This window comes from Perca flavescens, chromosome 11 (genome assembly GCF_004354835.1).
Source record: "Perca flavescens isolate YP-PL-M2 chromosome 11, PFLA_1.0, whole genome shotgun sequence".
In the NCBI taxonomy this organism is placed as follows: domain Eukaryota; kingdom Metazoa; phylum Chordata; class Actinopteri; order Perciformes; family Percidae; genus Perca; species Perca flavescens.
This window is the reverse complement of record NC_041341.1, coordinates 3,096,752-3,154,251: the sequence shown is the minus strand read 5'-3', so window position 1 is coordinate 3,154,251 and position 57,500 is coordinate 3,096,752. Positions and strand designations below refer to the sequence as shown.

General features: G+C 40.3%; 1 protein-coding gene across 1 annotated transcript; it reads right to left on the bottom strand.

Annotated features, from left to right (window-relative positions):
* Positions 1-14,764: 14,764 nt before the first annotated feature.
* LOC114564270 (interferon-induced protein 44) lies at positions 14,765-32,601 on the bottom strand. Its single transcript, XM_028591520.1, has 10 exons — positions 32,554-32,601; positions 30,492-30,587; positions 30,433-30,442; positions 29,255-29,281; positions 29,111-29,144; positions 28,215-28,416; positions 19,822-19,974; positions 18,823-18,991; positions 17,307-17,407; positions 14,765-14,923 (listed from the first exon to the last, which is right to left on the bottom strand). Exons 1-10 carry the CDS (start codon positions 32,599-32,601, stop codon positions 14,765-14,767), a joined length of 999 nt encoding a protein of 332 aa, XP_028447321.1.
* Positions 32,602-57,500: the final 24,899 nt, after the last annotated feature.

Below are 57,500 nucleotides of genomic sequence, written 5' to 3'. Positions count from 1 at the left end.
TGGGGGCTCGTCCGGGATATGAACCCGGGACCTCTCGCACCCGAAGCGAGAATCCCACCCCTAGTCCTAGGCGCACCCTGCGACTCAGGATGATAAGCACTGGACACAGAGTGGGATTCCGGCTAGACCGGTGGGTCAGTGATGGTGACGTGAAAATGATGGTGAACCTTGTTAGTGATGTGTTGATTTGTGATGATGTTGTATAAGCGTGCGTAAGAGAGGAGGGGTTTCCTCTTATGGGAGGGGGTGTTATGTGCCGTGTTTTGTGGTGTTGTCTCTGTGAGTGTGTGTGTATGTGTGTGTTTGTCTCTGTGAGTGTGTGTGTATGTGTGTGTGTGTGTCTCTGTTTGTGTGTGTGTGTCTGTGTGTCTCTCTAAATAAAAGAGTCTCTTTCCATCCATAACCAGCTTGTTTAGTGTTGACCTCATATCAGTCATATCACGTCTCCATTCTTCTTAGACTCCTGCTGTCACTCAGAGGTTACGTGCACTTTCTAATCATTAGTTCTCGGTCCGATGGGGACGAGATTTGCTGCAAAGTCACGTTCAGTTCTCGACATGCTTTGTCTGACAGAAAGGTGTAACAATCTCCAACTATCTAGGGACGTCCTGGGACATCTTTCACATTCATTTTAAGAGAAAGAGCTGAACAAACAAGCTCTACACATCTCTTCTCAGATGGTAATCATAAAATCATTCATGTTGGATTAAATCACAACATTTATAATGTATCAATATGTTAATGGATATTAATCACCATCTACAGCCATGTGGTAGTCATGCTACAATGTAACTGAACTTAGTCCTATATTATTCTCTTAAAATATATGTGTGTGTGTGTTTTATGTGTATGTGTGTTTGTGTCTGCGTGTGTCTGTCTATATATGTGTCTGTGTGTGTTTGCGTGTTTGTGTCTATGTGTGTGTCTGTGTGTTTGTGTGTCTGTGTGTCTGTGTGTCTGCGTGTGTTTGTGTCTGTATCTGCGTGTGTTTGTGTCTATTGTGTGTGTGTGTGTGTTTGTGTCTATGTGTGTGTCTGCGTGTGTTTGTGTCTATGTGTGTGTCTGTGTGTGTTTATGTCTGTGTGTGTTTGTGTCTGCGTGTGTTTGTGTCTATGTGTGTGTCTGTGTGTTTGTGTGTTTGCGTCTATGTGTGTGTCTGTGTGTATTTGTGTTAGCCTGTTGAGACCATCCTGATCTTGTGAGCTCCAGTTTTCCTCCCAAATCAGTCTGGCATCTTGAGATAGAGAAAATTTGGAGCAGTTAGCCAAAGGACCGGGCCAATCAGCGTTGGTTTTGAGGTGGGTTAGGTGGTGATAGACAGATGGTTTATCCAATCAGATAACCAGTATTTTCAGACAGCTGTCCGGGAACCTGAAATGGGGCCTTTTATTCCTAAATTCTCGTTACACAAACGGCAAATCTCCTTTACCGACATGTTGCTAGCTTGCTGAGCTAACAAGCTATGCTTTGCCTGCAGCAGCAGGGGCGGGCTTGTGGTTGTATTTTCATACGCTTCGTGGATCTGATTGGTTGATTTGGCCCGTCTATCACCAACATAGGTGATAGACAGGTGGTTCATCCAATCAGATAACCAGTATTTTCGCCCCTTCCCAAAAGTTCTCCAACGGAAAGTTCCCAGATGGATATGCCGAGCAAATGCGAAGCGATCCATCTGGCGGTGTCAGGTTATATTTGTGTCTGCGTGTGTTTGTGTCTATGTGTGTGTTTGTGTGTCTGTGTGTATTTGTGTCTGTGTAATGTTAATGGACTGTATTTATTTAGCACTTTTCTAGTCTTAATGAATATTCAAAGCACTTTAACATAGTACAGGAACCATTCACCATTCATACACATTCACACACTGAGGCTGCTCTACAAGGAGCCACCTGCTTATCACATACACACTCACACACATTTACACTCTGATGAGCAGCAACTCGGGGTTCAGCGTCTTGCCCAAGGGCACTTCGACATGGGACTGCAGGGCCAGGGATAAAACCACCAACCTTCTGATTGGCAGGCAACCGCTCTACCACTGAGCCACAGCCACCTGTGTATGTGTGTGTGTTTGTGTGTCTCTCTCTGTGTCTGTGTGTGTTTATGTCTGTGTGTGTTTGTGTCTGCGTGTGTTTGTGTCTATGTGTGTGTCTGTGTGGTTGTGGGTTTGTGTTTATGTGTGTGTTTATGTGTGTGTTTATGTGTCTCTCTCTGTGTCTGTGTGTGTCTGTGTGTCTGTGTGAGTGTGTGTGTGTGTGTGTGTGTGTGTGTGTGTGTGTGTCTGTCTCTGTGTGTGTGTGTGTGTGTGTGTGTGTCTCTGTCTGTGTGTGTGTGTCTGTGTGTCTCTGTCTGTGTGTGTGTGTGTCTCTGTCTGTGTGTGTGTGTGTGTGTCTCTCTAAATAAAAGAGTCTCTTTCCATCCATAACCAGCTTGTTTAGTGTTGACCTCATATCAGTCATATCACGTCTCCATTCTTCTTAGACTCCTGCTGTCACTCAGAGGTTACGTGCACTTTCTAATCATTAGTTCTCGGTCCGATGGGGACGAGATTTGCTGCAAAGTCACGTTCAGTTCTCGACATGCTTTGTCTGACAGAAAGGTGTAACAATCTCCAACTATCTAGGGACGTCCTGGGACATCTCTCACATTCATTTTAAGAGAAAGAGCTGAACAAACAAGCTCTACACATCTCTTCTCAGATGGTAATCATAAAATCATAAAAAAGTGTATGTCTGTGTGTTTGTGTGTGTGTCTGTCTGTGTGTGTTTCTGTGTGTGTGTGTGTGTGTGTTGTAATGGGAAAATTACATTTAAGCATAATCCCTTTTATTTTTTATTTTTTTACTTTAATTCTCTCACAAATGCTGAAAGAGTTGATCTCATTTACCACTGTTACGTGCTCCCTGCCCTGCTTTTCCTTGTCTCTTCTCCCCAGGTGTTCCTGATTCTCTGGTCTCTGTGGGTGGCTCCGCCCCGGGGTATAAAAGGCTGGGAGGCTGGAATACCAGAAGGGCAGTGACTGCAGCAGCTTGGAACGCCTTGTTTCTTCTTGTTATCTTTTGTTATCTTTTCTTTTGTGCTTTTCTTGTTTTGAGGCCCTGGATGGGTTGGCTCAGGCTTCTTCCCTTCTTTTGTTCTTTTTGGCCAGAACTCCAGACTCCCATAGTTTTGGTGTAATTAATTGGAGTTAATTTGTGTATAAACTTTGAATTTGCTTTTACTACCCTCGGGTTTGGTGTTAAAATATGTTGATGGTCACATTTTCCATAGTGTTTATCTGCTGTGGCTGTAACACTCGTCGAACAGTTTGGGGTGTGCCTTGGTTGTGGCGTTTTTGTGATGGGGCCTTCCCGTGGGGTGTGATGGAAGTGCTGTATTTTTCGTTTGTTTTTTGTTGTTACTAGTTGCCTGTTTTTGCCTGTGATGGAGTTTGAGATTGACGATTTTGTTGGTGACCCAACATGGGGCAAGTTGGATTCATGCACTAAGGAGAATCTGAAACTCGTTGCAGACAGATTTGAGATTGTTATCAGTAAGCATGGCAAGAAGCAGGAATCTCATTTATAAACATGGCGTACGCACAAAACGGGGCAAAAAACGTGCGTACGCCACTTCCCACGCAAATGTTGTGATTTATAAAACACAAACTTGACGGGAGAATGTTTGGTCCTCCACGCAGACTCTGACCCATGCGTACGCACATTATGAAGACAAAATAGGAACTGGAGACACAGATGGTGAGGTGGTGAACTGAAGTCAGACTGCAGAGAGTAGATGTGGGAATAACGATTAGGCTACTCTTAATATGTTTAAGTATTAAAAAAGAATGCCTCACGCACATATCTTCATATGAAGATTAAGTCCAGCAGTGTTATTTGCGCTTGTACTGAGTGATAATTGTTCCATAAACACCTCAAACTCAAATCTTAAATAAAAACTCATTCTTAATATTTAATCAGCGCTGTCTCGCCGCCACATTATCCTCTACGGCGCGCAGGAGGAGGAGATGGCCCGACTGCATAGAATACAGGATAGCATCAAACACCCTAGCATTACATAACTGCAGAACTCAGTGTAAATATCTAAATATCTGTCTTTATTACTGTGCATATATCATCAAATACCCTAGCATTAGATAACTGCAGAACTCAGTGTAAATATCTAAATATCTGTCTTTAATACTGTGCATTTATCATCAAATACCCTAGCATTAGATAACTGCAGAACTCAGTGTAAATAACTAAATATCTGTCTTTAAAACTGTGCATATATCATCAAATACACTAGCATTAGATAACTGCAGAACTCAGTGTAAATAACTAAATATCTGTCTTTAAAACTGTGCATATATCATCAAATACACTAGCATTAGATAACTGCACAACACAGTGTAAATAACTAAATATCTGTCTTTAATACTGTGCATATATCATCAAATGTAAAAGTCTGGAAATACAGCCGTTAAGCTCTCGCGCAATTACGCTCTATGTCCTTGTCTAAAATGTAATACTGTTTATAACAAAACCTGCATGAAGAAAAGTGTGTTTGCCTATTACATTTTGATTTCAAATTGTATCTCGGGGTGGGGGATACCACTAGTTGTTGCTGTGATTTTAGCAAGGTGTTAACAATCACAAATTGTTGTAGACTAAACATATGAATACTGCTGTGACCCCGTGTATAATGCCGCATGATGGCCCTGCTGGTCCTGCAGGAGGACCGGAATGGAAGAATCAGGAGAGAAAGAGACTTCAGGGACCATGACGATGACTGGCTCATATGCCAATTTAAATTCACTAATATAGCTGTAATAGTAATATAGCTGTAATAGTGATATAGCTGTAATAGTGATATAGCTGTAATAGTGATATAGCTGTAATAGTGATATAGCTGTAATAGTGATATAGCTGTAATAGTAATATAGCTGTAATAGTGATATAGCTGTAATAGTAATATAGCTGTAATAGTGATATAGCTGTAATAGTGATATAGCTGTAATAGTGATATAGCTGTAATAGTAATGTAGCTGTAATAGTAATATAGCTGTAATAGTAATGTAGCTGTAATAGTAATATAGCTGTAATAGTGATATAGCTGTAATAGTGATATAGCTGTAATAGTAATGTAGCTGTAATAGTAATATAGCTGTAATAGTAATGTAGCTGTAATAGTAATATAGCTGTAATAGTGATATAGCTGTAATAGTGATATAGCTGTAATAGTAATGTAGCTGTAATAGTAATATAGCTGTAATAGTAATGTAGCTGTAATATTAATATAGCTGTAATAGTGATATAGCTGTAATAGTAATGTAACTGTAATAGTGATATAGCTGTAATAGTAATATAGCTGTAATAGTGATATAGCTGTAATAGTAATATAGCTGTAATAGTGATATAGCTGTAATAGTAATATAGCTGTAATAGTAATATAGCTGTAATAGTGATATAGCTGTAATAGTGATATAGCTGTAATAGTAATATAGCTGTAATAGTGATATAGCTGTAATAGTAATATAGCTGTAATAGTAATATAGCTGTAATAGTAATATAGCTGAGCTCTTGGATCTATGTACTGAACTGGGTCCAGTAGAGAGGGCAACGCACCAGAACCGGGCCATCCCGGTCCAAATAAAGGTCCTAACCACTCTGGGGGAAACCGGCTGTTTCCAGAGGGAAATGTCAGACAGATAAGTGTTTTTTAAATAAATATTATAGATAATCTTCAACTTCATCACTAAGGCTTGTTTGGATATAATATATAGTTCTGTTAAATCTTATTATATACGTCTGGTATATCGAAGCTGTCCCAGAGTGCCGTAATGCTGCTGATTTGGAAGATTTTATTAATAAAGGTAGTGTACAGGCTGGGATAAGAGGCTGATCCACGTACGCACACTTGTAGGTAATCTGTGATTTATAAAGGGAACATTGCTTACAGGTGTGCGTACGCCAATTTGGGCTTTTGGGTGCACGTACACTTATAGTAAGGATCCTACGCACAGTTTTATAAATGAGACCCCAGGTGATTAGGGATCAGCTTGGGTCTGCTTTGTTAGAGCAGGGGGTGCTGTCAGCTGCTGGGGGCGTAACAACCACATGGAGATTTAGATTCTAACTTTGTGAGACATCCAGTCTGGAACATAATGTGAGCTCTGTTTATCTGAACAGATAGGGGCTAAAAGGTCACCCTAAAACTATCTCTAGTTCTCCCATGCCAGTTAAGATTTAACTGGGGGGTGAAAGTCGTACAGGGAGGAGGAGGTGAGATGACTCCAAGATGTCTCTCGTGTTTTTCCTGATTGTCTTCACGTGTATCAGATTGCCTGTCAAAATTGTAGCGTCATAATAATCCAAGTGTGTGTGTGTTGTCACTCTGAAGATGTATATAAGCCTGGTGTTCTGTTCACTCATTGGAGGAACTGACTCCACACTGGGCTGTGGCCTTTTGTGAAATCATGTTGTTCCTATATTTGAAAATATATATTTTTAATAAAATACAAAAACCTTACATGGTTTAGTGTCCTACTGTCTTATTTGTTTCACTTTTCTAAACTTTGAAAACTCTTCCCCTGCTGCAAAGGAAACTTCCACTACAGTCTCTGTGTGTTTCTGTGTGTGTGTGTGAGTGTGTGGTCTGTGTGTGTTTGTGTGTCTGTGAGTGTGTGTGTGTGTGTGTGTGTCTGTGTGTGTGTGTGTGTGTGTGTGTGTGTGTGTGTATATATGTGTGTGTGTGTGTGTGTGTGTGTCTGTGTTTTTGTGTCTGTGTGTGTGTGTGTGTGTTTGTGTGTGTGTGTGTGTGTGTGTGTGTGTGTGGGTGTGTGTCTTTGTGTGTGTGTGTGTGTGTGTGTGTGTGTGTCTGTGTGTGTTTGTGTGTGTCTCTGTGTGTGTGTGTGTGTGTATGTATGTGTGTGTGTGTGTGTGTGTGTGTGTGTGTGTGTGTGTGTGTGTGTGTGTGTGTGTGTGTGTGTGTGTGTGTGTGTGTGTGTGTGTCTGTGTGTGTATGTGTGTGTGTGTTAATCACTGAGACACACAGAAACACAGACACACAGACTTGTATCCAAGTCATTCATTTGCGACTGCTTACATGGCTATGTAAGAAATTACATATTCTTAAATCAATAAAATTACAGTCTACAATACTACAGTAAAAGCAAACTTTAGTATTGTTTCCAGAATCATAAAAAGGTGTCATTGTATTTTTTTGTTTTCCATGTATAAAAAAAATCATATTTAATTTAAATAAAAACATTGTGATAGAATAGTACCTAACAGAGACAGACACTTGATTATTGACAAATACTTTCAGAAAAAAAGAAGAATGAAAAGAGATTATAATTTACAGTATGTACAGTATATTAACTGTTTAATATATCTCACCTATGAATAAACAACACCCAAGATGTTAAAGAGGTATGATAGCCAGAGACAATTGACCCACTTCTTATGGATCTGGACACAAATCTTTGATGTTTTCTGCACACCCTAAGAATATAATGCAAGACATGACAACAATAATACAGGGCTGTCAAAAAAATTAGCACTTCAGTACTTAATAGTAGTAAGTTGTAATAGTTAACAGATGGACTAAAGGCAAGTCAAGGCAAGGCAGCTTTATTTGTATAGCACAGTTCAGCAACAGGGCAATTGAAAGTGCTTTACATAAAAACGATTAAAGGTTAATAGGTTTTTATGGTTGATTGTATGAAATTGTGTCATGTTGGAATTAGTTTTGCCTGGACACTGTGGAAACACATATCCTGTACTTGATATGGAGGCACTGACTGTTTTTCAAATTTTCTGAATTTATGTCTGTGAAGAAGGATGCAAATTCATTACAGGCCTTGGTAGACAACAGTTCAGATGCTATTGGTACTGGAGGGTTTGTTAACCTATCAACAGTAGCAAACAAAGCACGTGAATTATTATTGTTTCTGGCAATAATGTCAGAGAAGAAGCACCGTCATGCATTCCTTAGTTCCAAATTATATATGCAAAGTCTCTCTTTATAAGTGTTATAATGGACCTGGAGATTAGATTTTCGCCAACTGCATTCAGCTTTTCGACACTCTCTTTTTTCTGTTATCACAACTATAAAATTTCTCCATGGAGATCTTTCCTTACCAGAGACAGTTTTGACCTTAATGGGAGCAATAGCATCAATAACATTCGTAATTTTACAGTTGAAATTATCTACAAGCTCAGTGACTGAGGCCCCAGTGAGGGTGGGTGTAGAGGAGAAAAGCTGAATGAATGATTCACTGGTGTTTTCAGTGATATACCGTTTTCTGATTAACTTTGTTTGAAGACTTTTGGGCAGAGAGATAGTGCCGTTAAAGAAAACACAGGAATGATCAGAGAGAGCAACATCAGTCACCACAACCTTGGAAATGTTCAGACCCTTGGAGATAATCAAGTCCAGAGTGTGCCAGTCAGTCCATAGCTCTCAAAAACACAACACAGTTCTTTGGTTTCTCGGTCCTGGGGGTTGTCAACATGAATGTTGAAATCACCAGCAATAACTACACAGTCAAAGTTAATACAGATTATAGACAGCAGTTCAGTTAAGTCATTGAAGAAGGTTTCACAGTATTTAGGTGGCCTGTAGATATTTAGACATATAGCTTGAGGGGAGGACCTTAGCTAAAGAGCCACATATTCAAAAGAAGCAAAGTGTGATGGCTATGGACATTTCTGTTACCTGTTTGCTTATTTCTGTTGGCTGTATTATTGATTTCTGTGGGTTTCCTGTGTTTGTATATTCATTCTGTGTATTTCTGTTCCCGGTTGTATTGATGTATCTTGTTTTGTGTGTCTGTGTATTTTTTGTGTTCCGTGTTGTGATTTTCCCTGGTTGTGTTCTGTTTCCGGTTTTATTTTGATAGTCTGGTTTTCTGTCTTGTCTTGTCCACTTTACTTCCTGTGTTTTCCCTCCTTTGTTGATTGTCCTGCCCCGCCCTGATGTGTTTCACCTGTTGTCTCACCTGTTCCTGATTTACTCATCCCCTCATGTATTTAGCCTCTGTGTTCCCTTTGTCTCTTGTTAGATCGTCGTGTTTCCTCCCTGTGCCCTGTGTTTGTTCCTGCCTATCTTTTGCCCGTCGGTTTATTATTTTGTGAGTGTTCCAGTCCTTGTACTGCCGTTTTTGTTGCAATAAATCCCTGAGTCCAACCATCTCCTGTCCACATTCCTTGCCTCCACATCACACAAAGTTTCATTAGATATTTGCGTATATTGGAATGAGTCATTGAACAAAACTCCACCTCCTTTCTTATTCACTCTATTCTCACTCATAACACTAAAGTTAGGGGGGGCTGACTCTATAAGAACAGCATCACTGTTATTATGGTCTAACCAGGTAATTGATTAAAAATTATTTTCCTGCCAAAGACCAGACGTTTAGTAGTGCTCGTGTTAGTGTGTTTTCATTTTTTGGGACAGACTGTGGCTGACGAGGAATGGATGCTAAATTTGCTAAGTTTGCAGTTAAGTGCTTATTCACCATTCTTGTTCTATTACCTATTAAAACATAAATTGAGAAAGGCGTACAGCCTGGACCCAGTACATATCAGTTAATGCTTGCTGCATTTTTTACACAAGCATCCTTTTCAGTCTGGGTAGAAGGAGTTAGCTGCCATCCTAGCCGAGGTGCCTGGTGTTTTACTTTTGGATAGCAGCTGTGGTGGATCACTGCCGCACTTTGTTATGTCTTCCTCTGGTGTAGATTCCTCGTCTCGTGTCCTTGAACCAGGGAGCAGATGTGAAGTGCAGAGAGTTAAGTAGGTTAGAGGTGAACAGCTTTACTCCTGACTTGTTAAGGAAGAGTCCATCTGCTTTAAAAAGATGTCTGCGGTCCCAGAAAATGTTAAAATTGTCAATGAACTGCAGAGAATGGTCGGTACATGCTGTTTCAGCACTTCAGACTCTTGCTTTACAACATCATGTGACCCTATATGCAGTATAATGTTTTTCACAGTTGGGTGTGCTGCTATGATATCCTGGATTCTTTGGGTCAAGTCAGACACCATGTCTTTGGGAAAGCTGAGTATTTAGGTGGTTGTACTGCTTTTTATATCTTTTACAGCAGAGTCACCCACAATCAGAGTTTGGGGCCCAGTCATTAGCTTTCCCTGTAGCTTTTTACTTTTAGAATTGCTCTCAGTCCTTACCCTGCTGTGTGACGAGACGTAATCCAGGTCATGTCCAGGGTCCTGCAGCAGAGGAGCAAATCTGTTCTTCACCTGCACACTCAGTTGTTGGGGAGGCATTTTGTTGCTGGTTCTCCTTTTTGCAGCTGTCCACGTCTGTGTCCTACTAAGTACAGGGGTTGAAGAGGCGCTCTGCCTGGATGATAAGGCAGGCCAGCCGGTCGTATCACAAATCTCAGGGCGCTGTGCCCTGCCCTTTAGTCGTCCTCCCATTTCCCAGGAAAATGATTTACTCTTAGGCTTTGCACCAAAAGAGTTCCAGGGAGGACTACCACTTGTTGATTTATTATCCGTTCCACAGCCCTCCTGTTTGTTTGTAGTTTTGCTGGTGCTAGTTAGGAGTGTGTTAGTGTGGAGAGTTGGACTTTTTGGTGTGGAGCACATTTTTGGCCCGCTCAACACCCAGACCCAAGGAAAACACCAGCAACACCACCCGGGGAATTTCACCCCGATAATAGGATTTAACTAGCTCAATAGTTAAACCACCAAAAACAGAAAGCACACAGGCTCAACTTATGCACAAAGCCAGAGACGTAGTTCTGTTAAAAACAATGATTTTATTAATACAATTACTAAAAACACATCAAATATAAAATACTATTTAATATACCATAAACACTAAATATGGGAAATAAGTGCTGAGGCCTTACCAGTGGAGGGACAGAGTCAAGGGGTTTGGGGTCTCAGGGAAGGATCACCCCACACTGCATGAAAAGTGGGATTTTTGTCAGTAAGCAGCACTGTAGATTGTCGTGGAACTTCAGGTTTACGACTGCACACGACAATTTACAGGCAACACCGAAAACTGCCGGAAATTGTTGGAAATTGACGTAGGCCTTGCTTGGCAGTTGTCCTCCCATGACCCCCCCTCCCTCTAATTCTAGGGGAGGCTTTAACATGTAAATGAAAATGCTGTGAGCTATACAAATGCAAATCAAGGTAGCAGCAGGGGGAGTTTTACCCCAGGTGACACTTTTCTAAAAGGTATTAACTTAATTTTAAGAAAATATCTTGAAATAGATCAGACTCAGTATAGCCTAATTGTAGACTCTTTAATTTTAGCTTGAATTGATTTAATGAAAGTATGGTCGATTAATTACTGTGTATGTCATTAGTAATGACCAATGTTATGTAAAAAAGATACACAAAATAATTTATTTCAACAGTTAGTTTTAATCAGGCTTTGCCACAAAGGTAAAATGTACATTCCATGATTCATTCCCAGTCTCCTCGAGCTCAACCACTGTTCATAGTGACATGACTACAGTGGCCTTTCTTTGGTCTTGCTCATCCAACATTGTCTGGTGGAATGGAGACAGAGGCTCCACTGGACAGTTTTCTAAGAGAAGTCTTTCTGCTGACACCAAAACACTGGGCTTCACATAAAGCATATCAGCTTTGTCATTGCATGACAAGGTCCCAACCATTTGTCTTCTTAAAATACTGGCAAATTCAGCACCATATTCACATGTCCATGGCATAGGAAGCTGTTGGCTCTGCTGAAATGGCCTCATAATCTAGACTTCAATTGTCCTATTGTTATTAAACTTTCCCAGTAATCCATTAAATCTCACTGTAATTCACCTCCACACCAGTGTGTGTGCTGTTCGCGAGACGTTTGGATCGTTTTTTTTCTCTCCTCCATGTCTCCTCCGGGGCTCCAAAGATGCGCTCACAGAAAAGAAGAAGACAACGTAAGTATATGATTATTAATGAAACGGCGAGCTAGTCTGTACTGTTTATTAACTCTTGATCGTACAGTGACTTTCTCTGGATGTTAAACAGGCTACTTAGACTTGGCAGTAATGTTTTAAACCCCACCAATTTTAAACGCGAGCAGCACAGAGCTGTGTGTCTCGCTGCTTTCAGCGCCATTCATTACAGAGCTGAGCGGGTAATGATGTTTTATCAAAGTATATTTTTTTTATCTTGTAATTTACAGAAAGCAGTCCGCCGTCTTCACAACTCTGAGACAAACTGTAGCAGGCGCTACGAACCGGAACAAGGGTAAGATTTAAAGAATATGCTTTCATTGAATGAACTTCATTAATTCTTCTGTATAAGGACATAGATACGTTAATAGATACCGATCTTAACCATAGTTGTTTTTTTTTTCTTTTTACCGAGGCTGTGACCTATATTTGCTCGGAGATGTCTGCAGGACCAGATTTACATGACGCTGATAATGACGCCACTGTGTGTAAGTAATTTTTACTTTTTCATCTTTCCTTGTTTAATTTTACTGTGACTTATGTTTTTTTATTTTTTTTATTCATACCACTCTCATTTCATTGTTTTCCAGCTGCCTGTAAGACATATTAGGAGACAGCAGCAGGAGCTTCAGCTAGAAACAACCAGATGTGGCATCGCGGGCAGAAGCTGTGAAGAGTTCAGCTTGGAGTCGGTCGAGAAGAAAAGAGGGTAAGATTAGATCCGTTTGGTTAATGTGAATATTTTTCAGGTGCATTCATAGATGTGTTGTGTCCATAAGCAGTATATCGCGCAGTACTGATTATCTTTATTGATTGATTTTACAGCTGCTGGAAGCGAGACAGAGTGTGCTGGCTGCGGGTGAGGTATAGGAGACATTTGGAAGTGCGCCACCATAGACCTACAGGACAACGCACCACAGACGTCTGCTACATGGACCGGATCAGACCGAATGCTGCCGGTTACCTCCAGCTCCGAGGCAGCCGCGGGTTAGATATGGACGGTGCTGCTCCTCGTGAGCATGGGATATTTGTTGTGTGTGCTGTGTGTCTCCGATGCTTTGGACATAGTTTTTTTCTGTTTTGTGTCAATAAAGCTCTATCTTTGAATAAACAGCCCGTTCCTGGCAAATCATTTTAATTAGGATAACCATGAAATGAATATACAACATAGCATATATGAAATGAATATATATATATATATATATATATATATATATATATATATATATATATATATATATATAATAATTAGATCCATTAACCTCCGCGGGGGCTCTCCACATACGTCATGGTTCATTTCCGACAATTTGTGGCACAGACAAACGTGACATTCGCTTTCGTAAATTGTCGATAACTGCCGAAAATTAGGGGGATTTCCGGGCGTTTACAGGCATTTAAGGGGACGGAAATCCCACTTTTCATGCAGTGTAATGTCAGCAAATTTTTTATTTGCCAGATGGTGACCTAGTGACAAATTTATCTCAGCTGGTTAGCATGAAGTCAAACTGGTTTAGCCTTGTATACCAGAGTGGACCAGTGAAACCAGAAATCAACCCAACTGTAGTGTGTGGTAACTCTACTAAAGTTTGCTAGCTACTATAGATATGTAACGAAAGCCTCAGACAATATTACATGAAGTTGCTGTAAGCTGTAAACTCAGCTCTTCTAAAAACTAACAATAATAATTCTACCTTTATTTATGAGGCACTTTTATTGTTTTTTATTACATACAATTATAAGATAATAAGCAAACATTTAAAAATGTAAGAAAAGTGAATAAAACAACAGTAAATTCAAAATAAAAGCAAGTAGGACTGAACTACTAGTGCATATCAGATTGATTTTAGGCTAGAAGGGGGTCACATGGTTGGCTTAGAAGCTAGCTCCCTATCAGCCTCAAAAGTGATCATTTTAGTCCATTATAAAACAGATTGGGACCTAATCAAGACCGTATACATTGTAACTTTTTCTTTGCCTATAGTGACAACCCCAGAAGCTGTCCAACAGAGGTACGGGATTAAGTTTTTTTTTTTTTTTTTTTTTTTTTTTTTTTCAAGGAAAATGTTCAAATTTTAAGTTGAATGCTGCTGATTTTGGTTTTAGGGGAAATATTTTTATTTATAAGGTGTGGCTGAAGTTACAGTGATTTTTGTTTGTTTGTATAAAAATCAGCCATTTGTGTTTTGTTCAGTAAATAATTGATGGATATTAGTATGAACATGTTCATACATGGAATTCCTTTGGAGTTTTAAATACAAGGCATCAATACTATAACATTTCTATGTATCAAATATTAACTTGAAATTAAATAATTAGAAACAGGTAGTTTTGCATTTTGCAGCACTCATTCATGGTTATTACACAGAAACTACCAGATGTTTCCAGGTAAAGACACAAGATTAAACATATAATTTGTAAAGCATTACCCTGAAACAAAATTTTCATTATTATCAAAATTTCAGCATTATAATATGGTAATTACCAATTTTAAATCCCAAGACATTTCATCTAATTAGGAAGGTATTATGCTAATAGAAGCCTCTAATGCTGTGAAAACATCAACATATATTACCCCATTATTATCATGTTATTACAATATAAATATAACCATTACCCAGTTATACATATGGTTATCATCGAAACATTTCCTAGTTATTACATTGGTAATTGCATTTTATTACATCTCTTACTTTCTTATCACCTTATTACCCCAGTGTTACATCTTATTACAGTGATGTATTACCCAGTTATTATCATGTTATTACCTATACATTACCTCTTTATTATCAAACTGTTACTCCACTATTAACATGTTATTACCGTGCTGTAATGTAAAGTGCTAGCAAATTCATTTGTCAATAAAGTCGTCTCCAAAGTCGATCATTTTTCTCAGTGCACTCAGGATCAGTGAGTCAATATCATCATTCATGTCGATTTCATCACTGTAGTTCTTCACAGGAAAGATGCAGTTCACCGGGATTCCCACTGCAGCACTGAAGTCTTTCACCTGAGAGTTAAACAATGGGAGTTATTGTGTGTTTCTGTCCTCATATACAGAAAATATTTGGACTACAGAGTTAAAACTTTAGGGTGTAACTTTTTGATATAAATGGACGTCCATTACATTCAAGTCATTGCTAAATGAGTTGATACAAAGCTAATTAAAGCTGCAAGTAGCGTTGAACCCTCGTCTCCCCATGCACGTCGGGGTTACTGCTGAATGCGACTCCATGCGGCCATGCACGCAGACGTCAGACACAGCGTGCATGGTGGAGTGCACAGCATTGGAAATGGTTCATGTAAAAGTTGTACCAAGCACAGGGGGCGGGCCAATCCCACCCATCACCAATGAAAAACAAACTCTGTTGAGTTCAATGACAGCTCACACAAGACTCAACATGAAACGGTTCAAAATGTATAAAGGGGCGTGGCCTGAGTAAGTGGGCGTGGTTAAAGTATACTGGCCGGCTCAGTATCACATGTAGACCACACATTATAAGTTTCTGTGTAAATCGGAAGATGTTTGTCATATAAGGCTGATTTCATGTTGCCAGCGGGGTCACTATGACCAAAGTCAACATTGCCCTGTATATGTCCTCAGGCCTGTACTCATGTCAAACTTGACAACTTTTGGGCAGAATCGACAATGTACACTCAAGTTAAAACAACTTGTTGTAGACCCTTAACACAACAGGAAGTCCGCCATTTTGAATTGAAAGTTCGAAAGTGTGATTTTGGCCATTTCCACACGTCGTACTTTAACGAACTCCTCCTAGAGATTTTATCTGATCGACTTCAAATTTGGTCTGTGCCATCTTAAGACAATAAGGATGAAAAGTTATTAAAAGACAAACTTTTCGTCATAGGGCATGGCCGTGGCGGGGCGGCCATTTTGTGCGTTTCACCATCGAAACAGGAAGTGGTTGTAACATGAGATAAGAGCTCAACCCTGACATTAACCTCATTCAGAACAATGGAAGATTCTTTTCTTCCTTTACATCAATGACATGGCTCTTGCTGCAGGGCCCTCACAAATCCACCTCTATGCAGACGACACCATCCTGTATAAATCCGACCCCTCATTAATAATAATAATGTGCTATCAAACCTCCAGGAGAGATTCAATGCTATTCAGCACTCCTTCCAAAACCTCCAATTACTACTAAACTCTGGCAAAACCAAGTTCATGCTTTTCAATCGATCACTGCCCATCGATTAGCATCACCACGCTAGATGGGACAAAATGTGGCGGTGTACAAATACCTAGGTGTCTGGCTAAAGAGTTCCCCCAACTTCCAGCAACACATAATCCACCTTCAATCTATACAGAGAGGAACTGCCTCAAGCTCACTCCTGAAAAAACTGGAGCTTCTTTATCACAGTGCCATACGTTTTGTGACCAGAGCCCCTTTTAACACCCACCACTGCAACCTCTATGCATTAGTTGCTGGCCCTCGTTACACACCCGACGCCTAACTCACTGGTACCTCATTTTCAAGTCTGTGCTAGGCAAAGTCCCGCCGTACATAACCTCACTGGTCACAATAGCCCTACCCACCCACAACCTCCGCTCAAGCAGTTACATCTCCTTGGTCACCACGAAAGCACACACCTCCTTTGGCTGCCAGTCCTTCCAGTTCTCAGCTGCAAATGACTGGAATGAGCTACAAAAAACCCTGAAACTCAAAACCCTTATCCCACTAACTACCTTTAAAGCCCGTCTGACCAAGCTCCTGTCCTATCACTGCATGTACTAATTGTTCATCTATTTTTCTTATACACCCTATCACCCTGTCTCTAACAAGCCCCATTGCACATTTGCACATATCTGTTTATGCGCTTTAGCATCTTGACACTGCCCTGGCATGCAAAACTGTATTTCTCCCCACCACTTTTGCAACACCTTGTTGTCATACAATTTTTCTTTTCTTTTTCACACTCATTTCTACACCTACTTACACTATTCTGACCACAACCTACACTAACCATATATTGACTCTATACTACATTCCAGCATTATGGCTCCATTGAGTTTAGGGCCTTCACCGCTATCGGCGCCCAAGCCCTTAAAATATGCAGAAAACTCTGTGTTTCTCAGTATGACTATGTTCAGAAGATTGTGGCGTCCGGCAACTTTCCTGCAGAAAATCAAGTGAAGATAATGACCTTGTCTTAAGAGTCCATCATGTTTTTTAATCCTCCGTGTCTCCTCAGCTACTAGCAAATGTGTGGAGGAGGGGGGGGAGATGGTGCGCGATCACGGAAGGCTTGTATCATCTGGACGCGCCACAGAATTGTTGTCTTTACTTAGAATTCCTCAAACTACACACTATAGCTTTAAATCATGTCAGGTTACATTTCTGTAAGGACTCAGAAAGACAGAAACTCACCTTTTTCTTCAGGTGCTTGCTCTTGTACACATTCTTCAGATCTTTTTCAGTTTCAGGACAGGCTAAATCAATGTTGGTGCCTATTGCCATTTGTGGAATCCCTGCAGACAGAAACACACTTAGTAATTTAACTTTTTCAGGAAGTTTTTGTTTATAAAATAAAAAAAACAGAACAATCTGTTCATCAGACAACAAAGTTTCTAATTTGTAAAAGCTATATATATATATATATATATACACACTCACAAAGACTCATTAAAATGCAAACAGGCAGGAAAAAGCATAAATCTGATCTGAAACTTTGAGTTAACTCAGGTTTCCCAATAAACGTGACTTCTGTAAACGTTGAACTCTTTGGTCAGAACTCCAAGCACTTTGTCCCATTACATGGCTAAAACCATCCCGGTGTTGAAGGGTGCAGGCAATATCATATAATGGAGGGGTGTCTTCTCAGTGGCTGTAACTGGGATACTGGTCAGAACCAAGGGGGTAAGCTTCGCTTCAGAACTCGAACCTCCTATGGCGCCATTTTGTTGCTACAAAGGTATCGCCTCTTGTTAGCATTCCACTGACCGGCATTTTTTTTTAACGTCACTTGACAGCGAATAACTTTACATCTGAAGCGTTTAAAGACTCTATTTGTCCGTTGTTTATTTCTAAAGAAACACGACAATGTATAAAAGGCTCCATTACCTTGTAGCTCACGTAATGGCTCCGTAGCAGACGTTTTTGTAAAAATAGGCTAACGATTGTGTCACACAGTAGAGGAATTACCGTATAGTACAGGAGAAGCTTGCAGGCAGTTTGGACTTCCATTAGCTGTTTAGGTTTGATTACTAATGTTAACTAGCATGTTAGTGATCAATAATTAGCCTGTGTCTATGTTATCTCCTTACATATACCTACACTCTCCGTCTCTGTAAGATTGGGAATGATTGAGATTTCTCTCGGCACAGCTACCAGAAGACTTACAACTTTCAGACAGGTTGCTCAAGAGATCACCGGAAAAGTGCTTCTAATAGCCTTCACTGGTCTCCGTCCAGAGCAACAGGGTCTATTGGTCCATTATATATATGTCAATGGTCAGAACTGTGGAAAAGATTGATGCAGCCAAATACAGAGAGGTCCTTGAATAAGATAAGTGGCTTCGGGACAAGTCTCTGAGTGGTCCAGCCAAAGCCAGGACCTAAACCTAATACAACATCTGTAGAGAGACCTGAAGATGGAGGTTCACAGATGCTTCCCATCCAATCTGAAGGAGTTTGAGAGGATCTGCCAGGACGAATGGCATACACTGTCCAAATCAAAGTGTGCAAAGCTTGAAGAAGAAGACTCAAAGCTATAATTACTGTACAAGGGCTTCTACAAAGTACTTAATAACAGATATGATTACTTACCTTAAACGAAAGATTCGGTTTTTGATATTTAATAAATTAGATTTTTTTTGTATAAACCAACACAATAAAGTGCAAAACAGTTTCAACACTTTCTGAAGCCAAGTATATTATATTCTTACCCAGTTTACTGGCTAACTTTCTGATTTCCGCCATCTTCTGCAGAACTGAGTCTGTAATTTCCGCCGCATTAGCAGAAAGCACACAAACCAGAACATGAACTTTGTCTTCTAGAGACGGATCAGGGTTGTAGCCTGGATCACCTTCAGAGAGTGAAGATGCAGGGTTGAACTGGAAAATGAGGTAAAACACAATTAAATAATGACATGTTCAAATAAACAGTGCTGTCAAAATGCATTAGAACACACAAAACAAAATAAACACAAATGTGTACATAAGCTTCAGAAAGAAAACCGAACGCACTTCTATCTCTATCTTACTCTGCTAGTTTCAGACCAAAGCAGTTATTTTGAAGCAGCCACATTGTGTCAGTAGCAAATGCTCTTGCACCCTCATGAGCGTCTTAAAATGAGGGGCGGTCAGGTCCATTGCCATCTAGTGGCAGCAGAATGTGATTGTTCTATTGACCGTCTAAACAGCGCAGTAATTTCCTGAGCATTATGCATTCTACTTCTACTTCTATTCCTATTCTAAAAAAGAAACACTATTAAAACTCTAATAGCAAGTGTATGCCAGAGAATTTGCAAGAGGAGGATTTTCAGATTATTCTTAAATGTGGTGATGGTGTCTGCCCCCTGAACCCAGACTGGGAGCTGGTTCCACAGGAGAGGAGCCTGGTAGCTGAAGGCTCTGGCTCCCATCCTACTTTTAGAGACTCTAGGAACCACAAGTAACTCTGCATTCTGGGAGCGTAGTGCTCTAGTGGGACAATAAGGTACTAAGAGCTCTTCTAGATATTTTTAAGCTCTTGCACCCTCATCAGCATCTTAAAATGAGGGATGCATCTGTAGTTGACTTTTCTTAATTTTCTCTAACATAAAATAAGGATAATGTTGCTACATGAGGTCCAATGAAGGTTCTAGCAAGTGGAAATAAAATTAATATTAGAGATATGTCTGGATGAATGTAAGACTGAAAGTTTAATAATGTTCCAGTTTTACCGTATATCCCTCCTTCACATGTCCTTTCAGAGCCAGTATGATGTCATCAGGACGAACTCCATCCCCTTTCTCCAGACCCATGATGTCATTGAAGACGAAAGGATAATATGTCTTTGACTTTCCTCTTCCTTTTTTGATTTTATGAGTTTCATACTGTAACACAAATGATTAAATTCTTGTGTTAATCACTTACATTAATGATGCCATCTACAGACTTTGGGTCCTGCAGTGTTTATTTTGTAAAACATTCCTGGATGCATCAATATTAATAAACCAACAAAAAGGCATTTACGTAACCTGTCCACAACTTAATAGATTAAAATAACGTAACTACATAACGACTTGCCATGAGACCTGGCCGATACCCTACACATAAATCTATACATCAGGTTACGTAAAACAGCAGAGCAGGTAGGTACCCCGACACTGACCAACATATGGCTCGCACTGCAGCTTCTTGGAGCTCTCAGCAGCAGCCTCATGCTGTCATTATAAGCCACTATATGTTTCCTAATGCTGCCTTGCTTATAACGACACCACAGGTAGGCAGTATACAAAGGTATACAGTACGCTCTAAAGAGTGAGATCTTCACAGATACAGAGCACATGCTAAACTTAGGACACAGCATGTTCGCTAGAGCATACAGCTTCCAACACTGCCTATGGATATCCTTATCATCAGACAGGTCATTTGCAATAATATGGCCCAAATATGTAATCTCACTGTACACCCTAAGTGCAGTGCCAGACAGATAGAAGTCAGGGAAGGTTCACTGTCTGTCTTCTCTACTTCTAATAATCATGATCTTTCTCTTTTTAGCATTGTATTTTATATAAAAATCAGCACCATACTGTGTGCATATTCTTAGAAGCTGTTGGAGACCAGCACTATATGGGCTAAAGATGACCAAATCACCTGCATACATAAGGTGATTAATTAGTGATTCACCAATCCTACAACCTGTACCACATGCATTTAAAATCAAAGACAAATCATTCATATACATATCAAAAAGAAAAGGAGACCGAATTCATTGGTTACTTGGAAGGGGACAGATGTAACATTCCCCCATCTCACTCTCATTGTGAGTACCAATAAACCAAGATTCTTATTAAAAGAATAGGGACCCCACTTTTAGACAATTTAAAAAATAATTTCTCATGATTAACATGATCGAATGCTTTAGAAGCATCAATGAAGCACATGAACATTGTGGAATTTTGCCTATTTTATTTATCTAAAATTTCCTTTAGTGCAAAAATACATAAATCAGTTATCAGTTATCAGTAGACGGTATGTACCTCTCAAGTCTACACAACAGAAATGTCTCCAGCACTTTGGACATAACACTGGCCAGAGCTATTGTGGTGTCTTGCTCAGGGACACTTTGACTTGTGGTTGATTCCCAGTGGGGGAAAACTAAAAGAAAATTTGTATATCTTTAGCCATTCAGGTAAATTTAGTCACAAAAATGACTAGTTAAGATTAGAAAAAAGATTGTGGTTTGGGTTTGAGTGCATTTGACTGCTGAGGAAACTCACTACTGGACAGCTAGATTTTAAGTTAAGTACTTACTTTATTTTGGTTTTTGCTGCTTCTTCTTCTTGTACTTCTGCTGTGTGTTTTTGCTGGATTGGCTGTGTTCTCTGGCAAAATGTGTTTTTTTCTTGAAGTGACAGACTGAAACTAGCTTAGTGTGAAGTTGGGGAGTGGAGGTTAACAACTATCAGGTGCCTTGAGTGATTAGCCAGGGGGGGGGGCTCCTCACCTGCAGCCAACACCAATCACCTCATTGTATTTAATAATGGCATTTGCGTGAAGCACCAGCTTCCGCAGCAGACTCATCGGACAAAGACAATGGAGTCTATTCCTGTCCGGACATCCTCTTGGAGATACTACAAACCATGCATTAGCTCGCAACATTTCCACAACCCCACTTCTCTTACCTATCCGACCCGTTCCACACACACTCAACACCTTGTTGGTGGCCTGTGGAACTGCCAGTCTGCCACTCGCAAGACTGAGTTCATATGTGGCTTTGCCAGCCTGAAATCCCTTGACTTCCTTGCCCTCACTGAGACCTAGATTACACCAACCAACACATCCACCCCTGCTGCTCTCTTTTCCGCCCACTCTTTCACCCACACACTCAGACCCACTGGTAGAGGTGGGGGGACAAGCCTCCTTATTAACCCCAAGTGGAGATTTTCTCTCTGCCCACTGATACCCCACTGAGCAAGCAACGTCTATGGACAGGCCAATATTTGAACGTCCATTGACAGTCAGAATTTGTTGATTAATGACACTGGGAAATTATGTCCTGTCAGGCCATAATCTAGACGTTGAGAATAGACGTTGACACTCGCTATAATCTGGATGTCTTCTCAAGGACTGTGCTGACCTGCTCAGTGGTGTGGTCAGGCACTTGCTCAACATGAGTCTGAGCCTGCAGAAAGTCCCAGCCCTGTGGAAGACCTCCTGTGTTGTCCCAGTATCGAAGACGCCACGCCCCAAGAAGCCAAACCACTTCAGGCCTGTTGCATTGACTGCTCACCTGATGAAGACCATGGAGAGGATCATCCTGCAACACTTGCTACCCCTGGTGGGCACACAGCTGGACCCCCTGCAGTTTGCTTACCAGCCTGGGATTAGGGTGGACGACGCAGTGATCTATCTTCTGCACAGATCGCTGCTACACCTGGAGGACAGCGGGAGCACTGTGAGAGTCATTTTCTTTTACTTCTCCAGTGCTGTCAAGCCTTCACTGCTCAGAGTGAAGATGGAGAGTGTTGGAGTGGACCAACAGACTATCTCACCGACAGTCCACAGTATGTGATGCTCCATCAATGTGTGTCTGACATGGTGCTCTGCAGCACAGGTACCCCTCAGGGTACGGTGCTCTCCCCATTCGTTTTCACCCTCTATACCTCAGACGTCACTCACAACTCCACCCACTGCCACATACAGAAGTTCTCAGATGACACAGCCGTTGTTGTATGTGTTTCTGAGGGAAACGATCTGGAATAGACCAGATGGTTAGACCGTTATCAGGGACTTTGTCAGCTTGTGTGAGCTAAACCAGCTTCAGCTTAACACAAGCAAGACATAGGAGATGATCGTCAACTTTAGGAGGAAAACATCCCACTTCACACTGGTGAACATCCAGGGATCGAACATTGTGGTAGTGGAGAGCTACAAATTCTTGGGTATTCACCTAAACAACAATCTGAAGTGGACTGATAAAACCCATGCTCTTTACAAGAAGGGCCATAGTCGCCTCCATGTGCTGCGGAGACTCAGGTCCTTTGGAGTGTGCAGGACTCTCCTCGGGACTTTTTATGACTCTGTGGTGGCCTCTGCCAACCTTTATGCTGTGGTCTGCTGGAGAGGGGGCAGCTCGGACAGAGACAGGAGCAGACTCAGAGAGAAGGATGTTAGCTAAGCTAAGTCCATCATGGACAACACCTCTCACCCCCTACATGACACTGTGGGGTCCGTGAGCAGCTCCTTCAGCAGCAGACTGATACACCCACGGTTTAAGAAGGAGAGGGGTAAGGAGAGGTGTAAGAAGGAGATGTGTAAGAAGGAGAGGTGTATAAAGGAGAAGTGTAAGAAGGAGAGGTACCGCAGGTCCTTCAAGGCAGCATGGTGCCCCAATGGTTATTACTGTGGCCTCACAGCAAGAAGGTTCTGGGTTTGAATCCAGGCAGTTCCGGGGCCTTTCTGTGTGGAGTTTGCATGTTCTCCCCATGTTTGCGTGGGTTTCCTCCAGTTCCTCCGGTTTCCCCCACCATCAAAAACATGTACTAGGTTCTCCAGTCAGTGCCCTTGATCAAGGCACTGGCTCAGATCTGGAGTTGGTCCCGGGTGCTTTGATTGGCTGCCCACTGCTCCCTTGAGGGATGGGTTAAATGCAGAGAATTAATTTCGCTGCATGTATGTGACAATAAAGAACCTTTACCTTCACCTTCATCCTGGCCACTGTCAGACTCTACACCTGCACCACCCGATTATGTTGTCGTTTTCTGTTCCTGTTTTCAATTACCCACCACTCATCATGGATATATGTATATCATTATTGTTATCTGTATTTATATTTTTCCATATGTATTTATATTTTGCCATTCCGAGTACTTACTTTTTCAATATTATTTATATTATAGTCACACTTAAATATAATTTATATTATGGTTAATTACTTTTGCTGTGTTATTTAATTACATATTCAATCTAATTTCAGGTCAATTTTCTTACTTACATTACAATATTTTTCACACTATGGCCACCTCACTTTACTTAAATACTTTTTATATACTGCCACTTTACATTCATTCAGTACTTTTTGCACATTGTCTGTTGTTTGCCTGTTGTTTGTTTGGTTGTTGGTTGGTTTATTTTTATTGTGGAAAAACTGCTGCTGTAATAACGGAATTTCCTCATTGTGGGATGAATAAAGTATTATTTAGTCCATCTATTTCCCGTGCAAAGGCAGACCACCTTACATGCACTTGTACTGCAAGACAACACCTCTTCTCCCTCCACAACAGGCGTGCACAATATTGGAAAAAAAATGACATTGCGAAATCTATTTTTTTCTGCGATAAGTAAAAAAGACGACAAGATGACATACAGTAAGTAGCTCTATTTGGAAATAAATAATTCTTGACTACTGATTTCGTAGCATCTACATAGAAAATAAAACTAAAAAAGTAAAGTTTCTAATGTGAACCATTCTTTGTTGATCTTTAGTGCTTTACAAACAACCATAGCAAGTACGCGCTGTCACTACTCTTCTGAAGAGATTTTGGAGAGGGAAATTAGGTAGAAATACACTAGTTGACTGATGTGACACCACTGTATTCATATACAGTATATTGTATATATATACTATCAATCCAGGCTAAAATCAATGATAATAATAATGCATGCATGTTGCTTCCTCTAAATTTCAGGTTATGGTTGACTAGCGGGGCCTGCTTTGGTTGTTTGAATATTTGATCAATATTGATCATGATTGTTGGTTTGCTGTGCATGCAGAGCCTGCATGTCACACACTAGCAACAAACTGTGTATCCAAGAATACTTAAATCAGTGTAAATTAGGTTATATCAGACACAGGCTGCTGTTGTAGTTAAGTTTTATGTTTCCAGCGTCGCCACTCTGAACTGTAACGTTAGTTGGGACAGACGCCTTGTTTCTTTAGGCTCATACGTCACATACACACGTTGCACACATTGCTACATGTTTTAAAGGGGAAGACCAATAACATGTAAAAGGACGGTGAAACTTTACTTTTCGATCAAGCAGCAAAAAAGTTTTAGCGTCAGCATTGCAACGTCCTGCGATGTGACTATCTCGCATGCACACAATGTCGCAATGTTGACGATGAAAAAAAATATCGTGCAGCCCTACTCCACAGGCTGAGTAGGTTCAACATCGACTCCAGGATACTCTGCAACTTCTACAGGTGCATTATCAAGAATATCCTGACCGGCTGCATCACTGCCTGGTATGGCAGTTTCTTCACCTGCACCCAGAAGGCTCTACAGAGGGTGGTTAAAACTCCACATCACCATGGAGCTGTCATTTATGGGGGACCTCAAAATCCAGTGGTATAGGAACAAAACCAACAGGATAATCAGACACCCAAATCACCCCAGTCAAAAACTTTTCTGCCTGCTGCCGTCTAGGGGACAGTAGCCTACCACAGAATCTGGACCTGCACCACCAGTCTCAGCTTGTTTCATCCCGCAGAACAAGACAAAGCAAGAATGTTGAGCTCTTGAGCTCATCACAGGACACTACCATAATAATGTCACTTTACATTTTAACTACTTTTTACTTACTGTATTACAAGCTGTTTACACCTCTCTCTAACCACCCACTTCATTAGGAACACATGGAAAATGTAATGCAGTTAAATACAAATGTTTTCTGTCTCTTACTTTAGGTATCCATTGTTTTGGTGTGAGTTGCCCAGTGTCAGAGATATTGGCAATATAATAAAATAATGCCACTATATGGCACTCGGCTTGTGGTGTTCAAAGCACAAAAAAAACAAATGTTTTTTCGAGAAATCATGACTCAATTACTCAGGATTACATGCAGACCTCTTTGCAGTTTCATGTTGGAACTATAAAAAGTAGTTCCTACTGTACATGATACTGCTCACAACAAATCTGTAATTAATCAAAAAAGGCATCTCTATGGCCGATATCTCCAAAACTCAGCTACTCACACCTTTTTTCCTGTAGTGCTATTAAGAATGTTAAGAGTTATTGAATGTTTAATTTATTAGCTGTTAATATTTTGCTGAGAACCTCATTAAAGATGAAAGCAATTATCTCTCAATTTCAATGTCATGTTTAATAGAAAAGATTTAAGGTATTTCCAATTGTAAATACGGCTACTAAAATGTCTTGGACTGGTGCATCTGAGGGATATAATTTTCTATGTACAGTTTTAAAGAAGTATTTCTGCACACTGCCTACTAAAATCTGTTTTATTAAATACCATGTGGTGTTCCAACATTGGAACAATAACCTACATGCAGGTTTGATGACCAAAACATGGTATTCAACAAAGCTAATAGTAAGTAAAGGCATGGGACTCTTGCCTCATTTACAATTACTGGCTTTTTCTCAGTGCTCTTATCTTGGGTTTTTAACTCACGTTTTTTAAAAGATGAATCCTTGCAAATGTGGACAGTTGGGATTTTAATGTCTGTGTGTCTTTAACACATCTTTCATTGACATTTATACTACGTCTAAAAAAGCCATTCAAAACAACTTTCATTCTGGCTGCCTTTGGGACGTCTTTTGGGTGACGTCTATACAACATCCACTTTTCTGTCCAGTTCATCCCAAACCAGCTCAATGGGGTTTAAGTCTGGGGACTGTGCTGCCCACTCCATGTTTTCAAGCTTACCATCTGGTTCTTTTTTGCTAAGGTAGTTCTGGCATAGCTTGGATTTATGTTTTGGGTCATTATCTTGCTGTAGGATGAACCCCTGACCAACTAGGCCCATACCAGAGGGTACTGCATGGTGCTGCAAAATGCTGTGGTAGCCGTTTTGGTTCAGGGTGCCTTTCACTCTGTACAAACCACCGACCCTGGATCCAGCAAAACAGCCCCAGACCATCACGCTTCCTCCTCCATGTTTGACAGTTGATGTCACACTCTGAGGAACCATCCTTTCGCCTATTCGACGGGTTACAAAAATGCTGCGTGATGAACCGAAAATTTCAAATTTGGATTCATCAGTCCATAACACCTTCTTCCAGTCTTCAGTAGTCCATTGACGATGTTTCTTGGCCCAGGCAAGCCTCTTTTTCTTATTCTGACGTCTTAGCAATGGCTTTCTTGCTGCAACTGGACCTATCAAACCTGCAGCTCCAAGTCTTCTCTTTCCAGTTGAAACTGAGACTTCTTATTACGACCACTATTAAGCTGTGCTTGAAGCTGTTGTCCTGTGAGCCGCCTATCACGCAAGCTGTTGACTCTAAGAAACTTGTCTTCTGATTCTGTTGTGGCTTTGGGTCTGCCAGACCTCTTCCTGTCAGAGTCTCCCCCAGTTTCTAAGTGCCTTTTGATGGTGAAGAATACTGTACTCACTGACACCTTGACTTTCTTTGCAATTTCTCTGTAGGAAAGACCAAAGTTCTTAAGTGTTATGATGGTCTGTCTCTCTTCCATTTTTAATTGCCTTTTTCCCGCTATTTTTATGGCAACACACTACTTTCTACAGTACAATACTTTTCAAATAATGCTCACGAGGGTACGGTACCACAATGGGTTCCAACAATACTTTTATCCAAACAGAGGGAGTTGTAAGTAATCCAGACAAGTGTGAACACCTGTAGGAATTGGTAGCACCAACTTTCAAAGCTTGATCAACCTCCATTGCTGCAGAACAGCTTTACATTGTTAACCCGTTTCTTGTTCCCTGAAAAAGGCCTTTTTGTAAAATACTGAAATGTACATTATTTTTCAGTTTTGGGTAACTTTACTGTTTTTTTTAACCTCCGGCAGTTCACCACTTACCTTTGTACCATTTCAAGCTATTCATTGGACTTGGCTAAAATTTCAATAAAAAAACAAAAAATTGGACTGTTCTATAACTTTTGACCGGTAGTGTATATGGGTGTACTTCCTTTTCCTGCTAACATTTACATGTTTTACATTTCCCTGTGTGGGTTCAATAAAGTCGACCTTATCTGATTATGTTTTCAGTGCAAAGTCTACAGATTATTCAAAGGGGCAAGTTACGTAACTCAAAGTAACAAATCCCTGAATTAAGAGAAAGTGAAGTGAAAGGTTGAAGTGAAAATTGATAAAACAGCTGCTGCTTTGGAGGTTTAGTAATTTACATTGAAATCTAAAGTTTTCTTACTCTTGTGGTGAAACTTTTGTCAGAGGTAGTTGAACTGGCCAAAGCAGGAGTAGTCATTCTGCCTCGTAGGACGTTGCTGACAGAGTTGACGAAGCTGGACTTTCCAACTCCGACGGGTCCATACAGAAGGATTCGGACATGTTTGATGTCATCGTTTTCAGGCTCATAATCCTGCACATACTGGAGATCCCTAGCATTGTTTCTGCTAAAATACATTACATTTAAATTTTAGATTATTAAATATATTATATCTATCAACATAACTATTATTGATCTCAACAGCAATAAACCTACAAGAAAAACAACATTGGACCCTTTGGTTTGGAACGAAAAATCTAAAGAAAAACTAACAAAAGAAAACAAGTTGTTGATCAGAAGTATTAATATTAGTGAGAAAAAACACTCAGATTTCAGATGGAATTTAGACAATATAGTAAATTAAACTATTAATAATAATAATAATAATAATAATATGAGTGGCAGTAGTTTTTTTTAAATAAAATGTGTCAAAAAAGTTGTTACGTCAAAGGGACTGATGGCACTCTCCTGTTTCATGTATTACTATTGGATTAGGACTGGGTAAGGAAGGACTTAAAGATTTATCACAGGCTGCACCAAATAATAAAATGTTTGTCCCATCAATGATGGATGTGGTTTAACTGTTTGATCTTTATATTGATGGACATTTCACCTCCTTCGAACAGTTGCATTTCCAAATCACATTTCTTAAGCTATTTCCAGCTTTGGAACATTGTAGCCTTAACCCGCTGCACCCTCAGGTGTTTTTGACAACCTCTGGTCCGTCTGGTTTTAAATTTATTTTAACTTTGGGTCTATTTATTTTAAATAGCGGTGACACCACACATAAACTATAAATGGTTATAAAAGGAACTCACCCCCAGGCTATTTCCCTCCATGGGTCCTTCAAAGCTGAAGTGGAAATTGTGTAATTATTTAGGAAATAAGCAATTATTTCAATGGACAAATCAGTAATGGTTTTACTAAAAGTTTGATGTTCAGAAAAAAACTTAATATCTTACTGGGAGAAGGCGGCGGAGTTGGTGTACCTGAAAAGAAAAAGAATTTAGTAAACATGTAAAAATTCAGCGATATGAATGTGTATCTGGTTATCACAGATATGATTCTGAAACGCCTCCACTGACTACAGCAGCAAGGAGGCTGTTTCATTTAATATGGAGCAGATGTGGATGTTATTTGGTTATAACTGGTTACCTAATTAAGTTAGTTATACTATACAAAAAATTAACAAAAAATGTGTTTTCTTCCCCACAGCATAGCACCCGAAAAAATTCCAATACACTTATGTTCACATATTTTATGTTTCTGCTGTTTGGGAAAAATTGAGCTTGTTTTGTAAAAACATTACATCACTTTATCACCACGTAGTGTTTGTGTTCTGAGGGAAAGAACTCATGACAAAAAGTACAGTTCAATAAAAAATATATTAATGAATTAAAGGCACAAAAAGTGAACGAGGAAAGACAAATTGATCCTGTTTGAATGGAGCCATGAATTCCACATTTGACGTTTGTCAGTGTAAAAGATAATGTATCAAGTGAGGAAAGTCTCAGTTTAAGTATGAGACTGTGAAGAGATTATTAGAAAGACTTGTCAGCCCAAAGAGTCTAAGAGACGTCTGTCTGGAGTTACGACTATTTTGTGTCTTTTGCCATAACACAGGAAGTTGTTCACAACATCATCCGATTTACATGAAATGCTCATGGTGTGGTCTACACATGATATACAGCAACATGAGAAAAATGTGCGTGTGTTCTCTCGCTCTACCTGTATCTATCATATTAAATCGTATCTTATGCAATCGTATCAAATTTCTTCAACATTCATTTGTAACTGAACTGTTTTGTAACATATGTATCTAGATACATATGTGCAAAGGTGTCAATGTCTAACAATAATTTCACAAACTGTTAAAAACCAGGCAGAAGATAAAGGTCACAAGAAGTATTCGGCACAAATGGTACAAGACAAACTGTATCGTAAGGACATTTAGTCTTCCAGAGGCTTATAGCTAGAATGATATTGGTATCATATGAAACCTGAAGATGGAAAGAATCCGTTGGTACCAACAATGTCATGTTAGCTTGTCGGGAAATGGTATAAAATTGCTACAAACTTAGGCTAAATTTTGGCCAGAAAATAATTGTGCCATTTTCAAAGGAGTCCTTTGACCTCTGACCTCCAGATATCTGAATGTAAATAGCTTTACAGATGTGGAATGCTGAGAGGATAACTTACTGGGACGGCCCGGCTGTGGCCGTGGCGGTGGTGGTACCAGTGGCAGTGGCCGTGGCCGTGGCCGTGGTTGTGGTTGTGGTTGTGGTTGTGGTTGTGCTAAAAAGAGAAACATTTAGGAAATATTTAAAGATAGTCTGCAATCATTTTCATGTCTGGCCTAAAACAAGATGTAGCAATGCTGAAATAGAATGAAATAGAATGTGCTGTTATTCATATACAAGAATAACAGCACAGTTAACATGCATGTAATATAAATATTCAAAAGTAGAACTTAATAAAATATAAACAGAAACGTGTTAAGCCCAACAACATAAAATGTCTTTCTATAACACAACACAATTTACTGAAAAAGGAGAAATATCCTTACCAGGCTTACTGTTTTCCTCACCCATCCTGTAGCTGTTGTAGATCTGCAGCAAACAGAAGGATGAAGAGTCTTTTTTATATTACAGATCCTCCCTGTTTCAGGAAACAGAGAGGGGCGGGGTTAATGGTTTTTAAGAAGCAGTCATGCTTAAGTCATTTTAAGTCATGTGGTCCATGAAACAGGGAGGGTCTGTCATATAAAGAGACTCTTCATCCTTCTGTTTGGTGCAGATCTACAACAGCTACAGGATGGATAAGATACAGGGAAGTCCTGGTAAGCATGTTTCTTCTCTCTCAGTAAATGGTGTTGTGCTGATTGATAAACTGAATTTGTATATTTTGTTTCAGTAAAACTATTAATACATACTGAGTATCTTCTTCAGACTAAATAATAATAAAAATGTTCTCTGTCAGAAGAAACCCTGTTTCATCTCCTCGTTCATCCAGTCAGTATCAAAGTCAGAATCTAAATCTCTGATGGATATTAGTTTGTTACTTAGGAAGATCTAAAGTAACTATTACTTATATATATATATATATATATATATATATATATATATATATATAAAGTAACTGCTTCTACAGTATGCAGTATTCAACACTGAAATATTACATGGCATCAAGTCGGCTCAGAATCAAAGCTGTTTTAAGTATTATAACTGTTAAATATTATAGAGATCAGTCCCTTCAGCAACGTGTCTTCAATTCTGTCAGATCAATATATCTGTCTGTCTGTCTGTCTGTCTCAGATAGTGCCAACAACCACATTTATGAATTTAAATAATGACACTGTCTTCATCATTAATGGTGTTTTCTTCATTCCGCTCCCGCCGAATTTCTGACCATTACCGTAACGTGTGTGTTACATTCCTGCCCGCACCCGCAAAACTCTGAAAATGTATGCCCGGACAATAATAGAGATGCATTGATTTTGTGTCTTCTCCCGTCCCGCATGAGAGAGGGGGGGGGGGAGGGGGGGAGAGGTTCCAGGCTACATCCTGATCCCGTTTTTTTTAACCGCCCACTCCCGCCCGTAGCAAGGTTAAAACCGGCCAGTCGCACGAGATTTGCGTTGGCTCCCGAGGGACCCGGTGGGGCCCAATCCCAATGCAGCCCACTACTGTAAACTACCAGCTGACAGATAACTGGTGTCTAGTCAGCAGGGGGGGTGACGGGACACTCAGCGCACAACAACCAGACCAGACACGATTTCACTCTAACACCATTTTTATTTATTTATAATTGATTTATCGCTGTGTTTCACCGTCACTTTAACAAACTGGTGACAATGTTACGTTCTATCTGTCTGCACTGCACCTGTGTGTGTGTGTGTGTTTGTGTGTGTTTCTGTGTGTGTGTGTGTGTGTGTGTGTGTGTCTGTGTTTGTTTGTTTCAGTGTGTGTGTATATGTGTGTGTGTCTCTGTGTCTGTCTCTGTCTTTGTGTGTGTGTGTGTGTGTGTGTGTGTGTCTGTCTCTGTGTGTTTGTGTGTGTGTGTGTGTGTGTGTCTGTCTCTGTGTGTGTGTGTGTGTGTGTGTGTGTGTGTGTGTGTGTGGGGCGGGGGGGGGTGTGTGTGTGTGTTGTTTTCTATATAGGTGACGGAGGACAAAATCTCGTCCCACCTCTCATAAGAGAGAGAGAAAGTGTAAAAGACATTTATTTTTCTTGAGATCTGTCTCTAGAACTGATCATCACACCTGTTTCCACAGGTAGATCTGCTGATCCAGGTATGAAGAATACGTCATCAGCTGAATCAACCTCAGAGGTTGGTAATGATGATTCTCTATGTAATCCTGATCAGTGGCGCAACTACCCAGTGTCAGAGGAGTATGCAGCAATAATTTTGGTGCCCAATCCCCCCCCAAAAAACAAACAAGTAAATAAATAGGTGTGCTGGACATCATCATGTTTGGGGTTTAAATAATAAAGGTTTATTTTAAAGTATATCAGCCACTATAGGCCTACCATAATTATATATATATATATATATATATATATATATATATATATATATATATATATATATATATATATATATATATATATATAAATGTACTTTATTTTCATTAAATAAATCATCATTGATGGCATTCGAGCATATTTGTAATATAAACACTCAATCTATATAAATGGCTCAGTCCATAAAACAAACAATTATATTTATGATTTACAATAAAGTTTTATTGTTAAAGTGCTCTGGAACTCAGCTTACCTTTCAGAGAAAAAACAGACTCAGACCTCCAGTGGCTGTGGAGGGTCAGAAAGGTTTCGTACTACAGGTTAAAAGAGAAAGGAGCACTTAATGTAAAATAAGACCAGGGCTCCATCTGCTGGCCAATATAGAGAACTCCCTCACATAAACATCACTGTTAGGTGACAGGAGAATAACTTTCATTCTCAAAGAGTGTATCTGCTATATCTCCTCTTCCTCTCTCCTCCACAGGAGTCTGAAGGAGAGGAGGGAGGGATGGAGGTGGATAAATCCAAGGAGGCCTCCTCCCCCCAACAGGAAGGAGAACAGGTAGGCATGCAGGCAGGAAGACATCAGGCTCTGATAGAACTATGGGTCCAAAATATTTGGAGCTAATGTTCAGTTATGTTTACAGTGTCGTAATATATGAAGATGTCAATAAAAACATGACCATAGATGTGTGAGTATGAGTTGTAGCAGCGCCTGTAGCAGCATCACGTGACCAGATTGGGTTGCTTAGTTTGGTAGTGTATCATATGGATTTCTATGCACCACTTTTCGTAGTATATTGTATAGACCCGTTCATGAGAATGTGTTTTCACTGATAACCCTTCTAATACATCACAGTTGACTTATTCCACGTTGTGTGTTTCCTCGCAGGCGGAAGTAAACCAACCGGAGACGGACATGGAGACCAATCAGGAGATCCTTAATGTCCTACTAGGTGATCTGAAAGATGTGATGTCAGAGGAATGTTTTAAATGTAGGTACAATCATTTATAAATCATCTTGTTTCTTATATAATTATTATTCTCTATATAAATACTTACAACCTAAACACTTAAAAATATAATAAAATATTAAAGATAGATGTGATTAACCAATAAGACTTTACCTTTCTGTTCTCTCTGTAGCTGCTCAACATTTGGTGGAAAGCTGGAGGAAAAAAACTCCACCTGACCCCAAGGATCTACAAATGTGTCTTTCTCAATATTTACTCCAGAAATCTGCCGAAGGTTACCATCTCTATTTGTTTAACTTCTTTATATCTTGGTTCCTGTCCAGGGGAACAGGGTTAGATAACACTGCTGTATTTAGGCCTCTAACTTAATCCTTGATTCAGATTTACAGACTCAGAGTTTTCCATAGAGGTGGAGGATCAGTGGAGCTACACAGCTCTGTTTCAACAGGACACTGACTGTTAACACATGACACCATTCATGATTAAAATCAACTAACTAGTTAGTAATATTCTGAATCCAGGACTTTTATTGTATCAGGGTATTTATCACAGTATTAATACTTTACCTTAAGTAAATATTTGATACAAATGGTGTCACAGTGCAGCTGGAGGGAATCAAACTCTGCCTTTGTTCAGCAACAGTTGAACTAGATTAATGAATCTGGTTCTGACAGTAAATTATACTTTATGTCTCATTAGGACCAAATTACTCAGAGAGATCTGAGGAGCCAGATTACAAAGGTGAGTGTCATTTTACTACCAGGTTCTTTCACCACTTTAACCATTTATTACCTTTTAAAATGTATAAATATTAACCGTTTGTTCATATTTCAGCAAAGCCCTCTTCATCTTCATCATCTTTCTGGACTAAAGCCACAGTGAAGGTGTTCCTGGTCGTCACTGGTCAGACCTTTGGTGCTGATCAGGTCTTACTGGAACAAGTGAAGAGAAGTACAGCGGTGGAGACCACTAGAAACCTGCAGGAATGTGATGTCATCATCGTCTTCTGTCCAATCACATCTCGTGTTGGATCAGATGTGGAGGCAGCCATGAGAGAGGATTCAGGTAACAGAAGGACTTTGTTCAGGACTAACGTTCAGGTGATTCTGCAGCTCAGGTTCTGTCTGAAGCTGAGTTCTGTCTGAAGCTGAGTTCTGTTTCTTCAGCTGAACATGAACACAGTTTCTGTGGCTGTTTCTTTACATTTGCATATACACAGTACAGGCCAAAAGTTTGGACACACCTTCTCATTCAATGTGTTTCCTTTTTATTTTCATGACTATTTACATTGTAGATTCTCATGAAGGCATCAAAACTATGAATGAACACATATGGAATTATGTACTTAACAAAAAAGTGTGAAATAACTGAAAACATGTCTTATATTTTAGATTCTTCAAAGTAGCCACCCTTTGCTTTTTTTGATAACTCTGCAAACCCTTGGTGTTCTCTCAATGAGCTTCATGAGGTAGTCACCTGAAATGGTTTTACCTTCACAGGTGTGCTTTGTCAGGGTTAATTAGTGGAATTATTTCCCTTATTAATAAAAAAGCAAAGGGTGGCTACTTTGAAGAATCTAAAATATAAGACATGTTTTCAGTTATTTCACTTTTTTGTTGAGTACATAATTCCATATGTGTTCATTCATAGTTTTGATGCCTTCAGTGAGAATCTACAATGTAAATAGTCATGAAAATAAAAAGGAAACACATTGAATGAGAAGGTGTGTCCAAACTTTTGGCCTGTACTGTATGTACAAACACCTCCTGACAGGAGATGAATTAGCCAATCATCTTGCTTGATATGCATGACGTGCATACTCGATGACAGCAGTAAAGAATATTACAGTAGCTCTGTGTTCATCAGGGCCCACAGCTCGCTTTTGATCCAGGCCCCTCTACAAACCATCCTACAATATGGGTGGTTGGTCCCCAAATACAACCCACAGGGGCATTTCATAAACTAGTGGCTGCAGGAAATACGTCCTCATATCTGAACCAGAGAAGGTAACGGTGGTGGTTTTAAACATGGTGGTTTACATTGTGAAACGGTCCCAGTTAGGTTAGGTCTAGACACCAAAAATACTGAGTTAAGGTGATAAAAAGATGGAGGTTAGGGTTAAAAAAATCACTCCTAAAAGTCTCCTCTTTAAGGGTTATTATATAATTAGCACATATTTAATAAGATAATGATTAATTTGCAGAATTAAACATAAAAGTTTAAGATTAAGATTTATGGTGATATCTGTTAGTTAAAATATTTTTCCCCACTTGGATCTCTTCAGACTTTTTATATGTTACAGAGGAGACTAGATCAGTTTAAAGAGTTTCTGTTGTAGTTTGTGTGGGGTCATGTTGCATACCTCCTGTAGTTTTTGAGTGACGTCGCCTCGTCAGACAGTCTTCGTGTCCCGTTGTCTCATAACTCATATTTTGGTACAAGTGATTAATGAGTGAATGTGGGGACGATGAGCTGTTCCTTCCTGTATGGAAGAGGGTAACATCCACTCCTGTATCATTTCCCTGCATGTTCTTCTTTACAGGAAGTCCCTCTCTAACCTTTGTCTCCTGTTTCAGTGTCATCTGGAAGTAAACCAGTCATCCTAGTGCTGATGCATCACACCAGAGACCCCAACTATTCAACTAATGTCAGAAGATGGTCTGAAACCTTTCAGAACGTCGTGTTGGATGTTCACGTTCTCTTCCACGAGACTCAGAGAGGATTACTGCGCTGTCCAAGAAATGACCGGGCCATCCAACAAATACAAGAAGAGTTAAAGAAACATAGTAAATATCAGACCGTCCCACCAAAACAAGAAGAGATAAAGAAACGTAGTAAATATCAGACCGTCCAACCAAAACAAGAAGAGGGAAAGAAACGTAGTAAAGATCAGGCCATCCACCCAAAACAAGAAGAGGTAAATAAACATTGGTATCACCCTAGGTTTTGGCTTAATAAGTGAGTGTGGATCATCTTGTAGCAACAGACCAGCCATTATTAATTATTGAAGCCAGAGAAATGTACAAGTCAGAGAAGTTTGGTTATATATATATATATATATATATATATATATATATATATATATATATATATATATATATTTGTCTATAGTCTGTGGTGTCACTGTTGCACATTAAAATATCAGCATCATAACAGCTCATGTCAATGTCATTTTCATTGAAAATTACTAAAATAAAAAATGATATACATACAGACAGACAGACAGACAGACAGACAGACAGACATCCCTGGTTTTGGCTCCATGGGCACATTCCCCCTGGAGAACCAGGTTCACCTGGGAAGGTGTTTACAGTTTCAATGACCTTTGAGATGGCTGGTAGGATGCTGATAGGTCGACTAACTACTAACCTGTTTGTCACCAGATTTATATATATGGGTTATAGCAGATTATACACATGGGTTATAGCAGATTATACACATGGGTTATAGCAGATTTATACACATGGGTTATAGCAGGCTTTATAGCAGGCTTTAAGGTACTGGGAAAGTTGCTCTCATTATGTATGTATATGTCAGCCAGGTCTCATGGCAGTTCGTGTAAACGTGACGTTTTTGCCGTTTTTTACGTGGCGGACAACACTAAAATGTTAAGTAATGTATTTCAATGGGAAGCATATTTTGTGGCCACAGCACGAAAATGGTAGGGAGTGATATAAAAAGCGTCCCTGCGTGTGGCGTTTTGTCCCGCGTGTTACTGTGGCGCATCTACCGGCATTTAAGGCGCCATTTCCCCGTAAGTTTTTTCCTAAACCCAACCTCCGCCAACCCGTTATTGTGGTGCGTCCCCAGCGGGCCGCCTCGCGGGCGCCTCCCGGCTTATGGAGCGACCTTTTTGGCCGCCTCCCGGCGTCCTTTCCCCGAGAAAATAACGTGACATTTACACATAAAAAACGAGAAAAACGTCTCCGTGAACACGTATCAAAAGATTAAGGATAACGTGGACATTTACACGAACTGCAGTGAGACCGGGTTGTATATGTATATAAGTTGCTAGAGGTAGTATATGAGTGTGGGTACTAGGGCTGTTGGAACAAATGCCGAAATTTGAATATAATTCGAATAGTAAAAAAAATCAATACTATTCGAATGCTGAAATTACTTTTCGAATGTGACCTTTTTATGAATATGTTGGGTAACGTTAGCTAATCTCCCTCTTCTCGCCTTGGACTACCCTCATGTGTCACTCATGTCACATCTTATGAACAATAACTTAGCGGGAGTGAGAAACATAAGGCATTGTGAGGTCTAATAATGTTAGTACAACATTACGGAGCTAACGTTGCATACCGGGTAACGTTAGCACACGGGGAGTGACAGACTGCGGCTGGTAATCATAAGAAGGACGGGAAATAGCTTCAACATGACTTTAAAATTGACTTCCACCAAGCCAAAGAGCTTATGTTAACATTTGTTAGCTCCTTTTTGTTTTCTTGTCGTTGTAGTAATGTATTGTCTGTGGATGCATGGCTGGTTGTATATCGCTGCCAAGGTTATGGTTAGGGTATAGGTGATGGAGTGTGAGTGTCCGGGTGCCTGGAGTTTGCGTTGCTACGTGATATGATTCTCTGTGTAATGTGGTCACGACTCTACGAAATGTTGATGTAATGTATTAGTATACAATTCATTAGCTGCATGATTGTGTAACTGACATTAAAAAATTATATTTGGATTAACTTTTTAGAAAGGCCTGACCAAGGACTGGGGTTGCAAATTAGCCAATTGGCTAGAAACCTTTTTATGCAACACATCTACTCACATTGTTATGGATTGACTATGATAATTGTATGTAATAATGTGCGCTGCATTGTCCTTGACAAATAAACTACTTAAAAAAAAAAAAAAACTGCATCGCCAGGTATAGTAACTGGGAGCTTGATGAAGACAGCTAAAGGTAATGTTAGCTGCCCTACAGCTGTCAGAGTTAGCTCCTACTTTGTATATTACATTTTAATAGCTGTATTCTCAGTAACGTGACAATCTGCAAGAAACAGGTTGCTTATAAATCACTAAAATAGTAGTGACAACACCGTTTGGTTTATTAATGCCATTAGCATTGTTACTTACTTAGCTAGCTAGTTTACAGCGAAACGTTTCGGCTGTGCATTCTAACATGATGTCATTGTGCTAACAGAGCACTGTTAGCCTTTACAACAGAGCCACTTCACTACAATTGTTTATCATGTTTCATTACTCTGTTGATTTGTGTTTGTCGCAGTGTGCTCGTAAACAAAGTTGCGTGCAGGTCCCCTCAAGGCTAATGTTGGATGCCCCTCTAGTGGACGGAACGTGTAACAACAACCACATGCTTGTAATGCCATCAACAATGCATAAGCCTGAGTAGTGTAGTACATATTATTTATTTGCATTTGAGCATTAAATATTCAAATATTATTTGAATATTAAAAAATATATAATGGAATTCGAATAGTATTATAGAGGAAGATTGACAGCTCTAGTGGGTACTAATGTAATGTGATCATTTCTTTAGTTTAAATAAGATAATGTTGTTATAGAGAAGGAAATCAGTAAATCCTGAGTTAGTGCAGCCGAGTATGAGGCTGATGTGTGTGTGTTCTATGATTTCAGGAAGACAGAAATAAAAAAATGAAAACCATGCACGCCTAGAAATTCCTTTCATACATTCAAGTAACAAGTGTTGATGAAAATAGTAACACCTGCACACTGACTGCAAGCCACAGAATTTATTCATCACAATGTTATGTAAAAAAGATACACAAAATAATTTATTTCACCAGTTTTAATCATGCTTTGCCACAAATGTAAAATGTGCATTCCCAGTCTCCTAGAGCTCCACCACTGTGCATAGTGACATGACTACAGTGGCCTCTCTTTGGTCTTGCTCATCCAACATTGTCTGGTGGAATGGAGACAGAGGCTCCACTGGACAGTTTTCTAAGAGAAGTCTTTCTGCTGACACCAAAACACTGGGCTTCACATAAAGCATATCAGCTTTGTCATTGCATGACAAGGTCCCAACCATTTATCTTCTTAAAATACTGGCAAATTCAGCACCATATTCACATTTCCATGGCATATGAAGCTGTTGGCTCTGCTGAAATGGCCTCATAATCTAGACTTCATTTGTCCTATTGTTATTAAAGTGCCCATATTATGAAGAAAAAACTTTTTCTGGGATTTGGGGTGTTATGTTGTGTCTCTGGTGCTTCCACATGCATAAAAACTTCGAAAAAAATCCATCCATGGTGTTCTAAGTGAGATACGGTTTCTGAATGTGTCCTGCCTTCAGTCTCCGGGTGAGCTGTTCAAAATCGGACTGGATTGTGACGTCTGAAACGAGCTGGCTAACCGCAACCATTAGCTCGTAGCATGCTAACGCTAATGCTAACGCTCGCATGCTAACGCTAACATAGCATGCTACCTCATTCTCAATAGCAAAGCACTGCTACAACACACACAAGTTCACCATAATCTACCAAAAGAACTACTTACATATGCGCTCTGGTTTAGAAGAAGTCTACCAGCTAATCCTGCCTTGTAACTGACCGAAGTTGAAGAAACAGCCTTTCTTTTACTGTCTATGGAGCTAGCTGACATGATGTACGTGTGAGCTACTGAGCATGTGAGAGTGCAATCAAAGATAGTACAAAAGAAGAAGAAGAAAAGAGGTCTCACTCTGTAGCTAAAACAGAAACCAGGTGAAAAGAGGATCTACAGCAGTGAGAGAGCTGTGCAGTACAACAAAAATATGGTGTTTTTTGAAAATTAAACCATGTAAACCTATTCTGGTACAACCTTAAATACAATTATGAACCTGTAAATGAGTATAAAATGGGCACTTTAAGTTTGGACACACCTTCTCATTCAATGTGTTTCTTTATTTTCATGATTATTTACATTGTAGATTCTCACTGAAGGCATCAAAACTATGAATGAACACATGTGGAATTATGTACTTAACAAAAAAGTGAAATAACTGAAAACATGTCTTATATCCTAGTTTCTTCAAAGTAGCCACCCTTTCCTCTGATTACTGCTTTGCACACTCTTGGCATTCTCTTGATGAGCTTCAAGAGGTAGTCACCTGAAATGGTTTTCCAACAGTCTTGAAGGAGTTGCCAGAGATGTTTAGCACTTGTCGGCCCTTTTGCCTTCACTCTGAGGTCCAGCTCACCCCAAACCATCTCGATTGGGTTCAGGTCCGGTGACTGTGGAGGCCAGGTCATCTGGTGCAGCACTCCATCACTCTCCTTCTTGGTCAAATAGCCCTTACACAGCCTGGAGGTGTGTTTGGGGTCATTGTCCTGTTGAAAAATAAATGACGATCCAACTAAACGCAAACCGGATGGGATGGCATGTCGCTGCAGGATGCTGTGGTAGCCATGCTGGTTCAGTATGCCTTCAATTTTGAATAAATCCCCAACAGTGTCACCAGTAAAGCACCCCCACACCATCACACCTCCTCCTCCATGCTTTACGGTGGGAACCAGGCATGAAAGCCCCCCCACACCATCACACCTCCTCCTCCATGCTTCATGGTGAGAACCAGGCATGAAAGCCCCCCCACACCATCACGCCTCCTCCTCCGTGCTTCACGGTGGGAACCAGGCATGCAGAATCCATCCGTTCACTTTTTCTGTGTCGCACAAAGACACGGCGGTTGGAACCACAGATCTCAAATTTGGTCTCATCAGACCAAAGCACAGATTTCCACTGGTCTAATGTCCATTCCTTGTGTTTCTTGGCCCAAACAAATCTCTTCTGCTTGTTGCCTCTCCTTAGCAATGGTTTCCTAGCAGCTACTTGACCATGAAGGCCTGATTCAGTCTCCTCTTAACAGTTGTTCTAGAGATGTGTCTGCAGCTAGAACTTTGTGTGGCATTCATCTGGTCTCTAATCTGAGCTGCTGTTAACTTGTGATTTCTGAGGCTGGTGACTCGGATGAACTTATCCTCAGCAGCAGAGGTGACTCTTGGTCTTCCTTTCCTGGGGCGGTCCTCATGTGAGCCAGTTTTGTTGTAGCTCTTGATGGTTTTTGCGACTGCACTTGGGGACACATTCAAAGTTTTCGCAATTTTCCGGACTGACTGACCTTCATTTGTTAAAGTAATGATGGCCACTTGTTTCTCTTTACTTAGCTGATTGGTTCTTGCCATAATATGAATTCGAACAGTTGTCCAATAGGGCTGTCGGCTGTGTATCAACCTGACTTCTGCACAACACAACTGATGGTCCCAACCCCATTAATAAGGGAACAGATTCCACTAATGAACCCTGACAAGGCACACCTGTGAAGGTAAAACCATTTCAGGTGACTACCTCATGAAGCTCATTGAGAGAACACCAAGGGTTTGCAGAGTTATCAAAAAAGTAAAGGGTGGCTACTTTGAATAATCTAAAATATAAGACATGTTTTCAGTTATTTCACACTTTTTTGTTAAGTACATAATTCGATATGTGTTCATTCATAGTTTTGATGCCTTCAGTGAGAATTTACAATGTAAATAGTCATGAAAATAAAGAAAATGCATTGAATGAGAAGGTGTGTCCAAACTTTTGGCCTGTACTGTATATATATATATATATATATATATATATATATATATATATATATATATATATATAGATATATACTCAGATATTTTCTACACTACAGTGTGAAGTGTGTCTGCAGATGTCCATTGAGAGAAAAGAGAACAGTTTGACCGTGAGTCCAGCAGAGGGCAACATGACATCACTGATAAACTTCTGACAGCTTTTGACTCAAAAAAACATTCAGAGCTCATTTTTATTTCCAAATAGAGATTTAAAGGGCCGGACACGTTGGAAGAGTCAGACCCAGAGACATCACAGGATGAACCAGATTAAAGTTATTATCTGGAACCTTGAAATGGTTCATAATGATGATTAGAAATCACCTGAAACAGACAGAACGCTAGTTTAGATGCTTTTTATTTAAAACCTGCACTCAACACATTCAGCCTCTTTTCTCTTATGCAACAGTTATTCAGTATGTACAGTACATATGTTTCTGTTTATAGTTTAATTTCATATTAATGTTTAATATGTTTGTTTGTTTATGTTTTACACCTTTCACCGAGGCAAATCACTTTAAAGAAGAGATGACATGGACACACACACACACACACACACACACACACACATAAATACAAACACACACACACACACACACATAAATGCAAACACACACACACACACACACACACACACACACACACATACACATATACATGGGAGGACATGCTGACGTGTAAGGTGAGCGTATTGTGTCACTTCCGGTGTTCCCGTGTTACAAACGCTAGTTTGCTGCTCCAGCAAAAACTTACTGAACTCTGCTTTACTGTTTAAATTAGCGGCTATTTGCCTGGATTGCATTTGAATTACAATTGTTCTACTCAAGCACTTATACTTAGCTTCACTTACAGTGACTGACTCGCTGAATTTACAATTGTTAAAACGCTGTTAGCTACTTTAGCTTAGCCATTAGCAATGGCTAATTCCTCTCCCTCTCCTGCTCTTTCTTGCTCTGTGTGTCAAATGTTTAGCTATTCCTCTGCCTCCTTTAGTGATAACGATACATGTAATAAATGTAGTATATTCGCTGCTCTGGAGGCAAGGCTTAGTGAGTTTGAGTCACGGCTCCGCACCATGGAATCAGAATCGCATGCTTCCGTAGCTAGCCAGCACCATGTAGTTAATGCGGACCACCATACTGTAGCTTCTCTAGCTTCTTTAGCTTCTGCTAGCTGTCCCCCGTCAGACCCCGAGCAGCCGGGCGAGTGGGTGACTGTCCGAGGGAAGCGTAGCGTTAGAGGAAAGCGTAGCGTTAGATGGAAGAGTAGCGTTAGAGGGAAGAGTAGCGTTAGAGGGAAGAGTAGCGTTAGAGGGAAGAGTAGCGTTAGAGGGAAGCGTAGCATTAGAGGGAAGAGTAGCGTTAGAGGGAAGAGTAGCGTTAGAGGGAAGCGTAGCGTTAGAGGGAAGCGTAGCGTTAGATCTAGACCAGGGAGTGCACATGATGATGGTAGCTCTAAACCGGAGCGTCTTCGCCTCTCTAACAGTTTCTCCCTACTCAGTGATACACCCGCTGAGAAGCCAGCTCTGGTTATTGGGAGCTCTATACTGCGATATGTGAAGCCAGCTCTGGTTATTGGGAGCTCTATACTGCGATATGTGAAGCCAGCTCTGGTTATTGGGAGCTCTATACTGCAATATGTGAAGCCAGCTCTGGTTATTGGGAGCTCTATACTGTGATATGTGAAGCCAGCTCTGGTTATTGGGAGCTCTATACTGCGATATGTGAAGCCAGCTCTGGTTATTGGGAGCTCTATACTGCAATATGTGAAGCCAGCTCTGGTTATTGGGAGCTCTATACTGCGATATGTGAAGCCAGCTCTGGTTATTGGGAGCTCTATACTGCGATATGTGAAGCCAGCTCTGGTTATTGGGAGCTCTATACTGCGATATGTGAAGCCAGCTCTGGTTATTGGGAGCTAGGAGTTATTTTTGATCAGGATATATCCTTTAACGCCCATCTAAAACAAACCTCAAGAACAGCCTTTTTTCATCTTCGTAACATTGCCAAAATTAGGAATATCTTGTCTCAAAACGACGCTGAAAAACTAGTCCATGCATTTGTTACGTCCAGGTTGGACTATTGTAATTCCCTACTGTCAGGTTGCTCAAATAAGTCCCTTAAGACTCTCCAGCTGATCCAGAATGCTGCAGCGCGTGTTCTCACAAGAACTAAGAAAAGAGATCATATTTCTCCTGTATTAGCTTCTCTGCACTGGCTTCCTGTTGAATCCAGGATTGAGTTTAAAATCCTTCTCTTGACCTACAAAGCTCTAAATGGTCTAGCACCATCATATCTAGAAGAGCTCCTAATACCCTATTGTCCCACTAGAGCACTGCGCTCCCAGCATGCAGAGTTACTGGTGGTACCTAGAGTCTCTAAAAGTAGAATGGGAGCCAGAGCCTTCAGTTATCAGGCTCCTTTCCTATGGAACCAGCTCCCGATCTGGGTCTGGGTTGTAATGATACTCTAAGAGAGCCTCTTGATTATTTAGAGACCGACTGCAACAAGGCAAAACATACTAAATAGGTCGAGTTATTTGACTATTAAGTTGATTTTGTCCGCAGGGCTGTACACGGGTTTTCACGTAAGTTTCCCGAACAAATAACCTTGCGGTGTGGTGACGATCACATCGACCAAGACATAGTATACTATAAAGTCCAAGAATCAATTATGGGAAATGAAATTTCCCATTCCAGTGATGCAACTGGACCCATAGTGGGTGAAATGACTCATAAATATGGACCAGATTGTTTGCGATGTCTGTCATAACTGGTCATAAAGCTTTGGCTTTCCGAGAAACGGATCTTTGTGTACAAAGACACTGAGAATGTTAAAGCAAGATTTTAGAAGAAGTAGAAAGAAAATTAATGGGAAAATCAATAATTAAGACACAGGATTTAAAGCTACTGAGTAGCCTACAGGAAAAACAAAGAATGTTTTAAGAAAACAGTGATCTAGGGAAAGAATGCAAACACACATGCAACAATAACCTCATCAGTTCTAACCAAAGCCTATTTCTGAGCTTTCTCTAAAAATCAGGAAGACAAGCTGGAGAAACGGAGGGATGAAGAGGACACAGACTCAACAATCGGACAGGACCAACAGCATCAGTCACACCTGCATCGGGTGGAAAGACCAACGAGTACGTGAGAAAACCATGTTTGAAGCGTTTGTCTGCATGTTACAACAGGCTGGTGGGCAACATATGGGGCGCGGACCCGAAGGGAAAAAAAGGCTGCTCCCACAAAGGACGTGGTCGAGCCAGAGAGAGGCCAAGGCGGGTACCGTGGGCAAAATGGTGAGCCCTACAACCCAGACCAGTGTTTGTACTGCAAGGACTTTGGACATTGGGTATGTAAATGCCTGAAGAAAAAGCAAAAAACACCTCAGACAAAGAACAACACTTGTCCCTCTGTTTGACTGAGTCCAAAAGCTGAGGAAGGTAGTGCTACCACACACACACACTCGCCTCATGCAATGAAGGAATGCTTTGCACTGATACACTGTTTTTGTTTTTGCTATTAGGGACAATTGATACTGTAGGTTAGAAAGGATCTGGAAAAATAATCTATTCAGTTAAACCATTATAGTATGTTAACTTCTGAAACCTAGAAGAAGATGCCTACTACTGAGTGTAAAGTTAAAGGGGTTCCATTCACATAATTTGATTATTAGAGCTATAGATTTGACACTGATGATTATTTGGTCATTCTATTTGGTCAATTGGGGTTACAGATCAAACAGTAAGAGAACAAGTCTCTGTTCCTCTCTCCTGTACATGGGAAAAACAATTATTGGTGTATGAAGGTTCCACTTATTTGGTTTAGGTAGTGATTTAATGTGCACTTTTAACATTGGTTTAACCTCAACACCTGACGGATTGAGAATTTCTCCTAATGTTCAACTGACGTAACCACGTTAATTCCAGTGTGTCTAAAATGACCTCACTGAGGCGGTGTCTGTAATCAGCCCTGCCTCTGACTGCATGAAACCTGACAACCAATACATCACTCAAGGCTGCATCTGCTTTTTATCCCTCATGAAAAGGTTTTTGGTGCAGTGCTGTTTTCATGTAAAATGAACAGAATAGCAGCTTGTTCAGTTTAGTGTTAACAATGAGATTTTTAGTTTAGCCGGTCACCTAGAATGTCTGTACACGTTCCTGATGTCACTGTAAGACTTTTGCTGCCAAAGCTATTGAAGCGTTTGTGAATATGAAACTGGCTCTGCAGTCTCCCCCGATGCTGGGACTGCCAGATCCCTAAAAACAGTTCATACAGACATACACGTACATACACATGCTTGCAATGAAGACATGCTTTCTGCACGCTACAAACACTCCCCACACGATAGACGGATCAAATTAGATGCAAAAACAGAAAAAAATTAGGTTGATTTTTCTAAAGACGTTTGAAACACTTGTTGTGACATCACTGTAGCTCCAGTTTAAAAGACCTTGGATAACCAAAGTGCTAGAATAGTTAACAATTATACATTTAAAGAACAAATCAGCTTAGCTGAGAACAAAATTGACAAAATTGATAGTTCTACTGTAAACAAAAGGATCATCTACCCCCTGATTGACACAGTAGTGTAAGGGGATGCAATAGTAATTGTTTTTGTTTTATTGGTTCCGATTTGCTCCGAAGAATTTTGCTCTAAAGACTTGTTTTCTTTATTTAGACATACGTAGGGAGAGGCCCATAAACAAAAACACCTATTTCTTCCACGGCAGTATAAGGGAATTGATAGGTTAGGGTAGGTTATTGCGTGAGAATTTTCTTCTGCTCTTTTGGCCGTAAGAATCCAGGTGTCAAGCCTGGGGATTCTGTGGTGATAACAACTTCAGGAGGAAGGATTGGCAGATAGACGGTGAAAGAAACCATCGAGATCCTTCCGGTGACACAGGGCAGTGAAGGTTCCAGGGAGAGTCACCTGGATACACGCATCACTACAAAAGGTTCCAGGGAGAGTCACCTGGATACACGCATCACTACAAGAGGTTCCAGGGAGAGTCACCTGGATACACGCATCACTACAAAAGGTTCCAGGTAAAGTCACCTGGATACACGCATCACTACAAGAGGTTCCAGGGAGAGTCACCTGGATACACGCATCACTACAAAAGGTTCCAGGGAGAGTCACCTGGATACACGCATCACTACAAGAGGTTCCAGGGAGAGTCACCTGGATACACGCATCACTACAAAAGGTTCCAGGTAAAGTCACCTGGATACATGCATCACTACAAAAGGTTCCAGGGAGAGTCACCTGGATACACGCATCACTACAAAAGGTTCCAGGGAGAGTCACCTGGATACACGCATCACTACAAAAGGTTCCAGGGAGAGTCACCTGGATACACGCATCACTACAAAAGGTTCCAGGGAGAGTCACCTGGATACACGCAGCACTACAAAAGGTTCCAGGGAGAGTCATCTGGATACACGCATCACTACAAAAGGTTCCAGGGAGAGTCACCTGGATACAAGCATCACTACAAAAGGTTCCAGGGAGAGTCACCTGGATACACGCATCACTACAAAAGGTTCCAGGTAGAGTCACCTGGATACATGCATCACTACAAAAAGGTTCCGGAGGAGAGGAGGAGGACAGGTTTTTCTACAACCTGCAACAAGTGACGAGCAGATCCTCTGCTGAGTCACCTATGAGGGAAATCGATTCAGAGATCAGCCTGACAGACGGCGTTTCTGTGCTATCTCTGAAATCAATCGAGTTTTTCTCACAGTTTGCAACACATTGAGAGAGGAGAAGAAGTTTTTCCAAGGAGGAAAAACCAGAAGCTACATATTGGGATTGTAGCCTGCTGTTTCAAATCATTTCAGAAGACAGCAGTGATACTGATCTCTTCTCTGACAACCACAGCACATTCTCTGACAGTGACAGCAGAATATACTTCACGATTGTAGAGAACACACCACCTCTCTCTCTCTGAACACACACTCACTGCACATTCTTTTGAGGAGCATCTGACATTCCTCTGTGACTCAGAGCAGTGTGCTCTGACACACACACACACACACACATGGAGCAGATGGACAGAAAGGACTGCAACAGGTACCCTTCAAGAAGAACATGGGGGGTTTTCCACATTTGTAGTGTGTTTATTCTTCATTACTGCATTTACGATTTTCTATTGCATTTATGGTTTTTGCATTTTATTTTTGATGAGAGAAAAATATGATAAATCACATGTAACCATTCCTCCCAATATTTGCATACAAAAACACTCTAGGAACAATAGTGAAGAACATGGAAAGAAAGACGAGTGATGCGTTCACTGCTTTCCATATCAATGAGAAAATTATGGTTGGAATACAATAAGTACTAGTACAGAGCTAATATTACTGTAATGATTAACTTACGTCCACTCTTATGATCCAATAACAGGCATTAGGATGGTTGGTATACGAATGCTACTAAATTGGGGCTAATTAGGGGTTTTGTACTTTATGTGGTTCCTCATGACCACACAAACTCAACTGATAGATTGATGAAAGAAAGTAAATTATTCCTAAACAGCAATATTGTTAATATTGAACAAAGTTAAGTATAAAGACCTAGGCCATTTTGTTGTGTGCTTAAGAACTTAGGAAAAGTTCTTTGTGGATCTTTTATTACATTGAAGTAATTTCACCTTCCACATTTTGACGACACATATAAACACCACATTGGACTAAGACTTTTGAAGGATTATGTAATAGATACATTTTCTACTAAGGAATGACTTGGGTTTTAGTTAGGAAATGTATGCGTGATGTAGGTTATAATGATTTTTGTTCACTATTTCTTTGCACACAGAAATAAGCTAGTGAAACCACCCACATAGAATAACTGAATTTTATTTGTGCTGTGACAGCACTTAATGATGTTAGAGACAAGGAGGGGTCAGTCTTATTCTGATTCTTCTCAACTTTCACTCTGTGAGAGCTTTGATAATTGCACTGAGCGTGTTTCAATTGATTTATATTAAAATATCCAAAAGGGGGGGGAGCATTTGATGGCATTGGATAATTTAATTATCAGCTTTATGGAAAATTTGACTTCACCGTATGGGTAGATATGAAATTAGTAAATGTTCACACTTCACACCAGGTTATTTTAATGTTTAAATACATAACACATTATTTACACAAATTATAAGGCAATAGTCTGATGTGACATTAACCAGTGACATTTATGTCCAGGGTTTTTAGCAGATTATGTTTGGTCTTCGGATTTGTTTTTGTTTTGTTTGCTATGTCGTTACCCTAAACAAGAAAAAGAGTTTTTTTTTGCACCTTTCCATTTAACATGTAAGAAACAGACAAAAGTAAAATTTATTTTTGTGATTATTTTGTAATCAAAAGGGTGAACTGTGGTGGCAAATTTTATTTTAACCATTTGTTTAATGATATTGACCATTTGTTTAAAGATTGTTTTAAACCTCCACATCATCCTGTTCCTTCCTGTAGACTTAAAGGCACCAGTGAGAGAGCTGGCCTTGTAGACTGTGAGCAATAGCATAAGTTATTTTCGCTAAAGAAATTGCAGCTCCTCATTTGTTTATTTCTCTCAGATAAAGTGAAGAAGGCTCTAACACTGTGTGAACCGTATCTCTTTCTGTCTCCTGAGATAAGCAGGTGTTTAGTCTAATGTAGGAGACACAGGAGCAGAAGGGAAGGTTGTAAAATCATCTGACTGTCTATGGTATTTTTTAGAAAAGTGGCAGCATGCTAAAGATATTTGAAGAGGGGTGGCTTAACGAGAGTTTCTTCACCATAAGATGTTTAGATTTTTAGGTTTCTAGTTAGGAAAGACATTTTCAGTTGTGCCGCGTGTACCTTTGAAACTGTGTTTTCTCCATTTGCAAATGTAAATAAATACTCAAAGACCAAACTTTGGTTTAATTCTCCAACAGTCGTTATTTATTTTCATTTGATCATTGATATTTCTAAACGCTGCTGCTTCAAGGAAAACTTCCATCACAGTTATCTAATAAGTTATTGTTTTTTTATTAAGATGTATCTGAGTCATTGTATGCTACATTGGCTGGCTAGCTAGCTATCTAGGTTAATGCTACGATAAATGTTAGCACGCGAAAATGTAGCTAACATTGATTTAGCTCAGTTTAAGGAGATGTTTATGAATAAAACGTTACTAACGATAGCTAATCCACCGACTGTTAGAAATGTACGGACATTATTATTATTGGATATTTTAATTTAGAAGTGTAAAAAGCTTTTTTCACCGGCACCCGTCACCGTTTTGTTTTTGTTAATGTTTCCTCTGGAAGAGTCTTTCCGTTTTCTGTGTATTGCAGATCAGGGAACACAAGACTAACTAGTCATTTGGGGTGGCCCAAATGTTCTTGGAGACTGACGAGTTTCACTGACTGGAGAGGTGGCTGCAGCTGTGGGTGGACTAGCTGGTTTTTTTCACGGCTGGGAAGGGCCCATGCTGAAACTTCTTGCACCACCTGCAGGTAGCGCGGGCGGAGATCGGCCTTAAAAGGTCCCCCTACTTCACTGACCTGAGGACCGATGTGTCTGCTCATGTAAGTTCTCCTCAGTCACTTATCTGTTCATGCTGGATTTCATTAAAACTCTGCTGGCTTAACTAACGGTTGCAATCTTTTTTTCTTCTACTGTTTTTAAAGTCAAGAACAACCTTCTGTCGAGCAGCGGAAGATGGTGGCCACCTTTATGTGCCACAACATGGCCACCGCTGACTGCTTCTACACCCTCAGCCTGAACGTGGCCCAGTCAAAGAGGATGAGAGAGCATTTCTGCCAGGCCCTCACCCACACCGTGCCATCACCGGATTCACCAGAAGCCTCCTCCTCCTCCACCACCAGGAAGAGTTCCCGCAAGCCTGAGTCGTCCTCCAGTTCTGAGGACAAAACCCCTGTCCCCTACCAGGAGTCAGGGACCTCGGGACAGGAGGAGGAACTTCAGGACATAGAGGAGGAGAGGGAGTTTATGGCGAGGGTGCAAAATGTAAGTAAAACTCTAAGATATGTACTTCAACGACTCAATACATTTTATGTCTATTACACCAGACCTCACTCTGTGTTTTGTGTTTGTGTTTCATCAACAGACACCAGAGAAGGCCCGAGAAGTCTCGTGAACACGCCAGTGTGCTTCAACCTGACTTGTGTGGTGGGAAACGTCTTCAGGCACACAGGAATCACCGTAAAATAAGTTTTGTTTTTAATTCTTTGCTTTTGTATGAGCTGGATTATACAGTACATCTACCAAACGTATTATGAATAAAACAACATTTATATTCCTATTACTATGGGTTCTTACTGACATTTCAGGACTATTTATGACGGGTCGGGATATTGCCATCCTTGTGTAACCCAGACTAAATGGTACAGAGCCACGGAGGGAGTGGAAGGGGGCATTTTATAGCATTTTGATAAGATGCATAGTGATATTAATCAAATACAGTAATGCACTAAAACATTCTATGGTTTCTATGGGAGAAAAACAAACAACTTACATATGTACATTAGCCATGCCCTACAGGAATTGGGATTTTGTGCGTTGATACATTTTGAAACCACTTCACCACATCAATACATGAAACATGATGTATGTTCTATTGTCTGTAAGGTTTACATGAATTAAATAATTTGCCCATATATGTATGTGTATGTTGTCAGACATTGTACATTTAGGTTGAAATTGAGTGATGCTTGACATTGAAATTATATCAAAATATGTCAAATTTTGATGTAATTTTGACATAAATGTTTGATTTCACATTTATGTTGAATTGACGTTGAAGCTTGATATTAAATGATATCAAAAAGACATCAAAATCATGACATCAAATAAATGTTGAAGTGACATCAAATGCCAAGAATGACATCAAAATGACATCAGCAGAGGTCAAAACCTTGACGTCAATATGACTATCATTTTTGATCTATTTCATGATGTAATTTTGATGTCAATGTTTGATGTCATTGATGTTAAATTGACATCAAATGCCCACTGGGAAGTGTGTGTGTTTTTTATATAGATTTTAATTTAATTTAATGCAATACAAATGTAAAAGTGCTTAAAGTGTGTAATATAATGTAAAACAAAGTTTTATTTTCTGAAATAAGGCATTCTCGCATATTAACCCACGTTAGGTTATTTTTGACCCAACCCTTTGGTTTAAAAGGCACCAACTAATTTCTGGGTTATTTCAACCCAGAAAATGGGGTTGTTCTTCTTACCCAGAAGTTGGGTTTATTAATTACACTGTTGGGTAATTTTAACCAAAGTTTTGGGTCAAGTATTTAACCCAGAAGTTGGGTCAAAAAGAATAACCCAATTTTCTGGGTTGAAATAACCCAGAAATTAGTTGGTCCCTTTTTAACCCAGGAGTTGGGTCAAAAATAACCCATTATGGGTTATTTATTTATATTTAGTGTGCACACACACACACACACACACACACACACACACACACACACACACACACACACACACACACACATACATACAGAGACACACATACTCACACACACACACACAAACACACACACACATACAGAGACACACACACTAACACACACACACACACACACACACACATACACACACACACACACACACACACACACAGACACACACACACACACACACAAACACACACGCACACAAACACACAATTACACACACACAAACACACACACAAAAACACACACACAGACCCACACACACACACACACACACACACACACACACACACACACTCAAAGACACACACACACAAACACACACATACTAACACACAAATACACACACTCTCACATACACACACATACTCACACACAAAATCCAACCATGGATTTTGGTTTTGCAAGTATTTGTTGCTATGTTAATCTTTTTGTGGAAACTGAACTTTGAAAGTTTCTTTCTGCTTGGCCAAAGTGTCCCCTATGGTGTGTGTGTTTTTTTTACATTTCCAATTTGCTGTTCAATTTATTTTAGCTCATTTCAATGATGTTTAATTAACTCAATATAATATAGGTCAGTCTAAGTTCAATTCAATAGTCATCCCTACCCAACTGAACATAGATACACATTTTTTGACATTTTTGACAGACGATTTTTCCATGCTGCTGTATATTATAAATATTAAGAACTATTTATTTGTATTTTGTATGTATTGAGTAGGGATGAGCGAGTACAGCATTATCTGTATCTGTATCTGTTAACCATATGAATTATCTGTATCTGTATCTGTACTCGGACTGGGCGGGGCCTAACCCGGAAGTGAGCAGGATTTAACCCGGAAGTGGGTCGGGTTGTCTTGAAATGGGCGGGGTTATTTTAAGCATGCAATTGATATGGGTAGATCAGAAATTGTTATATTTATTGCTGATTAGAAAACTATTTACATGACAGCATCAGCATTGAGCTTCAGATCAATGGTTTTGATCACGATAACAAACAAACTATATACAGTTTTATATATTTTTTTATATATACAACAAGTTTTGCAACAATGAATACAACACATGCAGTTGCAATTATGAAGTAAAATGTAATGAACAAGAGTTTTCATACTCAACATAACTTTCTTTTTTTAACTTTTAATTTTTTTATGATCAGTGTGATTTATTTTTTTGGTTCTTTTTTATTTTTTTATTTCCACACCAGGTGTGTGTGTGTGTGTGTGTGTGTGTGTGAGAGAGTAAGAGAGAGACAGAGAGAGAGACAGATAAAGAGACAGACAGAGAGAGAGACAGAGAGAGAGAGAGAGAGAGAGAGAGAGAGAGAGAGAGAGAGAGAGAGAGAGAGAGAGAGAGAGAGAGAGAGAGAGAGAGAGAGAGAGAGAGAGAGAGAGAGAGAGAGAGAGAGAGAGAGAGAGAGAGAGAGAGAGAGAGAGAGAGAGAGAGAGAGAGAGAGAGAGAGAGAGAGAGAGAGAGAGAGAGAGAGAGAGAGAGAGAGAGAGACAGAGAGAGAGAGAGAGAGAGAGAGAGAGAGAGAGAGAGAGAGAGAGAGAGAGAGAGAGAGAGAGAGAGAGAGAGAGAGAGAGAGAGAGAGAGAGAGAGAGAGAGAGAGAGAGAGAGAGAGAGAGAGAGAGAGAGAGAGAGAGAGAGAGAGAGAGAGAGAGAGAGAGAGAGAGAGAGAGAGAGAGAGAGAGAGAGAGAGAGAGAGAGAGAGAGAGAGACAGAGAGAGAGGGAGAGAGAGAGAGAGAGAGAGAGAGAGAGAGAGAGAGAGAGAGAGAGAGACAGAGAGACAGAGAGAGAGACAGAGAGACAGAGAGTGAGAGAGAGGGACAGAGAGACAGCGAGAGAGACAGAGTGACAGAGAGACAGAGAGAGAGACAGAGAGACAGAGAGAGAGAGACAGAGAGAGAGAGAGAGAGAGAGAGAGAGACAGAGAGAGGGAGAGAGAGAGGGACAGCGAGACAGAGAGAGAGAGACAGAGAGAGAGAGAGAGAGAGAGAGAGACAGAGAGAGAGACAGAGAGAGAGGAGAGAGAGAGAGAGAGAGAGAGAGAGAGAGAGAGAGAGAGAGGGACAGAGAGAGAGAGACAGAGAGATGATAACTGGTTTGACAAAGAGTGTAAAGAAATTAGACAAACTGTTAGGAGATTATCTAACCAAAAACACAGAGATCCAGGAAATGTAGACTTACGCCTTCTTTACTGTGCCACACTTAAACACTACAAACGTACACTCAGAATCAAAAAAGCTCAACACTCACACAAACAACTGGCATTAATCGAGGAGTCCATAAACACAAATCAATTCTGGGAAAAATGGAAGAATCTTAAAAAATCCAAACCTGTAGAATTGGCGATACAGAATGGAGACATATGGGTTGGCCATTTTGAAACGCTCTATGAGCCATTACCAAGGAACCCAGACTCAAATCAAAACCAAATAATAACCAAACTGAATGAACTAGAATTGTCTGTTAAAGACAACCAGAATCCTCTCGACTCCCCCATTACTGAACAGGAACTAAGAGACAAACTCCGGGCACTAAAACCCCAAAAAGCCAGCGGGCTCGATGGCATCATGAACGAGATGCTGAAATACACCAGCCCACAATTCCAGTTAGCCGTTCTGAAACTCTTTAATTTGATCCTGAGTGGAGGTTACTTCCCTGACATCTGGAATCATGGTCTCATCACACCAATCTACAAATCTGGAGATACATCTGACCCAAATAATTACCGAGGCATCTGTGTGGACAGTAATCTGGGGAAGCTCCTTTGTAGCATCATCAACTCCAGACTCATAAACTTCCTTACCAAACACAATGTCTTGAGTAAAAGGCAAATTGGATTTGTACCAAAACACAGAACTTCTGATCATATTTACACCCTACACACCCTGATAGATAAACATGTTCACCAAAACAACAACAAAATCTATGCATGTTTCATAGATTTCAAAAAGGCATTCGACTCAATTTGGCACAGTGGATTATTCTACAAAGTTATTGAATCTGGTGTAGGGGGTAAAACATATGACATCATTAAATCAATGTACACTAACAATAAGTGCAGTATTAAAATTGGCAACAAAAGAACAACATCCTTCTATCAGAAGCGTGGAGTGAGACAGGGCTGCTGTCTGAGTCCCACTCTATTCAACATCTATATAAACCATCTGGCCTCCATCATAGAGACATCAGCAGCACCTGGTCTCACTCTACACCACTCTGAGATCAAGTTCCTGCTCTACGCAGATGACCTGGTTCTGTTGTCCCCTACAGAACAGGGCCTACAGCAGAACCTGGACCTGCTGGAGCAGTACTGCCAGACCTGGGCCTTGGCAGTAAACACTCATAAGACAAAGACAATGACTTTTCAAAAAAGATCCAGATCTCAAGGAAACACATGCAGCTTCACATTAGGAACACATAAATTAGACCACCGTACACATTACAATTATTTAGGACTGAAAATAAGTTCCACTGGAAGTTTCAACCCAGCGATAATGGAGCTGAGAGAGAAAGCACGCAGGGCATTTTATGCAATAAAAAGTCAAATCTACATTAAAATCCCAATTAGAATCTGGCTCAAACTATTTGAATCTGTAATAGAACCAATTCTCCTCTACGGTAGTGAGGTGTGGGGTCCTATTTCCTACCAGAATTCTGCCCAATGGGACAAAAACCCAGTTGAAACCCTGCATCTAGAGTTCTGTAAAAGCATCCTACAGGTACACAGAAAAACCACCAACAACGCCTGCAGAGCTGAATTAGGCCAATTCCCTTTATTCATCAAAATTCAAAAACGTGCAATTGGATACATCTAAAAAACAGTGACCCCCACTCCTACCAGCAGAAAGCCCTGCAACACCAAGAGCTGAGCAAAGAGAAGAGTCCCCTCACTCAGCTGGTCCTGATGCTCAGGTCACTTCCTGACCCAGTTCTGCCTCAGGACCAGTCTGGGAACCAACCAATCAGAGTTAACCAACACAACAGAAACTAAACTACATCACCATCTGGAACACACAAAAAAAAGCACAAAGCAAAATGCAGTGCTACCTGTCCCTAAAAAGAGAGTCCAGTGCTACCTGTCTCTAAAGAGAGAGTACAGTGCTACCTGTCCCTAAAGAGAGAGTCCAGAGCTACCTGTCCCTAAAGAGAGAGTCCAGTGCTACCTGTCCCTAAAGAGAGTAAAGTGCTACCTGTCCCTAAAGAGAGAGTACAGTGCTACCTGTCTCTAAAGAGAGAGTACAGTGCTACCTGTCCCTAAAGAGAGTAAAGTGCTACCTGTCCCTAAAGAGAGAGTACAGTGCTATCTGTCCCTAAAGAGAGAGTCCAGTGCTACCTGTCCCTAAAGAGAGAGTACAGTGCTACCTGTCCCTAAAGAGAGAGTCCAGTGCTACCTGTCCCTAAAGAGAGAGTACACTGCTACCTGTCCCTAAAGAGAGAGTCCAGTGCTACCTGTCCCTAAAGAGAGAGTACAGTGCTATCTGTCCCTAAAGAGAGAGTCCAGTGCTACCTGTCTCTAAAGAGAGAGTACAGTGCTACCTGTCCCTAAAGAGAGAGTCCAGTGCTACCTGTCCCTAAAGAGAGAGTCCAGTGTCAGTTGTCCCTAAACAGAGAGTACAGTGCTATCTGTCCCTAAAGAGAGAGTCCAG

What these genes read in the sequence shown, in the direction of transcription:
- LOC114564270 (XM_028591520.1), bottom strand. Translation starts at nt 32,601, where the DNA reads ATGACGTATTCTTCATACCTGGATCAGCAGATCTACCTGTGGAAACAG. An exon ending in TGGAGGGAAATAGCCTGGGG is followed by an intron (nt 28,417 to 29,110) that starts GTGAGTTCCTTT and finishes GTATTTTAGCAG; the next exon opens with AAACAATGCTAGGGATCTCC. An exon ending in AAAGTTAGCCAGTAAACTGG is followed by an intron (nt 17,408 to 18,822) that starts GTAAGAATATAA and finishes TTCTGTCTGCAG; the next exon opens with GGATTCCACAAATGGCAATA.